The sequence below is a fragment of the Hakea prostrata genome, chromosome 1 (genome assembly GCF_041222555.1).
Source record: "Hakea prostrata isolate BN-2017 chromosome 1, UWA_Hpros_2, whole genome shotgun sequence".
NCBI lineage: Eukaryota > Viridiplantae > Streptophyta > Magnoliopsida > Proteales > Proteaceae > Hakea > Hakea prostrata.
In genome coordinates this window covers 29,995,831-30,067,919 of record NC_142600.1, presented here as the reverse complement: position 1 = coordinate 30,067,919, position 72,089 = coordinate 29,995,831, and the positions used below count along the sequence as shown (strand labels likewise).

The 72,089-nt window shown below is 37.7% G+C and overlaps 1 protein-coding gene and 1 pseudogene across 2 annotated transcripts; both read right to left on the bottom strand.

Annotated features, from left to right (window-relative positions):
* Positions 1-41,109: 41,109 nt before the first annotated feature.
* LOC149028690 (uncharacterized) lies at positions 41,110-44,350 on the bottom strand (annotated as a pseudogene). The gene is made up of 3 exons (XR_016170414.1): positions 43,953-44,350; positions 43,582-43,657; positions 41,110-43,418 (listed from the first exon to the last, which is right to left on the bottom strand). The product of XR_016170414.1 is annotated as an uncharacterized LOC149028690 (transcript).
* An 11,265-nt stretch (positions 44,351-55,615) lies between these two features.
* Positions 55,616-68,450, bottom strand: LOC149028689 (putative E3 ubiquitin-protein ligase LUL4). The gene is made up of 3 exons (XM_089138690.1): positions 67,755-68,450; positions 57,033-57,546; positions 55,616-55,971 (listed from the first exon to the last, which is right to left on the bottom strand). The coding sequence occupies exons 1-3, from the start codon at positions 68,312-68,314 to the stop codon at positions 55,834-55,836; spliced, it is 1,212 nt and encodes a 403-aa protein (XP_088994816.1). The 5' UTR covers positions 68,315-68,450; the 3' UTR covers positions 55,616-55,833.
* Between the last annotated feature and the right edge of the window lie 3,639 nt (positions 68,451-72,089).

Genomic DNA, 72,089 nt, shown 5'->3' with positions numbered 1-72,089 from the left:
TTGATGATGAGATCATTAGATTAGAATAGATTCCCTTCCTTCCTTTTTAATTACAGCTTACAGCTTACAACTTACGAGGGAGGAGGAGGAGGAGGATTCCAAGCCTGACAGAAACGGCTTCTTCTCTCTCTGTCGACTTTGTTATCTCTGTTAATAATTCTCTCTCCCTCTCTCTCTCTCTCTCTCTGTCACGTTTGTCCACTGTTACAAGGCTAATAACAACTGCCGCCGTTAAAAGTTAAAGCTTAACACTTAAAACGTGCTTCCGTTAATTCCGTCATCGTTAGGAGTTAGGTCCTTCCTTAGGAATTACTAGTTAGGACCCCCCGCCACTGTCTGGCACTGTTGTTGTTGCTGTTGTTACGTACCCGGTACCCTTAATTCCTCCGTCGTCGTCATCATCATCATCAACATCAGATTTTTCATTTCTTAACTTTTGTAACATTTACGGTACGACCGACCCATCCATCGTGTTTTCTCCTTCCATTTTCCTTTTCACTTTTCACTTTTCACGGCTCCATTTATTTACGGCTTGGCTTGGCTTGCTTGGCTTGGCTTGACTAGAGTACTAGGCTAGGTTTGCAGGAGGGAGGGAGGGACTAGGGAGAGTCCTGCACCGGCTCAACCGGGTTTTAATTTTCTTTATTGAAACCGGGTTTTGTTAAAATTTCAATTCATTAATTATTTATTCATTTTTCAAATTTCAAAGGAAGAACATGCAGCAACGTTGCGTCACTCAGAAGGATATCAAGTATCTTCAGTTTGGGACACCAGAATCCAGAAATTCAGAGCTGCAGAGGAGGAGGAGGAGCTAGACTAGAGGAGGGAGGAAGACTACTTAATTGTAATAAATCTCCTTGTTTCAGAAATTTATATATCCCAAACGTAATTCCATTCCATTCTTCCCAGCTAGATCGATCAACGGTAAATGCATGCATGGTCCAATCTTATCTGGGTTCATGCAGCCATGCAGCCATGCAGGCTCATCAATCATGATCTGATCTGTATATCTAGATCATCAACCTTGTATCATGATTTTTTTTTAATGAAAGGTAGCTTATTACTATGGGGTGCAAATTAAATTACTAATTTACGCTGCCAAGTGGGTCCGATTGATCACTGGCTGTACCATTAATCCCTGAATTAAGTTTTTAAATAACTTATAAGTCACTACATCAGGCAGAGATATAGGTGCTTCTTCTACCACTGAAGAAAAGTGAAAAAGAACACTTCTATTCTCTTGTAGTAATTGGCCAGCTCAGGTGACATTTTTTATTCATAGATCAATTCAAATTTACTAGTTTCTGAATGGGTTTGAAAACCTTTCAGGTTCCATAGAAAATCCCATATAGGCAACTGGAAAGTGCAGTAATACCAAACTGCACTTTGTGTGTTTGAGGGCAATAAGCCATTAAAGCAGAGCTGTAGATCAGTGCATAAGGTTAAGGAATATTAAAGTCACTATTTCTTGGACAATATATAAAGCCCCACATTGCCTTTTCATTTACAATTCTCTGAGAAAATTAATGGTAGATCAACATACACCCCAATCAGTTCAATTCACCACCCACCAAACAAACATCAGTGAATGATCTGTGTTTGGCAGCTAGCCAAAAGGGGTCTACATGATGGCCACTGCATTTTGTAATCAAGCTAACTAAAATAATGAAGTTCAAGTCTCAAAGTTATCTCAATTCCCATATGCAGAACCCAACAATAAACCCTTCTCCTTTGGGTATTTCCCTGTTAATAATATATTCTCCCTCCTCTTCCCTTCTTACCCAGGAGCTTTGAAAAAGAGATAGATTGGATTGTAATCTGCAACTTGCAGGCATAGAGAGAGAGAAAGAGGGAGAGAGAGAGACTTGGGAGTTGGGAATGGCAGAAGCTTAATATATAATAATGTAATGTCATTAAGCTAAGGCATATTTTAATGGGTATTTAGTGCAGAATGCAAGAGAGATGGTGATGGGGTCTTGGAGAGAGCTACCCATTGACAAAATTGTTCTTCAAGTATTGAATATACCACTGTGATCTCTGTGTTTTTTTTTTTGACTTTGAAGTGATTAAAGTACTTTAAACAGAGAGACAAGCTCCATGTGATCTGAAGCTGAGAGAAAGACTACTCTCCTCCTCGGCCTTTGAGCTTTGAAAGAAAGAAAGAAAGAATGAAGGAACCAATATTTTACCATCTGCAGAGTCTCACTTTGACTTTCTCTGCTATAATGTCTCTTATAGTATCTTTGAAACGAATCATAAAATTGATATTCTTAAGAACACAATGTGGTTTTTTACTGACTTGATCAAACTGTGATTATAATATTTCTCAACTTAAGAAGACAATGACATTGTCATTTGCAGCAGTGTCTCTCTTTTGGAAAAGAGCACACAATGTGCTTTAGCACTCACTTTACATCTGCGGTGTTTTTGAGGTTGAGCTCAAGAAAACTAGTCATCTTCACACAGAACGAGGGTTCTCTTGAATTATTCGATTGATATTTCTTCGGCTTGATGAAGTCACCTCCAAGGTTTTCTTTGGTGAAAGAGAAATTCATGCAGGAGTTACATTCATGTATAGCAAATTTAGAATGAGGATTTTGATTATTGCATTGATCAACATGCTAGAATTATGCCATTTAAGCATGCCTTCTTTTAAGTGGAAAGTGTAGACAATCCATCCAATTATTGCATTCACTGTTAAAAAAAAAAAAGTAGAAAAAAATAAATAAATATGTAATAGGGGCAAAGAGTAAAAGATGAAAGAAAATAATTTGGTAAAAAAATTACAAATGTAAGTCCTACATTTATCATATTTTTTACTTTTTCACAATTTTAAAATGTAATTTAGGTGAAAAAAGCAAGATGTCATATGACTCATATCAACAGATAGACACGTTATTTAAATCCAAAAGATTTGTTTGATTTTTTCAGTTTATTGAATCAAATAAATTATATTTTGTAATTTTATGAAAAAAAAAATTTAGCCATTTTTTCTACCCACTACAAATTCTTTCAAATAAATGATATCTAAAGGTGTCAATTGTTTCAATTTTGTGCGTGTATTGCTAAAGTCAGGGTAAAACATATCATCGAAAATCGGCAAAATTTCGTCGATTTTGGTAATTTCACTGACCAGCAAAATAAAAAATAGATCAAAACAAAAATGTTTAAATGTCGCGAAAAATCGACGATTTTTCGGCGAATCAAACTAAAGTCGTTGAAGGAGAAGAAGAAGAAAGAAAGAAAGAGAAAGAATCAAAAGAGAAGCATTAGCAGCGGCAATGGTAAAATATCACCGCCGCAGTTGAAAGAGGAAGAAACAAAAGAAAAGCAGTAGGAATGGCGGTGCTAAAACAGCACAGCTGCAATTGGAAGAGAAATACACAAAAAAGAACCAAGATATACCACCGCATATACCACCACCACCACACGCAAGCAAAAACAAATCGTAGTCAACGATTTTTGACGAGATTTCGCCGGTTCACCTGGTTCGCCAAGTAGCAAACCGGCGAACTCTACCGGAAGTTTGCACTCTAGCTAAAACAAACACCAAATAATCACCAACACAAATAGAAAAAAATTATAATATAGATTCCTCAACCAATTGTCAAAACAACATAATTAAAATTCTCAACCAATCGTAATGACATTATAAAAAATTTTCAATGAAATATCAAAACATGATTGTTTAGTTCAATAGGATAGGAAAATAAATAAAAAAACTTTTCTACTGAAGTAACATCATTTTTTCCCCACCCCATTTTTTATTTCAAATCTTACATATTAGTGGGGATTTTATAAAAAAAAAAAAAAAAAAGAAATGATAAAAATGAAACTTACATTTTTAACTTTTCTAGAAAGATTTTTTTTTTCTTTTCTTTCTTCTTTCATGATTCCTTACTCTACTAGAGCCCACATGTTTATATTTTTCATCTTATTTTATCTTGTAAATAAATAATGTCTAAAACAAAATACCCAAAACTCACAATGACCTATAAAAAACATAAAATATCTTAATATAGAATTTTTAATCTAGTAAACTCATCACTAATCTAACAAATTGGGTCATTTGACTTATCTATCAAAATATATAGTGTAGGTCCATCTTTAAAAGCTTGAATCACACACATAAGTGTTGTTGATCCCAATGTTTCAATTTTACCTTTTTCCTTTACTCTTTTATTTACTTGTTTTATAAATAATAATTCCATGGACAATCAATCAGCAAAGAGCTAAAGTTAAAGGATGTTGAGACTTGAGAGTAACTTACATGAAAAGAATAGAAAAAGAGTGTTTCCTCCAGGTAATAATGATGATGATTCCATGCTTGGTTCTCTGGTAATCGTAATCTCTCTTTAAACCTTTTCTTTCTTTCTTTTCTTAAGAAAGGTAATCATTTGGTTCCTGTGATAAACCTGTGCCATGTGAAGTGAAATGAAAAATACCACTCATCCATCCTCAAGCAGAAAAACACAGCATGAACTGATGATATATCATTAGCTTTTTGAAATCAATTAACACCAAAAGCTCAATATCACAGCTAACACCAACAGCTTTTGTTTCCTATTAAGCTCTCACTCAATTCAAAACGCCTCAAAAGCTCAACTGTGACTTATTCCATCTTTAATTTCCACAACTCGGGATCTCAACAAGATTCATTTTTCTCTGGTTGTTTTCTTGGTTATGAAGTGACTGCAATCTTTCTTTTAATGATCATTCTCAGGTAACATGATTTTATGGATAATTATTTCCTTCAGCTTTTACTGTTGAGGTTTTTCAGAATTCCTCAACAAATGGATAAAACGAGCCTAGGATCTTCTATTCGGACGAGTAGATGATTGTATTAATTCTTCTCATGTTTATATGATTTTACCTTATCAATGCTTAAGGTGAGCTCCACTCCTAGATATGTAATAAGGGGTATTACGGTATTAGAAGAACATAATCATCTATCTGCCGAGATAAGATCTAGACTCGATGAGGCGTAGAAGCCCCTCATCTATTTATGTTGATCTACTAGTCCTCTCTCTCAATTTATAGCTTTCGCCCATATTGAAGATTAGATCAACTTATTCTAGATGATACCTATATGCAGTGGCGGAGCCAATTGGGGCCAGTGCCCCCCCCCCCCCCCAAAAAAAAAATTAAAAATTAAAGTTTAAAATAAAGATGTATAGAAGTCATTCTTAAAATAAAAGTTTAAAATAAAGTCTCCTCTTTTATTCCCTATTTTTTCTCTCTCTTTTTTATTCTTAGGGGGCGGTTGGGCCGCTACTCCAACTAGTTGAGTGAGGGTGGTCCCTAACAGATTCAAGGCAGAGTCGTTGTCTAGTCACTCAACTAATCCACTCGTGGAGTGGTAGTTGAGACTCTAACTGAAAGGCTACACGTCGCACAAAACATTAAAGCAATTAGTAGACACAGAGTTTTCCTAAATCTTCTCCACAATCGTCAGATATTTACTCTCTCTTTCTCAAAGTATTCCTCCCTCTCTCACTCAGAATTTTCCTAGTGTTCTTTTCAAAAAACATAATTGAATTTTTATTTTTTTTATTTCGTTATTGTTTCTCTCCTAAAATTTATACAGAAAAGAGTATTTCCTGGGAGGAATTTACATATCTAGCTAGAAAATCAGCACCTGTATTAATCTCTCGAACATGATGGACAAAATTACAAAGATTAAAATTCCTCTTAAGCTCCCTAATCTCCCTGACCAAGTCAATGACCCTCCAAGATGTAGAGAAATGTCCTTGTCAAGATTGGATTGCCACCATTGAATCTGAACGAATTTCAATTCGGTCGAAGCCCATGTTTATTGCGGTCTCCAACTCACGCTTGATAGCAAATAGTTCCAAGTGGGTAATATTATCCTCAAGAATCCCACCTTCCAGTTCAAAACGAATCATGCCATGTTGATTCCTAGCTATGGATCCATATCCACCAATATTTTCTCTACAAGATCCATCACAATTGATAGCAATCCAGTTCCGAGCCGGCCTTGGCCATCTAAGACACACGGCCTTAGGTATGTGGAAGGTGACTAGAAGGTGCCATCGAGCAAAGAAGTTCTTGTACCCCTCCGTGTCTATGACCCTAAGGGGCGGGTGCACAAAACGAGACCATGTGTTGGTTCAAATCTTCTCATAAAGTGCTTGTGCTCCAAAAGTGGTTCCCTTGAAGATATGATTGTTGCACTCTTCCCCTATTCTATAAATTGTTGTTGTTACAACAAAGCAACGGACGTCTGCTCTTGGTGAAGACCCTGTCATATGAAAGCATGCCCATTCAAGCTCAGCATTCCAAGAGTTCAGAGGCCCACGTGATAAACCATTAAGCCACAAAACTTGGTGTCATATTCTTGCTGAAAGAGTGCAAGAAAAAAATAAATGATCCATATCTTCATCTCCATTATTGCAAAGTACACAGGAGGGAGGAATCAGTTTCAACCCCCCCCCCAACTTCTCAATTGAGCCATGGTTGAGAGACGGCCACAACAAGCCATCCAAGTCACAAACGAGAATCGTGGATGATTTTTCTTGGACCAAACTAATGACGCCCATGCCACTTTCACATCCCTTACTTTAATGCTGTCTCAAGCCGTTCATAGAGAGAAAATACCATTTGGACTAGGTGTTCACACCACTGAGTTGCAAGGAAGGCTAGGATAGAGACGAAGGCTTCGCAATTTCAGTCCAATGCTCCATAATGATAGGGTCTATAATATCCATCTGCCAATTCCCCCCATCATCTATAAGATGGCTCACCATGGCAAAAATGCTTCTTCCAAAGCTTGGGTAATTGGCATACTATCTTGTCACAGCGATCCCTCCATCCAACCAAGGACCAAACTATAACTAAGTGGATTTTCCATCTTTTATGAGACACTTTACAAGCCCCATAGTCAAATTTCTGGTGTCTAAGATATGACGGAAGAATAAAGAGCATTGGGTGGGTCTTGGTAGTGACCAAACCGAATACTTTTTGAGCCAACGAATTCTAATAAAATTCACCCAACAAGATTGTTCACCACAAGCGAGCTTCCACAGATGTCTCATTAGACCTGCAGTGTTCCATTCTTTCAAACGACGTAGGCCAAGACCACCCTCTTCATACGGAAGACAAACCGAAGCCCAAGCCACTTTGCATTTGTTGGTATGCATGTTGCCATTCCAAAGAAGTCTAGCCATAATCATTTCTAATTTGTCTAAGATTTTGATAGGGATGTTGATAATATTGATCCAGTACGATATGATACTCATTAACACAGATTTGATTAAAGTCAAATGACATGCATAGGAGAGTGCCCTAGAGCTCCAAGATTGTATTCTTGCTTCCACTTTATTGATTAGACAATCATAATCAGAGATAGGTAAGGTCTTGGATCCAAGTGGGATGCTAAGATATTTGGTAGGAAAGTTACCTTCTCGGACTCCAAGAATACTTGTAAAAGCTACTTTGGTATCATTAGAACAGTTACAAAAAAATAGAGCTGATTTTCCATCCTTATTGACAATCCAGACTGAGATTTAAATCTTTCCAAAGCATCATGAAGGACAATGGCATTTGATTGAGTTCCTTTTCCAAAAACATCAAATCATCTACAAAACAGATAGTAGTGATACCTGGTTCTTCACAGTGTTGATGATGAATGAAATCACCTAAAATTGTTGCACTAGATAGGGAGTCAGAGAGCATATGTAGCACTATATTGAAAAGAGAATGAGACATTGAGCATCCTTGTTTAAGACCCCTATTGGCAGTGAATATTGGGGATTGGGCACCCTTAACAAAGACTATATGGCTAGGATCATAAAGTGCAAAGTTTAATCCAATCAATAAATCTTTTTGAAAAATTAAGTTTAGATATCACCTTGAAAAGAAAGTCCCACTACACTGAGTCATATGCTTTTCTTAGGTCAAGTTTGGCAGAAAAATTTGGTTGGCCTAATTTAAGATGATAGCCATAAGAAGTTCTTGACACAGAAGAACATTGTCACTAATCTATCTTCCTTGGATGAAGGTTGTTTGGTTGATGTCAACCAATTTGTGAATGACGCCTTTCATCCTATTCGCAATGATATTTGCAATAAATCTGTAGAGCAGGGAATTTATAGCAATAGGCCTATTGTCATTGAAAGTTGTCTGAGAGTTCACCCTTAGGGATAAGAGTGAGCCTGGAGAGCTTAACTTGCCGAGGGACTCCGAGGTTTTCGAAAAAATCAGATATGGATTTACAAACATCCTCGCCAACAATACTCCAGCAATGTTTGTAAAATGTAGCACCAAACCCGTCAATTCTTGGTGAACTATCATCGTCCACATCGAAGACTACCGCTTCAATTTCATCATGGGTTATTGTTCTAGAAAGTCACTCAACATCTACATGGTCAAGTTGTTTTTTAATAGGAAGATCAAAATCTTGACAAATAATGGGCGGGGGAGCTAGCATATGCGTTTTAAAATGCTTGCTCGCTTCGACTCCAATCAATTCTAGATCAGTTACGAGAACACCTCCATCAGTGATAATAGCATAAATAGTATTTCTACCACTTCAAGACTTTAAGGACCTTTGAATAAACTCAGAGTTATTGTCACCTAACTATAGCCATTGTATTCTAGATTTATGGCGCAGTTTTGATTCCTTAGCATGTATTAGGGACTTTAACTCGGACACAACCAGCTTCTCATGGATAATAACTTCATCATCAAAGGTATCAGAGGCTAGCATTGATTGAAGAAATTCAACCCGGTGCTTAGCGTCTTCAATTTTTTGATCTAATCTGGAGTATGTCACTCTACTCCAAGTCTTGAGAACTTCTTTAACTTCTTTTAGTTTGTGCATAAGAGAAAACATGGGTCTACCAACAGTCCGGGCGCACCATACTTCCCTAAATAGAGGGAGGAATTCATAATGTTCAACCCAATGATTGGCAAAATATAATTGTTTTTCACGTCGACGGGTCTATCACCAAGATTAACAACCATAGGGTTGTGATCAGAAACATTTGGATTTAGAAACTGGGCAAAAGAGAGAGGGTATCTATCTCTCCACGCAGGATTTATCACTACCTAGATCAAGTTTACCATCAATCCTCCCATCACCGGATCCCTTATTACTCCATGTATAACAACAACCTAGACCATGAGAGATCATGCAATTCAACTTCATAGAAACAAGTTGACATTGGCGCAATATGTCTTGTATGAAGAAGAAGCCCTCCTCTCTTTTCATTGAAAGACTTGTAAGCATTAAAGTCTCCAACAGCCATCCAAGGTGAGGACAAGTCACTAGCGATCATCTTCAAATCATTCCATAGATGATCTCTATCGTCCATGTTGTTGCTACCATAGAAAATTGTCAAAAAGAATTCCTCAGAAGAAACCCGAGTCTTTACTTTAACATGAATTAGTTGACTTGTTGTTTTGAGGGTAAGGATCTGCACCTTCTCATCATCCCAAAGAAGCCAAATCCTCCCTCCAGGAGAGTCAAAATAATTTATAAGGTGTTGCCATTGTCTAGTGAATGGCCAAGACACCCAACCAAAATGACGTAGCTTTACTCGCATTGCAATCAAAGCAAAGATATCCAATTGATTTACTTTAACCCAATCTAACACAACAATGACCTTGTTGTCATCACATAATCCTCTAATATTCCAAACCCCAAGCTTCATAATTAACAATGAGGAAGGTTGGGCCAATTAACCAGGTCGTCCCTACCTTGAATCATTTTATTTTCCTGCTCCTTGTTTGTCACATCCACCCAGCCGATACCCTATCTGCAATACCCGAGTGTGTGATCCACAACCCCGGAGATCAGTAATTGAGGAAATCAACCACCCACATTCCCAATAATATGATCAAGAACAAGATTAAATCAAGGTTATCAATATTATTTAGAAGATCAAAGCTAAGTAACGAAATAACATCAGAGTGCGGAAATGATACCAATATATATATATATATAATCAAAAGATAGAGTGAGGCGAAATCTCACTCCACTGTTATACCAGAAATGTAGCTCAAAAGTCAAAAGAAGATTACAATCAATTCCAAAGAAAAGAAAGAAAGAAGTAATCAAACTAAACTAGAGTTTCTTCTACTTTATAAAGAACGTCTTCATAAAGATAAACTTCATAAATTAAGCATGGCCTCTTCCACTCCATAGTAGGGCTAATCCGGATTTTTTATTTGCGGCAACAGCTGCCTGTTGCTGCCAATGGCTAAGATTAAGCAACATAACCAAAAGGAAATCAAATGGTTGTAAACTGTAAATGCAAAATTTGATTTTTACACTTTAAAGTTTTCGAATTCACAAATCACATCCCTGCGTCTATTCAACCCAATCGCTCCATACTCATCCGCTTCACCTTCACCTTCGCCACCGATTCCTACCAACCCTTTCTATGAGTTCGTCTCTTCACCGTGTTTTATGAATCAACAATGAAAAAGATAATAAAAATAATTGTCTAAGGCAAAAAACGTCTCTTCATTTTTCAAAAATGTCTTTCTTCGAGTTTTCAAGAGTCCGAACCCTAGGTTCTTTCTTCTCTAAATCAGAGTTAATGAAGTTTCCTTTCAACCATTTCTTCTTGGGATTTTATTTTTTCGATTGGGTTTTGTAGATCTTGAATTTATATAATGTTTATAGGGAATGGATGAGTCTGAGATTTTCTAATTTTTCCCCCCAATTTATCTATGGATGCAAGAGATTGAAGCATGTTATACTTTTGGTATGGTTAGTCACTTTAATCTCTAATAATGAACAAAAATGGAGAGACCAATATTTGTTTTCTAAAATAGTTTTGGAGCATATCAATTTTCTTTTTCCCTCTACCACGGATCCGTGAATGGTAATTTGGGGATTTCTTTGGTAGAAGCAAGGATGTGATTTGTGAATTCAAAAACCTTTAAACTTTTGAATGTAAAAATCAAAATTTGCATTTAGAGTTTACAACCGTCTGATTTCCTTTTCCTTATGTGGCTTAATCGTAGGCATTGGCAGTGGCTGCCACAAATAAAAATCCGGCCTTACCGTAGCATGATCACTCAAGGGATCATCACCGAAATCTTCGTAACTGCCAACACCTTGGGTGAAGTATGCTTCATCAGCTTGCGCTTCCTCGTACTGGCCATCATAGTCATCAACACCTGTAAAATAATCTAACAAAAGATATTTGCACGAAAGGAGTGAGTTCAAGAGAACTTAGCAAGGCAAGTTATTATACAACAACATAAATAACATAATAGCATAAACATAGCATGATACAAAATGATATGAGACAAACAATGCATGTATGAGTCTAACTCTATGTATGATGGTCTCTATAGGCAGACATGCTTTAAGTCATAGCACCATACTTCTTTGGGTAGGTCTCAAATCACTCTCCCTCAACCATTTTAGTATATTGGGTTCTCCGGTGGTAATTGGGTCATGCATCCCTCTCAGACATTCCATGGTTGGGGTTTAGGTCACCGCTCTCTCACATCACCAATGGTCTAAGTATTGGCACATGTCAAGGTAAAGCCTAGCCAAATGCAAGTCATCTACTTAGTTATATCAACTTAGATCCAGATACGTCAATTCCTCACCCCGGGCAATCCTTTTCGGTATCCTTCACACTAGAGTTAGCGTATCCTATGGCTATAACCAACTCGGACTATGGACTCATTAACCCTATTGGCCATCCACAAATGATAGACATGAAGCTCTCATGTCCTCTCACGAGTTGGCTACCGGTCTTGAGCGCCCATAAGCCCAAGTCTACTAAATGCGACCCTACCAATAAATGGCCTCTCACAAGTATCCACAATGTGATTTATGTCCTCTCACGGATATGACTCACTAGTCTTGAGCGCCCATAAATCTCCATTGCTACCACAGGTTACTCGGTCTCAATACCCTTCCGAATCGGGTTTGATTTAGTAGGGAATCCTAAACAAACACTGCTAGACAAGTCCTAGGTATGACACCAATAATCTAGGAAAGCGTCAAAAGGCACCATTGAAAATATCCTATACTATTCTCACTGATGTCCAAGGACAAAAATGTCAAAAAGACATTCCCCAATCCCAAATCATAGATAATCAATCACATCCCAATTCAATCATAACATACACAACTGATACCTCATCATATGAAAGAACACATAAAGACAAGATCAATTGAATATGCAACATATATGAGTAAGAGTCCATACATGATCAAGTACATAAAGGAAATATAAAAGTAAGATCCTACTATACTTACAACGGTCATATCATAATTAGAAACTATAATATCAGTAGCAAATCTATGTGTTTCCCAATTTAGAAACTAGGTTTTATGCAATCTATATTAATATGGAAACAACTGTCCTTACTTTAAATGGATTTGAAGATATTTCGAACGAACAAGAGAATGAATCCAAAGTTAGCAAACAAACCCTAAACAAGCATTAAAGGATCATTAGGAAGCAGTCCTAAAAGAATAGACATTAAACGGATCAAGACGGAGACGGAGAAATCCCTTGTTGTCATGCTAGGAAGACTGGCTGGGTCGATTGGTCCAGTTGTCGACTCAATGAATAGTAAGCATCCAAAAACTGATTTTTTATCCTAAACCTATTCTACAAGATTAGAAACGCGACGAAACTTGGAGGGAATATCTAAAACAATAATCTAAGACTAACTAGCATAGATTAGACATCAAACAACGATCAAAACCAATACTTACTAATTTAGAATCATACTTTCTAATTTGATAAAATCATAGTTTTCAATGAAAACAAGCTATGAATTCAAGAGAAGAACTAGAGATGATGAGATCTCATTCTAGTAGATTAACACAGTAAATCCTAGATATGAATAATCATGAAGATGCATCTATAATGCTAGAGAAATCATATCAAGAGTATGATCATAGTTTCATGAAAAAATCATAAGAATCATGGTCAAGATTAAGTATGAAGATCATAGCATGAAGGAATGAATGGAGATTGTAGAAGAGATGATTGCAAGGATGCAACACCTTCTTTATAATCTCCGTACAAAGAGTAGATCATAGCAAGAGTAGATTAATACCATACAAGAGTGATTACTAACCTTTGATTGAAGGAACAAGGGAGGAAATTTGAGAGTTTGCAAGAGTTCTTCAGCAACACCAAGAAGAGGCTTTGAGAGGAGTTCTCCACGTTCTCTAGGGGTTTTAGAAACAAAGGAGGCTAAGAAACACGAAGTTTTATTATATAGAGCATCATAAACCTAAATAGAGGATCTTGCACAGATTCTGTCTCTGTGGGTTCGATTGGCTATGTCGATTGGCCCAGTCAACCTAGGCTGTCAGCAAAGCTTGAAACAGGGAATTGAGGGTCTAACTCTTATCAAAATCAAACGGCTTCTTACAACATTAATTATAACTCACCTAGCATGGAGGAATGCCTTCAAATCATGTCCAACAAATCTCTAAGGTCATCAACCAAACTTTTCTTCATCAAGGTGTAATCTCTTTTCTAATTCCATCAAGGTCTCCAAGTATGGGGCATCATCGTCAATCTCCATAGGTTCGGAGTCGAACACCATGTCTTCCCTATGGCCCATAGTTGACTTCACACTTAGGTTCGAACTACAAACAATAGAGTTTCAGTTAAGGTTAGGGTCGGTTCACATTATTAACCATCTCTTCCTCGCCTTGAATCACAGTACCTCTTGCTCCTTGTTAACTTCGTTGAGTTGAGGGACTTCAACATTGTCCTCCGACCTATTTGGCGATCACTATCGTTCATCCATTAGAATATGCCTTCTCTTCTTGCAATAGGAGGATAGGTGCTTGTTCCAGATTGGCTATTTTGGTTACCTCTTGTTCATCCACCTTGCTCTGCTTTTCTTTTTTCCAGCAATTTAGATTTTATATTTCATTAGTTCCACGTTCAGAATTTCAGCCATTAATATTATTAGATCTAATCACAATCATTGATTTTTTTATTTGGGATAATTATTGTTGCCCCCTTGTACTTTGATTTTATTACTACTTTATCCCCTGTACTTTTTTGAAATTACTATTCCAACCTTTAACTTTGTCTACAATTACTAATGCCCCCCTACCGTTAAGCTCCGTTAGTTTATTAATGATGTAGCATCTATATATTTTTTCAAAATCCCAAAAATAACCCTGCAATTTCTTTTTACTTATTTGCTCTTTTTTCAAGTTATAATACTACCCTTAATAGGAAAAAATTAACTTTAATTCCACTTTTCTTTTTTAAAAAGAAACCACTAAATAAATGAAAGATGTGATTTTTTTTTTCTCTAAAAAGAAATCACCAAATAAAGGAAATATGTAATTAAATAAAACTTAAAATAGAAACTAAAATATTAAGAAATATCAAATTTAATTCAAGGCTGAAAATTGAAAATCACCTAATATATGTATGTTACCAAATTTTCTATCAATTAGATCTTATATGCTAATTTGTTTGTAAAACTTCCATCATGGTGAGTATGAAAAATTTAAGTGGAATGTAAAAGTTTCAACGATCATAAGTATGTGATCCCACCAAATCTAAAACTAATTCTAAAATATAAGATTTTAAGGATATAATCGACATGCAATATAGTTTCTATAAATGAGGGTAATGTCATATTTTTTACTTCTTAATTTTAAGGGCAAAATAGACATTTCATATTTGATGTTAACAGCCACTTAACACCGTTAGAAGTTGAGGGGGGCAATAGTAATTTCACAAAGAAGGGGGTTTGATTAGTAATAAAACCAAAGTATAAGGGGGCAATAGTAATTATCCCTTTTTATTTTTATTTTTTACTTAATTTATGAAAATTGACTGTTTTTTTCATATTTAGTTAACAGACTTCAAATATATCTTTTTTAAAACAATTTCTCTTACAATTACTTTCTCACATTTTTTTCTCATGATTTTTAAAGTTTTTCTCCTACAATTTTAGCCCCTATGCTTTATTTAAATATATTTTTTTATAATATATTTATAATTGTGTTATCTATAGTTTATTCCTCTTATTAATTTACCTAAAATTTTAATGTAGACCCTACATCCGAATATAATAAAATAATTCAAATGTAAGGTGTACATAAATTCCACATTGCCCCGCATAATATGTGTAGTGAAAATTTTCTCGTAAAACTCTATATATATATATATATATATGGCCATGAATTCGTACGTGGCGTTGTCATTAAATCACGTGCTGATAAGACAGCAAAAGAAGGAGGCTCCGTGCCGCAGCAGGGGATGTGATGTGTACGTGGTGGTGTGTGATTGATATATTGAGATTTGAAAAGATATGGATGGCGCGTGTGTCGTGTGTGTCATGTGTGATCGATGAATGAAGACGCGTCGTCAAAGTACTCAGTACTCACAACAAAATGTCAAGTCCCATTCTCGTGGTTCTGCTCCCAAGTCAAATCCAACAGTTGCTCAACTGAAAAACCAAGGTCACACAACGTATGCATGCATATCATATCATATCATATTGGTGATCAAACATACATGCTGTTTTAACCAAAATTACATTCACATCTGACCATCACAGAGAAGTTTTTTACCATTAAATCTTAACTTTAGATTTAAAAATACAGTGGTCAATATCATGTCACATGTAAAATTTTAGATTTAATGGTTATAAATTAAAATATAGGGATATAGGCATAGAACTATATTTCGGCGAATTTTGCCCACCATTTCGCCCGTGGGCAAAATAAAAAAGGGATCGAAATCGAAATTTCAGGATTTTCCGGCGAAACTATGATTTTTCGGCAAGATTTGTCGATTTTCCGGCAAAATTTCAAATTTTTTTTTTTACTTTCTACGTCAAATCTCGTTAACTTTGTTGTTGTTGGATCGTTGAAGTAGAAAACAAGCAGCAGCAGCTGTTGCTACTTTTGCCGGAAAGGAGAAGAAGAAGAAGAAAGAAAGAAAGAGAGAAAGCAAGAACAGAGAAAGAGAAAGTAGCAGCCGCTGGGCAGGTAGATTCGCGGGAAAGGAGAAGAAGAAGAAGAAAAAAGACGCAGAAGAGAAAGAAACGGAAGGAAGAAGAGAAGAAGAAGAAGAAGAAGAGAAGAAGAAGAAGAAGAAGAAGAAGAAGAAGAAGAAGAAGAAGAAGAAGAAGAAGAAGAAGAAGAAGAAGAAGAAGAAGAAGAAGAAAGACATTTCTGGTTGCAGGAAAGTAGCGCAATGGCTCTCGGCGGTTCCAGCTGGCGACCGGGGGGTGAAATGTCGAGAATTGCGGGGGGGGTCGGCGGTTCTCGGCAAACCCGGTGACTTCCGGTGAAATGTCGTTCCTTGGATATAGGTATAAATACAAAAAGATTAAATTACACTCAAGACCTTTTGATTTTTTTTTTAAATTTTTATTTTTAAATCTACGATTCTATGGTCTTGCTGCTACTGCAAGTAAGAGGGAGATCACGCTTACAATTTAGCTCATCAAAGTCGAAGTCTCCTCCTAATTGAAGGGCCTTTTGATAATTTTTTTTTCTTTCTAAAACCTAGTGATGTCAACAACTAGAGAAATACAAGAAAAGTGTAAGAAACCCTAAATCAAAATGAGATAATCTGAATTTTTTTTTTTTTTTTGGACATGCATAGAACAACTAGGATTTCAGATAATAAAAGAAGTATCAAAATGATCATCTGAATAATGGAACAGAACAAGTAATTAACTGGGTTTTAAGTGAAGAGTTTGAAAAAATTCTTCAGGATCTCCCAAAGGAGAAGAGCATAAAAAGTCCTAAATCACAAGCTTTTTTTAAAGTTAAAACTTTGAAAAAAATCTAAGGCTATAAAGGTCCGATGTTCATAGTACACAAGGAGAATTTTCATCAATTTAGGTAATCACTCACTTTAATATGTTGTTTTCATTTTTCAAATGCTCAGTAATTCACAGAGTTCCCTTCAACAAATAGAATTGTGGGGTTAAAAATGAAAATTTTAGAATACTAAAAGGTCTTAATTGTAATTAATTTTTTTTTTTGTATTTACACCTATATCCCCACATTTTGATTTACTACCATTAGATCTAAAGTTTTACATGTGACATGATCTTGGCCACTGGTAGCAACCAACAACCGCCAAGGCTTAAAGTATTCGTTTGTATCGTATCATATTGGCCAATATGTATCAGTATCATAAGCCTGCAAGGTGATATAGACCGATACATATCTAAACTTTTGATTTTTCCTCATTATCTCTTACGTCTGCTCTCAATGTATCGGTTGATACAATGAGATACATACCAATACATAGCGATACGATGTGATACACAATGATACATACCCATAAATATCAATCCAACTTAAAAAAGGGGAAAAAACATAGTCTCATGACGAGTTGTAGACGCGAAATATGAGTTGCAGCCTCTTGCATTTCTTACTATTTGTGATCAACTCACCCATTGACACTGAATCTTATACATGGAGAGAACTTTCTTAGATTTAAACATCCCCAAAAAATTAGGGGAATTAACTTAATGTTCCAATTGAAGAATGTGTTATGTCGATGAATACGAGTAGAGATGGTCTTCGGTGCCAGATCTGGAAAATAAACATCTATTCTCAAAATATGTATTAGCCCACACTAAGCGATGTTTGATTGTTGTAAATGGATCAATGATGTAATTAGTCTTGTGTTTCAAGACCTCTTTTTAGTAATATAAAAAATTGGTAAAGATTTAGAGCCCTATTCAACGTCGGAAGATAGAAGTAAAAAATGGGGATCTCAATCAAATGTGGAAGCCAATATTCTTCAATATGCAACAAGTTGGAAGCATGAATTGCCTTCTCATTCCTTCTCATTTTCCTTTTCTCTTCCCTTGCTTGTTTCATATGTCTTCTTTTATCCATTTTTCTTTTGCTAATTTCTAATTGTTTTTTGCCTCAACTCCTGTTCTGTTAATCCCTAGGTTGTTTAGTGAATAAATCTCCAATTATCACTATGTTGTATTTTTCAATCCATTCGGTTCCATATCCTACTTTTATCCATTATGTTGATTACCCCATGTAATTACACACATTCATCTAAGAGAATAGCTGCCAAACCCCTTAGGCCTTGGACATACACTAGAAGATGCATTTGACACCAATTTGAGCAAAGATGTGAGGTGAAACATTGAATCTTTAAAGTCATGACTTGCTTCAAAGCAATCTACAAGCCATGTGACTAGCAGTGACATGATAATGGGTTGGAAATACGAGCCTCTCAATTGAAAGATGATTTTTAGTTCTTATGGTCATTTTCCTTCTTTCTCAAGATAGAGTATATTGTTTTCTATTTAAATTAGATTATTTTCATATGTATTTTTGATAATTTCTATTATATTATTCACCCATCGATACGATACAATATGAAGCAAAACGTCTCTTTAATTGTTCAACCGATACGCGATACTTTAAACCTTGGCACAGGGGCGGACCTAGGATTAAATATTGAGGGGGGGGGCGAAGAATGGAAATCTAGATTGGGGAAGCACAGATGTTTTTTTGCCGCACATATTGTGTGGGCCCTTATAAGACCCATTGGGAGTCTCACCTATGAATTATTTTATTATATTAAGGAAAATGACCACATATATTTGTGGGGCCCACACATATTTGACAACAATATTTGAATTATTGATAATGATACTTTTTTCTTCAACAAGATATAGATAAATTAAAGTATCAGTACAAAAAAAATACACATGACTTCCAACCCTAAAAAGTCAGATGTAAACCAAATTTATTTTAAATAAGAGATGCAAATTAATGGTAGTTGGTTACCTTACTAATTGTAAACATTTTATTTACAATATAAATCAAATACAAAAAAAAAACCAAATAAAGAATAACAAGAAGAAAAAAATGAAAAAAAAAATATATAAGCAATAAATAAATTGAGAAAAAGAAAGAGTACCTAATTGTGGAGTATTTTTTCCAATTTTTCCTTTACTCACGCTTTTAGAAAGGGGAAGAAGAATAAATAAAAGAAAGAGGAGAGAGGAGAGATGAGAAACATGAGAAGATAAATAGGGATTGATGAGTTAGTTTCTAATTAAGAATGACATTTTGAATTTCTAATAAGATTTTTTTTCAAAAATTTCCTTTAACCCACGTTTATAGAAAGAGAAAGAATAAATAGGATTAAAAGATGTGAGAGATAAGAAAGGGGAGAATAAATAGGGAATGAGGAGTTAGTTTTTAACTAGGGATGATAATTATATCCATTATTTTACATTTAAAAATTGTTCTCAATATTGAGAGGGGGGCAAATATTGACATTTCACATGCGAGAAGAGAAAAAAACTAAAAAAATAAAGAAAATTAATATAAAAAGTGAAAAACTAATGGAATTATAAAAAAAGTTAAAAATTTGGGGTCCGCCCCTACCTTGGCAGCCGTTGCCACAAATAAAAATCCCAAGATATGAAAGTGTCATCAAGGATCATTAAGGAAGAATGTTTATAGGCTTCTATCAAGGCTATGTTAATAAATCAACAATTGAAACAAAAGCATTAGAACTGAAGATGACTCTAATTTGGCACAAAGTTTAGGTCTCTCAAATTTGACAATAGGGTATTGGCTTCATCCTTTGACTCTATTCAATTTAACCATACATTAAGAGATGTAACATTGGAGCTGTCACTCAACTTTTCTTTTGTAGCGATTCTTCCCTTCCCCCTTTTCTAGTGTTGTCATTACTCTTTGGTAATCTCTCCTATAGGACCTATACATGATAGAAGTTTTAAATTCAAATAAATTCAATTCTCTAAAAAAAAAAATTTACATCCACATTATTTATTATATTTTCAAAATTTTTTTTTTTTTTGCCTTTCTTTATTTCAAATCGTTAAAAGGGGAAAAAAATTTAAATTAGCCAATGCCAGGTTGATCAACTGGTGAAACGCATACCTCTTGGTGAAGAGGTCATGGGTTTAACCCTTGCAGACAGCATATGTAATATCCTCATTCCTTATATATAAACAACTCTTGTTCCAAAAAAAAAAAAAAAATTTTAACCATTTTATTAAGTTTAGAACAAATTTCTATCATTCCCTATTTAAACTTTATTTACTAAAACTTTCTTACTCAAACTTTTACATGAGTATTCCCCAAAAAATCCAAACTCTCACCTCTTCTTCTCTCTCAATGTTTTTAAATATCCAAGTTATCATTTATTTTTAAAACCTAGTTGGTTTCTTTTAAGTAGGGTCTTTTCATATTATCTGGTTCATACTTATTACTTGAACCATCAAACTATCTTGAAAATATTCTCAAATATTGAATCAACTCTATCGTCTATTTTTCTCTTCCAATCTTCTCAAAAGACGGTTGAAAACTTTGCACGTTCTCTTTCTAGTGGTATATGTAATAATCTCATGTTCCAAACCCTCCACTATATACAAAAATAACCCTTAAAATAATAATAATATTTTCAAAACTTAGACTAACTAGGTAGTGAATGTTAGAATATTAAAAAAATATTCCATATAAGATGAGCTCCATTCATTGTGTTACACTTTGATTTGGTAGTTTATTTATTAGTCTGATATGGATAATATATGGTTACTAAAACTCTTATATGGACTAGCTAGTGTAGACTAGTAGAGACCATTAAATCTTGATGGACGATCTTAGGGGTGTCAAAACCTAACCCGGACCGTTAAAACCGGCCCGCTATAGCCCGAACCGAAGCTTAATGGGCTGTGTTTGGCTGAACAACCTCAGCCGCATGGTTCGCCGGGCTGGCGTGTGGTCCGCTAGCCTGAACCATTTGGCCCGAAATAGCCTGAACTCGAACCAACCTGTTAAACCCGTTATAAAGAAATAAAATAAAATAAATTTAAATACAAAAGACATTAAAACCTCCAAGTATCAATTGTTTTCTTTAATAATTTTGATTTGGAATATGCAAACAACAAGCTTGTCAAAGCTTTCGCCATTTGGAAGATAGGTTTAGAAAATATATAGCAAGTGTATTATCATTTGAAAATCTTTTAATGCTTTATTTTTTTCCATTTTTACAAGTATCAAGAAGGGGGGGGAAAATACACAGAGACAACCCACTAAAATTCATCAAGATGTCAGCTTTCTTTGGTATATTAGTTCTATAAGTTTTATTTCTTTGTAGAAAAAAAGTTTTTGGTTTTGAACATTCAACACAAAAGGCTTGAAGATAATTTAATGCTTATATGTGTTCACATACTCTTGATAAATTTCACATATCAACAAGGTATTCAAAACATACCACTAAGAAACCCAAACCCAAACCGTTGGTCGCCCAACCCAACCGCCCGCGACTGCCAACCGTTATTTCCTTAATGGGCCGTGTTTGGGCTGAGTGTTTTTCAGCTCGAGACTGTTAGGCCCGGCCCGAAATCAGCCCAACCCGAACCGTAGACACCCCTGGACGATCTAATGAGTTTGCCTATATAAAGGATGTTAGATCCCTCCTCTAAACCATAAGTTTTGATCACATTATTCTTTCTGTTAGTTTAGAATGGTTACTCCGTCAAACCAGTGAATATGGAGGAGTCTAAAGAAGAAGATCTAGCATCAAGTTGATCATAGAATTAACTTCAAGTTCATTCTTTGTAGGAGACTAAAGAATAGATTCCGTTGTGCTTCGTCTCCATTGAATCCTAAATAAAATATGTTCATCATCATCTTTTACAGTTATTTTTTATTAAGGTGTTTTTAATCGATCTATGCAATCTTAGATCGAAATATTTTTGCACGTGGTATCAGAGCCTACATAGAATTGATGATTCTAAAATCGAATGTTAAATGATGAACTTAGGATTCTAAAATCAAACCTATGTAACTTGTGAATTTTTTCTCCTGAATTTTCATCGAAACCATACAATTTTTTGTCAATAATTTTTTTTAGAAAGAATCTTGAAAATCTGAGACCACTACTATGTAGTTCTAAAAAAAATGAAGAGATCGATATATTATAGATCACCACCGGACTGGCAATGGTTTTCTGAATTTTTTTATGGATTTTTTTAAGTAATATAAATGACGACATGGTAGTTTGACTGATCAACGAGTCAAGTCGACCCAACCCATGACTCGTCAGATTGACCCGAATCTAAGCCATGGGGTCATCCTGGTCTAACCGGTTGTGTAATCAATGGTCTAATCGAATGGTTTGCTTCAAGTGGACCAGTTTGATATTGGACTGTTTAATTGACCCAACAAGTCGATCCGATAATACTGCGAGTCAACTCGCTTTGATCAATTAATGGTTTAATTTTGGTTCGATTTGGTTCGGTTTGACCGAATATGGCTTTTGATTTGATATTTGACCATTTTATATTGCTAGTTGAACTAATTTAATTGATATTTAAAAAAAATATTCTAAAATATTATATATTTAGTATTTTTTATTTTCTGGACCCCATGTGTAATGGGGTGACAAAAAAGAAATGAAGGGATATTATGGAAAAATGTTAATTGTTGGTCTCACTTTTAGGTTTTTCACATTTTTTCATAAAGTCCTACATATTTTGTAGTGTTTTAAAAAGTCATGGGGTGGAAAAATTAGCTTGCTACTTCATTAGATAAGAAAACTAAGGAAACTTGTCTTTAACTTTTTCACCCTAAGCAACCAAACAAACTACACTTTTAGAATTTAAAGGAAAATTTTGTTTTTTCAAGAATTTTCCCACGCCACATTTATTCCAACAAACAAACACAACCTTGGGGTTTTATGTTTTGGACCCTTCTAAAACGCAATGAAACAATTTTTAAAACCCAATTCCACCCACACACACGCCCACTTCTACACACACTTCTTCTTCTACACCTTGAACATCTTCACGCTACACTCACGTTAAGGAATGACACGCACACACACTTGGTTTCACACTTTCTCACAGGTGCACACACGCACACCTTTGGACACACACACACACTAGCACACACTATGTGGAGGTAACACGTAAGTGGTCCTTCCACACACAGTCGACTACTCGACACAGACGTGACTTGGTGTATACTTGGTGACGGGACACACAGTTGGTAATTTGGACAAGGATCACAAAAGCCCCGACCTTCAAAATATCTTGAGGGTTAAAAAAAAATCACGTGATCAACGATGAGGAGATTAAACGATTTGTTCGCTCCCGCCCGTGTGTGGCTCTCGCATACGCGCTATGTCAACCACGCACTATTTGTCAAAGCGTAAAGATATATTGAGGTATATGAAATATTATGTTTTGGATCCTTCTGAACGCAATGGAATTGTTTTCAAGACCCAATTTCACCCATATATATGATATGTCATGTTTTGGTTGAGGCAATAATAAAAAATTGGAATCCTATATATTTAATATTTTTTTATTTCTAATCAATTCGTAAAGAATGTTGAAGCATTTTCTATGACATTAAGTTTTGGACCATTTCGAACGCAATGGAACCATTTTCATGACCAAATTTCACTTCTATATATATGAAACATGATATGACATGTTTATGTTGTTTTTTTGTAATTTTACTGTTGGGGGATTTTTTAATATGATTATTTTATTTTATCATATGGTTTTGTATTGTAAGCATGTTTAATATGATATATGCAATTGTAAGATATAAATCATGCATGCCTTATAAAAATTTTGATTACCTTTTGGTAATTTCGAAATCTTTTTTCAAATAATGTATTAGCATATGTTGTAATTTTATCAACAATTCAACATCTTGCCATTAGGTTTAAAATTACAACTGGCATAATGTTATGGGTAATATAAAGTATATTCCAACATGAAAAAGTTTTATGGGTTTGATTGTGGGTGACTGTCAAAGTGACACTCATGGTTAACTCTGTGGAATATCAATCATATAAGGTAATTGGATGTCTCTTAGTGTTCTTGTGCCTTTATACACCTCAAATGTAGTAATTGCGTATTGACATTAAGAGAGTGACACATATAGCCTTTTGTTGGGAGTGGATTAATCTAATAATTTTATACATCCAAATGCGGTAAATTTTCGAATGTTGGAACGATCTCATGACCGCTAATATGTAAGGGAGATATCACAACTATATGTCATGAATCCTACCCAAATGTATTTTTATAATGATATATGCATACTCTTTTTAGTGATGTACTTATAAGTTGCATGTTGCCTATATTATGATAAAGTAACGGAGTATCACAACTGTATATCATGAATCCTGCCTAAAGGGTATTTTCATAATGATATATGTATACTCTTTCTAGTTAAATATTTGTAAGTTACATATTAATGTAAATATGTAATACTAAAGTGAGAGAATATCACAATTGTATATCATGAATTCTGTTCAAAGGTGTTTTCATAATGATATATGTGTGTTATTTCCAGTGATGTATTTATAAATTATATATTAATGTACTACTAAGTATGCATTGTTTGATGTTAGTCACATTTTTTTGTCAACAACAATATGATTGTTATTGAGATTCTTATAAAGTTAAACTTTAAGAAATTGTAGATGATGTGTTATTTACTATGGAAATAGTAGATAATCACACATTCTTAATTACTGAGAAACAGATGGATATCACTCATGAGAATATAGAAGATAAAAGTTAATTTACACTACAGAGATGAAAGTAATTATGTCTACTTACTACCCATTAAGAGATCCATCAAGAGACACTTGAAGAATTGTTTACTCACTGAATGCATTGTTTTTGAATTGTTGGGTGTAATAGCACAAATATACTAAGTCTCATCTACTGTTGAATTAAGTATATTTCTGTAAGAGTTCTTTATTATAAGATTTGATTGTTTTGAAGGAATTAGGGATTATTTCATTAGGATCATTGTTTTTCAAGATAAAACTCAAAACTCCTAATGTTCTTCTTCATTACCTTTGCTGTTATCCATCAAGGGCCTTTGTATCCTCTATTGAGTTTGGAACTTTAAAGACCAATTACTTTTTTCAAGAAAAAGTTTTTGTTTTTATGAGCATCAATACTCATAAAAATGCTCAAGATAAAGATAAAGAGTCCAGTTAGACTAACAATTTAGGACCTATGAAAGTTTTTTTATAAAAAGGAGATGATCGTTGTTTTTCTTGTAAGTAGAAGTTGCATCAAGTATAAGGTCTAGTTAGTCAAGTGTGAAAATAACAATAATGATTTTTTTGTTCTTGTTTGAGAATCTGATTTTCTCTTGTCCCATTCAGTTCTGGTGACTAGATAGTGGTTCTTATTCAACCACATTGTATATAAATTATTATTTCATCATATTTATTGATGACCACTCCTAATATGGTTTTTGTACTCAATTAAAAAAGAGTCTAAATCTCTTAAGATCTTTAAGATTTGTAAGACTAAAGTTGAGAAACAGTAAGAAAAAATCACAAAAATTGTTAAATCTGACCAGAGGGAGAATATTATGGCAGACATGAGGATGCTAGATAGCTTAAGGGTTCATTTACCAAACACTTGGAGGATTCGAGTATAGTTGGTCAGTTTACTACGCTTGACAGTCTTGAGCAAAATAGTGTAATTGAAAGGCTTAATTACACACTTATGGACATAGTGAGGAGTATGGTAGAAGAACTAATTTATCTGAATTTTTTATAAGGTGAAGCCTTGATAACAGCCCTGTAAATCCTTGATCATATCTCTTTCCAAATATGTTCCTTTGACTCCTTTCCATTGCAGATTATTCATAAATCTAACTTGAACAATCTAAAGTTTGGGATTATTCTGCAAAGTTAAGATTATATAATCCAATATTGCAGAAGTTGGAACCTAAAAGTTTTCATTGCTAATTTGTTTCTTACCTAGATCTTATTTTTTACCATCTTTGTCGAAACACTAGAATTGTGGATTCTTAGATAGTTTTCTAGAGTTTGATACAGCCAAGAAGGGTAACTTGTTCTCAGACTACTTGATCTAATTTTAGTGAACATGACTATAATATTGGCATTATGGTAAACAGAATTACTAAAAATTTGTTTTTAATCTTTAATTAATATACTTGTGATTGGATGCAACAAGGGATATGATATAGTTGATGAGATATAATGATGTTTAGGAAGCTTATTAAGTTGCCCAAAGGCTATAAACTCATTGGTTGTAAGTGGGTGTATAAGACTTGATAAGGGAGAAATAAACTAGCTCGAACCATTTTGGATAAACCCAGGTCGGACCAGGTGGGTTAAACCCAGGTCGAACCAGGTCGGTTAAACCCAGGTCGAACCGGGGTCGGTTAAACCCGGGTCGAACCAGGTCGCTTAAACCAGGTCGAACCAGGGGTTAAACCGTGACGTCGGATACACCAGTTCAAAGATGGACCAAGTCAAGGTCGGTTATACAAGCGTAAAGGCAGGATAACAAAGTGAATCCTAGTAAATTGATAACCGAAGACAAAGTATTCGACTGGGACTCAATAACTCATATTTGAGTAAGACTCAATCACTAAAGTTCGTATTGCAGTCCAAGTAATGTTTTAGTTCGAGACGAACTCATACGTGAAAAACCTATAAAAAGGTAAGGGAGCACAAAAGAAAGGTACGCTGAATAGAACTATCACTATTCGTATCATTATTGTTCATTACTTTCTTGTCTTCCTCAGGTGGATTCCTAACTAGATCGTCGGAGGTGAAAACTCGACCTCCACGGTCGAGCTCATTCTTGCAGGTTCAACCGGCTAAAGGGACGAGCAGGATTGTGCAGCAACAAGACCAATAAAAATTCTTAAGGAAAGATTACAAGATTTAAACTAGACTGGCAGCTAAAGAATTTACTAGAAAAAGGAAGTTGACTAGTGATATTTTATCACCTGTCTCTTTTAAGTATTCTTTCAGAGTTATACTAGATGGATGTGAAGACTGTCTTTCTAATTGGAAACCTTAATAAGGAAATCTATATCATTTAGCTTGAGGCCTGAGGGTTTTGTGATTGATGAGCTTAATCATCTTGGTGTAGACTCAATAAGTCTATTTGTGGTTTTAAGTAAACTTCCAAATAGTGATACTTAAAGTTTGATAGTGGTTGTGACTTTATTCGATTTTGTTGATAACCTTGTAGATTAATATATATGGCAAAGGTTAGTGGGAGGAATTTTATCTTCTTTATTATTTATGTTGATAATATTTTGCTCACTAGTGGTGACATTGGCCTACTGCATGAAGACCGATCAATTGTTATTTGAGAATTATGATATAAAAGACCTTGGTAAGGCCTCTTTGTCTTAGGCATTGAGATCTATAGGGATTGTTCATACCATTTATTGGATCTTTCTCAAAGGGCATATAAGTTCAGTATACTGGATTGTAGACTTGGGAATGTTCTGATTCTTAAGAGAGATACATTGAGCTTATTATAGTTGTCTTATAAAGGATACTGAGAGAGAACAATGGAAGAAAATATCTTATTTTAAGGTACTTAAAGAGAACAAATGTTTATATGTTAATCTACAAGTATGTTCCAGACCCGAAAGATTAGGGTATATAAATTTTGATCATTGCTAATTGTTAGGATAATAAGAAGTTCACATTATGTTGTTTTCTTTAATGGCAGAAGGGACGATATCGTGAAAAGTATGAAATAAGGAATAATTACTTATTCCATTATGTAGGTAGAGTTTGCTGCATATTATAGGGCAGTTACTCAAATTGTTTGACTAAAGAATCTCATCAGATAATTGACAATTTTATTTTAACATCATGGATAGATCCATCCAATTGTACTATGATAAAAAATTTATTGTGTTGCTTATTAACGACAAGAAATGTGTGATCACATGGTTTAAATACATGATGATCAAATATTTGACCGCTAAGGGGGAAAAAAACTAAAAAATATGACACCACAGCAGAGCATATTTGTACAGGGTCTCCGCCCAGACGCCTTTCAAAGACATGTAGTAACTATGGGCTTGAGAGCATCCTTAGATGTGATTACTTAGTGGAAGTTTGAATATTTTGCTCTATTGTGTAATAAGGTCTTCTATCAGTACTTGTCTTTTGACATTGTATATGCACTGATAATCTGTTGTATGAATTCAACAAAATTATTTAGTGACATATGGGTGTTCACATTATTATTGTAACAACCCTCGTATTTCTAACCCGGGATCCGTATTGCAAGTCCGAGAACCCGAAGGTTTAGCCGGGTAAATTTGTGGAGTGTTCGAATAGAAGTCCATGATCCATACCCTGAACTCATGGATCTAGATTCTTTTGATGATGAACCTGCCTTGCTTGGAAGTTGGATCTCTGGAAGGCAAGTGTTGTCTGGAGATGTTCGGATTGAATGTAAGACCTCCCCCATGTGTTAATTAGGGTTAGGTTGTGTTTGGGTTTTAACCTCTTGAGAAAAGCACCCTTGTATAGCAATATACTAGGGGGCGGTTGCTTGAGAGTGATTGATTGAACCAAGTGACCGCCTCAAGCGACCGCTTAGTTCTGCTTGCGGGAAAATACCCTAATTTGCCCCCAAACTTCTATAAATAGCAACCCTCGCCCACTTGAAGAATATTATATTTAGAATTGCTGTTTTTGGTGGTTAGGAGGTAGTGGAGACACTCTGGGAAGTGAGCAGAGCGTGGATTGAGATTTGGAGATTTCCCTTTCATTATTTTGGTGATTCTGGTTAAGGTATTTGGATCTCCTTTCATCCTTTCTCTTCCTTTAGCTTCTAATTGGTGTAAACCCATCCCCATGTTGTCAGTGGTTACCCAATTGGTTAGTTGTAGCACTCTTTCCAATGTTCTTGATGAGATCCTATCCGAAAACGAAACCATGCATTCATGAAAATGATGGATCTAGTTAAGGGGAGGATTTTGGGTGATTTGTCTGCGTTAATTTTAGAGTTTTGTTTTACCCCTTGATTATAGGAGTGTTTAGTTCTAAATTCGGATTGAGATCATCCCAAAATCGGATTGAAATCGAATGATCAAAAGCCTGAGTTTCGGATTGGAAACTCTCTTTTTTTGGGGCGGTTGCTCAAGACGGTCGCTTGAGCCAAGCGACCAGGCTGGTTTCCAGAGATCATGTGGCTTTTGGCCTTGATCCAATTTGACTCATTTGACTTATGTAATCTTGTAACCCTGTGTATAGGTGTTCTCTATTTCTACTAAAAGTCTTATAATTGTTTTTTGGTTTGCATTCTAGAAGACTTCTACTTAATTATAGGTAAGGACATACAATCTTATCTTTATGCAATGACTTGAACATGCTAGTCCAGTGTCTTTCAATATTGTTCTTTAAATTGTATATATTGCTGTAACTGTGTATAGCATGTTGATCTTATCATATACTTGCTATTTATATTGTCCTTACATATACTTAGTTAATTATGAATGTAATATGATGATGATTGATGTATTGTTGTTCTAATGGAAAGGGTATTCCATTTGAATATCTTGGCTTGAGATATCAAAGGGTTGTGGTATGAGACATATGCTCGCTGATGTCTCCAGCACTATCATAACTACTGGATGACATATCTAAGTAGAGTCTAGAGTTTCATGGTTAGGTACCCCACATACTACTACCCTTTCGGTGGGGGAATTGAAGCTGGATGACCCGTGATGATGGTGATGTGATTCTATTTCATCCTACAGCTGTAACCAGTTCTGTGCGGAGACTCAGTGGTCCACTATTGTTCATGCAATGGTAGGGTTGCATATGTTAGGGTTGGGCCCATGGACGTTCAAGGAGCGGACCGGGTGTCGTGAGGAGTCATGAGAGCTTTTCCGCCCCAACAATATGTGGATGACCATAGGGTTATGAAATGGAGTCCAATAGCGGTAGCCAGTTCGTGAGGGTTCTCATTCTTAGGTTGCAAAGGATACTAAACCAAGTTGGTTGGTGCCATAGGGGATGTATTTGGACTTCATGTAATGTGTTACTATTATGACTTGCATTGGACTAGAAACCCCGACATGCGCCAGTACTCATTACCAATGGTCGTGGTGGGAGAGTGTTGACTTAACCCCAACCATGGTTTGAGAGCCATGTGTGGACTTACCCTTTTACCCAGGATCCCTATAGAAGTATTCAGTCCTTGCAGGATCAGAGTGACTAGACCTACCTAGAGGAGGGCTAGTGTATATCTTAAAACATGTTAATTGTTAAAGAACTTGCATAGTTAGATCTTAGTGGCATTCATACTTTTGCACTTCATACATATCATATATGCATTTTTGATGGTGTGGACATATGGATGATAATTATATTGTTCTTACTGAGTTCGTCAAAACTCATTCCTTTATTTCTATATTATGTTAGCCTGTATAGATGGAGAAAATGCGTCGGAAATTGGATTGGTATCCCATGAAGGAGCCTTCTCGTATAAAGAGGATGTGGCACCGGTAATGGGAGATGGAGATAGCCTGTGCGGGAGCTCTTGTGAGTGCATAGAGTATGCTTATAGCACCCATTGATGGATGGAAAAAACAAGTTACCAAACATTTTGCTGATCGTCTGGAGAAGAATTGGAGAACCCCTCACCTTGCTAAACTTGAGTCACAGTTCATAGCTTTTAGAGAAAGAAACTGGAAAGAAGATTATTTGAATTGTTATGATTTGCTTACGCTGAACTCAATATTCTTTTTTATCATTTATTATTTTCTTGATTATTTCATTGGAGTATTTGGACTTCTGTAATTCTTTTCATTAATTATTGCACTTATTCTTGCTCATGATTATCTATACTTGCATTTATTATTATTGATGGGTAAGACCGTGGATCCTGTGATGGTTCACTCCCACGGGTTGTCGGGCAGGTAACCGAGACCGGCGGGTGGGGTGTGACAATTATCATGTTGCATATTATACAAGTCTTAAGGTATGTGTTAACCTTAAGCAAAGGCTAACATAAATGTATTAGCCTTGAAGTATATCATGTAACACATAAAGTTAAACTCGACTTATAAAGATGATATAAAGGTTTGGGGGAACCATAATGTACATACTTTCGTGGCATTGAATCACATGTTCGTGAGAACTATAATATATATACTTTTGTGGTATTGAGTCTCAAGTTCTTAAGAACCATAATGTATATTCTTTCGTGGCATTGAGTCACAGGTTCGTGGGAACCATAATGTATATACTTTTGTGACAATGAGTCACATGTATCATGTGACATACATTCATGGCATTGAGTCACAAGTTCATGGGAACCATAATGTACATTCTTTTGTGGCATTGAATCATAGGTTTATGAGAACCATGAAGTACATTCTCTTGTGGCATTGAGTTGCATAAAATGAGATATTTGGACCGACAACAGAATGACATATAAGGATTTCTATAAAGTGTCATTAGTTGTCACACTACCATATTGTATCCATTTTCAGTACAATTAAGAGTATTTGTGACCATGGATGATCTTGTGTCGCTTAAAAGATGCAGTTAATATTATGATCAATACTTAAGGCTCTATGTGAAGAGATTGAGTTTTAAGATTATCTTCAGACCAATATAAAGTTATGCATATAAATGTTAAAATATTTTCTAACATATTTTCAACTATTTTCTTAAAATCAAAGAGATGTTTTATTTTTTGTTTGACTGTATCACAATCAATATAGCCCAAGTGGGAGAATGTTATAATATTAAGAAGTCATGAGTTCTCTTTCTAGTGGTATATATAATAGTCTCCTGTTCCAAACCCTCCACAGTATACAAAATAACAAAAATAACCTTTAAAATAATAATTATATTTTCAATTAAACTTACACTAACTAGGTAGTGAATATCTCGTAATATGAAGTCTAGAGTTTGGGGTGTACATAAGTCGACCTGGACAAACTTTAGTACAGAAAATTGTATATATATTTTCAACGAAGAAGACAAAATGGATGATGATTCCACCAACAGCCCCTAATATCCATGGCGTTATTGCAGAAGTGCTTCGTCCACCATATGTGAGGCTATGCTTGGTTGGATGGAAATGGATTGGGAATAACAAGGGAAAAGAAAAAGTAAAGTACAAATCTTTGGATAAATAACAATAGAATAAATAAATAAATAAAGATTTCATATTCAAGTTGATTAGTTTCTTTGGTGTACTGGACATTTTGTATATGGCCAGGATACGGGCTCTTTGCTTTCTAAATAGCATTTTTATGACACTCCCCAAGTATGCCTTTGGTCATATTTTTGTTTTAGGAGGCCATTCTTATCTAAGATCGTTTTTATATATTTTCATATTGAGAACTTCATTGTTGGGACCATGCATGACCACTTGTTCAAGAGGTTCATTCTTGAAAAATAAAAGAACAAACTATTTTAGCAAGAACGTACTATCCATTCTTTTGTTATCTGAGAGTAAAATAACATTAAAGTTGTTGTTCGAAATATTATGAAACATATCTTGAACTTCCTTTAATCCGGAGGATTCAATTACTCTAAACAAAAATAAGACAACCCCACAAAACACTTTGTTTTTTTTTTGTGTACAAAAAAGAGGATTTAGTAGTGGAGCCCTTGAAACCTCTACTAGGCAATGTTTGAATATTTGAGTTTGGCCTATGTTAGCATTAGTCCTGTGAATTATCGATGCAAACACTAGTCCCATCAGCATAACTTCACCGAACGCCTAATATAATCCACACCAGACATTGAACTCTACCTTTAACATTCATTGGTTTGAATGAGTAATAGATGACAACCAACACTTGGGCCATGAAAATAATAAGAGCATAATATATAAAGCCACATACCTAGGTTTATATAAATATTTTTTCAACAAAAATGAGGGAATCCCAAGGCAAAAAGATATTCTTTCTAATCAAGGTAAGTAGGTAACTTCTCTTTTATTTTCACAAAAAAGAGAAGAAAAAAAAAGAAAATCTCTTTTATCCAAAATAATTAAAGACTTCTTGTCACATCTCATAAAATAGAAATACTTTGGTCACATCAAATCCAAACCCCAATATTAAAAACTAGTAAGTCTAAACTAAAATAGTGAAAGCAACTGTTCTACTTGGTTATGTATGTGAACTTTAGGTAGCTAGGTGGACCCATTGAAGATGCTTTCTTCCCTGTTTGAATGGAGTTTGAAAGAGGAGGCTGTCCTGCGAGCTTTATAGCCTTTGAATCTGGGTGACCTGAGACTGAGAGGTAAGACTTTTGATAAAGGTGATGGAGATCGATCGGAGATGCTTATTATTGACTGTTGAAACTATTTAAGATTTCCCAGGAAGTGGAAGTAGTTATGAGTTATGACTTTGAGGCATCGGTGGTGGAGTGGAAGAATGGAGACATCACCCACCGGCCACCACCACCACCACCACCATCACAACCAGCCGCCGCAGATTGAGGAAGCTGTTGGTGCAGAGAATGGTAGTGCTTCCTCGTCTTTATTCACAAATATTTCACTCATGTCTCCCGAATGAGCAATGTGAGCCAACTTGGACTCCCATTATTTGGCTGGACAATAAGAGAAATATCTATAAAAGATTTTGAAAGAGACAAGATAGTCAAGGTTTATGTCTGTGGAATTGTGATATCTCTAGATGTGTTTATGATTTATACTTTTTTATTATTATTATTTATTTATCAAGTAAGAATTTTTAAATATATATGTTTTTAAGAAATTATATGTTTTGAGCATTTTCTTCATGCACTATACAACATTTTATGTCGAGTATATTGATACTTAATTGTTTAAGTACGATTTGCACAACTTGAGGCAACCGGTGTGATTTGTTGGGAACCGACCGGGTTCTAACTGGTCTAATCACAATAGCCCAACACACATTGAATGGCTAGAAAGGCACCGTGCTCGACCACGATGAATAGTGTGGATGAGAGTCCTCATAAGGGGAGGGTCTGAGACTCACCAGAACAAGCATCCATGTGCGGCACGGATCCGAACTTCGTAACCAAAAGGGAATCTTTTTACCCAAGGTAGATCAAACAATGGAAAAGGAAGTAGGTCAACCTTATCCACCTATTCAAGTTAGACTATATAAAGCCTAGACCTACCAAGGGTATGGTTATTGATTCATACAAAGATACACATTATTCTAAAGGCTTTGCAACCCTTCAGAGTCTTCTTCTAGTTGTGCACGTATTGACTTGATCATCGGAGGTGACCTCCAAACCTAACTAAGTATGCTCATTGTCTTGTAGATCTACAAAAAGTCAAGTCAAATCTATAAACAATAGTTTGACGTTGTCTGTGGGAGGATAAGCATAGTCATGGCAGTGAGCACTAGATTGGGGGTGGAAACTCGGCCTAAGGAACGCTAACAATTCCTCACAACCACCTATGGGTTTTCCACCCCTGCCTCAACAACGACAACAACAATAATTATCCCTTTGAGGAAGCTTATTAGAATGAGACCCCAATTGAAGTTCCCAAAGTAATTCTGAACCCGAATCCCCCAGCTCCAGTATCGAGCACCCAAGAAGAAGTGAATATCATGGCACATTAGTTGCTAGACATACATGGTTGCTTCGGAATATCGTGTATTGCATCAGTATTCCAGAGGAACTTAATTTATACAATGAAGACAAGCTCTTGAAATCCTAGCAACGAGATAGTTGCCAATTATAAACCTTCAAGGTTGGAAAAGATCAATCCGAGTGGGAAGATCGGAAATGGAATAGAATAAGATCAATTCAGAGAACATGTTCCACCTTGGGGGGAAGCATCTCAGCCATGTAGGACAACTAATTTTCCTCAAAGAAGGCCAAGAGGATGATCACAAGGACAAGCGAAAGGGAACCAAACAAGGATGCAAATGGAGAGTCGAACTCCGTCAGGCGTTAGGAGTGTCCGTACACCACTTGATCATCCAAAAGGGTTGTTAATATCGACCAAAGGCTAGATCATTTGGATGGATGCCTTATAGAATTGAATGGATGGGAGGCCAATGATATTTATTCCGTCCTCAACATAAACCTATTCGCACCAAGGATCATGAGTGTCCCACCCCCAACAAGGTTTAAGATGCCGACATTCTCCTTGCACAATAGGAAAAAGAACCTAGTCAAGCATACTAGCCACTTCGAGTTTGTATTGGCCATGGCGGGAGACAACAACGAGACTCTTTGTTAGGCGTTCCTTGCCTTGTTGGAAGGCACATCCACCAAGTGGTTCAATAGCCTAAAATTAAGGTCCATATGCATAAACCCCATGATCCTAACCCAAAACCTGAATTGTAGGTCCGAGTACCCAAGCCTCTAGTCAGAAGAAGTTGTGGGTCATTCGAATTGAAGCCCATGTTTCGGCCCTAGAGCCCATTCATCTAGATGAAGATGTTGAAGAATTTGCCTTATTTGGAACTTGAAAAAAAACTAGTCGGAACCCAGATGGTTTGTGCAAGTGGATATCCAGTGCGAGAGAGTCAAGGTTGGAAGATGTCAAAGAGCCAAGTAAGAGCCTCCTACATGTTGTTTAACCTTGTAGTAATATCAGGGATCAATCGGGAGTGCAAAACACCCAAGCACTGAAAAGTCTTAGGGGCAGTTGCTTAAAGCAATTGATTGGCCAAGCAACCACCACCCTTGGTGGTTGATTAGAATTGTAGGATTGGAATTGCTTGTTTTACCCTCTGACACTCTATTGAAACCCCTTAAACCCTATTTTTGCATTATTTTAATGTTGTAGCCTACTGGGGATGACTGAAACGTCAGAGAACACGTGTTGGAGAAGGAAGACCTCGATCCACGGAGAATCCCTCTAAAGATTGGGACACATCCCAGAGACACACTAATCCGATTTACTTCATGGTGGTGCGTGACTTGTCTGCTTATAATGTCATCCTAGGGAGACCAACACTAACTACACTAGGGCTAATATTCTCTCTGCGGCACATGAAGGTAAAGTTTCCAAGTGAAAAAGGGTTGATATTTCTTAAGCCTTAGGAACGTTAGCTAGATGGGTGGGAATTCTATAATGTATGGGTAAAAAGATCAATTTATCCTGTCCAAATCCAAAATTCCAAATGTCTAATTTCTATTTTCACTTGCATTTCCAATAATGACACTTTTAAATAGTTAATCATAATCATTCTTTCTTAAGAAAACACAATCATGATTATTGATTTTTCTATGTCATGCATCAAATTCAAAATTTTAAATTAATTTCCTTCATTATGAACCAATATGATTGATTATAGTTAATTGTTATTATTCTCGGGTTTCGTGGATCCTCTGTAGCATCACACGTTTGTTACCCGACCAAATCAAATCAAACCTCTTCACGAAACGAAATCACATTGAACACCTAAATTAATTTCTTGTCATTTGATGGCTACACATTAGGAACTAAAAGCCCTAACGTCGCCCTGCTTTCACATGCATTTTTGTGTAGAATTTCAAAACCAATCATGTGATCAAACAGTTCAAATCACTAATTAATATAAAATCAGGTTTAAGCCATTTTCAAGGCTTTTTGAAACTTCTACTCTACGTTTGATTACCTTTTCTGTAAAGGAGGATATTTCAACGGAGTTTGTTCCCCCCTTTTAAAAGAGAAGCAGCTCTCAAAGAGATTGAGGTGAGGGTGACTTCTTGTATTGTGGTTGTGCTTATGATACATTGGTGATAATTATCAAAGAGGTCTTGGGCTTAAACTATTGAGGTATCTGAGTCATACTCAACTATGGTTGAGGTATTTGAGTTAAGTCTAACGTATGTTCTAATATAGGCCATTGAATCAGTTACAATCCAACAGTGTAATGAGCCTTTATGAGAGAGTCCAACTAACCGTAGAACCTAGTGCTGGTCTATAAATACTAGTAGGAAGCAACGGTCTGAATATTCCAATGTAGATACTCAAGGTGTAATGCTTTAAGCAACCTCATGCTTAAACCCTAACCCTAACATAAACTTCTGTCCCTCTATATCGCCTCCCTTGCCCTTTTTTTATCCCCTTCTCCTATGGGGTGATAATGACCAAGAAACGGAGGGGGGGGGGGGAAGTGGCCCTCTGTGGTGACAGATTGGATGAGGCGTCAGGAGGTAGTTATCCTCTACATTCGAGGATAGAATATCCTTATTCAGGTACAGTGGGGTCAGACTGCCCACATGCCAGTGTTTTCTTTGTTGGAAATGAACGAACGCCAATCACCAGAGCAGTGTAAAGCAATCTCTCTCTCTCCCCCCCCCATCCCCCATAAACCAGGATATCTTTGATTATTGCGGGGGATGTCAATAAAACTTTGTCGGTCTGAATTGACCCAAACTACCTTGAGCTCAGCTCAAGTTTGGCTAGACTTTTGATCCCGAAGAACAAGTTTGGGTTACACAATAACTAGTCTCGATAGGGTCGGGTACGTAGGGTTTGACTTTAGCTCTCGGGCCAAACTCCTATGTTAATTTTCAATTAAATTAGAATTATATATAAGTTGAATTTGAATAATTATTTAACCAAAGTATCCACCGGTTAGTTTAGAATTTAGAAGAACCCCCTGGCAAAGCAAGGTTTGGTTTTGACACCCCCACTTCTCTCTCCATCGAAGACGAGCAACATCAATTAAATTAAACACTATTAAGTACATGTGGTCCATCACCAGTGTTTCAAAGAAGCAAAAATCATGATTTTTAAGATCCTCCAACCAGCCTTTTTTTTGTTACTGGTATGTCTTATTCCATCAAATTTTTGACCCCATAAGAGTCCACAAACATCACTTAATGGTGGAACCCAGCGTTGAATTGAATTGAATTTGAATTTGAATTTGAATTTGAATTTGAATTCCCATCAATCTTGCCTTTTGCAAGCTGATGTTTGAAGATTTATTATATATGAAGGAATCGAAGTATCATAACAAAATTCCCCACATTTTCCAAAGGGAAATGCATGTCATTATGGGTTCTGTCCCTTCACAAAAGTTTGGCCCCATCTAACATCAATGTTAGTTGTATTAGTCAAACATAGCGGAAAGGCAACAACATTAATTTCATTTGCATCTTCTCAAAATTGAAATTGATTATGTAATTGAGGGGTTTCTTTTCATATAAATAACTTCTCTATAATGTGTTTTCGTTATCATTTAAATAACAAATACCTAAACATACATCATCATGATATGAGTCATATGTCTATTCAATTAGTACATATAAGTTAGAGAGACGCATCAACTTTAAAGGGTATACATATTTCTCTACCAAAATAAGAACAAATTGTCTAGAAAAGCTTCGAAATATTTATAACTAATTATTAATAGTTTAATGGGATCCACAACCAATCATATCGAAGCTTTTGAAATTATGAATGCAACCATTAATACAGCTTGCAATTTTTCAAAAATCCAAATGTAACTTATGTCTAAAAGAGGAACTCCAAAATGTTATTATTATGTAGCAAGATTGATTTTCGTCAATGTAAAATCGAATATCATGTCTTGGATTCCAAGTTTTAGAAGAAGTTATGGTTGTGTATGAAGATGATTAAAGCCCATAAATAATAAAAGAAGAGAAAGGGGAAAAAGAAAAAGAAAAAGAAAATGGAAAAGCCCTTGAATAATTAAGCATCATTGCCATTGGTTGGCAACCTATATTATTGCTCGCATTCAGTGTGTCAGAGCAAGAGTATGAGACCCCATCCATGATGATGACGACCTAGGTAACGTTTATACTTTATATCATTGAAAAATCTTATAATTGATTACCATAATAATAATAATAATAATAATAATAATAATAATAATAATAATAATAATAATAATAATAATAAAAGAAAATTCTTGTAATGATGATAATAATAATAATATAAAGTAAATTTTTTTTTAATGAGAAATTTGATATATATATATATTTTGATCCGAGTTCATCCAAGTTAGCTCACGTACATTTCAATTATATTTTCAGGGGAGCTTTATATAATTAATATAGATAATGCTTGGCCTTGGCTCCGAGGGGATTCGAATTCTAACATCCTATGTGGAAGCGTTGGACTTTTGCTAACTAAAGTGTATCTCAAACACAGGATTCTTTCCTGTATTTGTGGAATAAAGATGAAATAAATATGAGTTGACCAATAACTTTATATGTACATGAGCATCAAAGAATATATGTGAAGTATTCAGATGAATCTAATAGGGAAGGGATTGAGAGTGCAAACTTTGAGTTTGATTGCAAGGACTTGGTCCTTTATGTTCAGGGTACTAGAAAGCCATCAGCCCTCTAATTGCAGACATTATTAATGATCTAGGAAAATGCTTTGAGGCATTGTCATTTTTGTCATATTCTCGGGGAGTTCAATTGCATAGCTGATCAGCTAATCTGGAGGGCGGGCCGGCCTAGTCGATTACATGCTCGACTGGTCAGGCCATGTCCACTTCTCGGGTGCAATCTTTATGTAATTCGGTACCTTCGACTTTGTTGAAATAAACAGTATTGAATTGAAATTCATACGTAAAACCCATCCTCAAAATGCATTTATACACATTCATGTTAATCGACGAATACCCACACGTTAGATAAAATTGCAAAAGATCCATAACAATGCCATTATATGGAAGCACAAAAGAGTCTGCATCACTTCTCCGTTAGGGAAGAATAATGTGCTCCTCTCAAAGCTTTTCAACCACACAAAGGGATGAGACCTAGGTAGGATCCACTCAAAATCTCACTTCTTGTATTTGTTAGTATGAAGTGATCCACACTTTGACAAAAACCTAGAAAACCCAAGAAAGCATCCCACAGCATGGATATCATTATCTCTCTCTCTCTCTCTCCTTCCATAATTTAGTGTGTGCGGTGGCCCAAGACAGAATTGGGTATGGAGTAGTACATCTATGATGGCCTGCCCCAATTAGAATTCACAAGATAGATGCCATTTCATTCAAGAATTAGCAAAGGATTAGACCCCACTCTCATCTCATCTTTACTATACCAACATCACAGTTCCTCACCTTGAAAAGTATTTTGAATTAAAAAAATAATAATAATAATAATAAGAAAAGTAATTTTGTAAATCTAAAAAGATTTGATTTAACTGTTAATGATTAATGTCTCGTAAAATAACTTCAAGAGTTTGAATTTTTTCAAAGCGAGAGACGAAGCTTTGTCATGTATAAAAATAATAATTCTCTTTCCCTCTTATATATAAAGTTGTACATCTTGAAGATATAATCGAGGTACACGTAAATGAATCAAACAAACTGAGTTTTGAAAAAAAAGATAAAACTAATTTGTAGTTTTACTAAAAAAATCTATTTTGTAGATTCTTTTCCCTTTGTTAAAAAAAGGTGTTCTAAGTACTTATATTGTCCCCTCCACATTCTCTCTCTCTCTCGTTATGTTTCTTGAATGTGAATATTTAAATAAAAAATTATGACGGTGGAATAGAATAAGTCTCGCTCTCTAATATGATGGACGAACGATGTCAAATGATATAACTTCGATAATATAGTATGGTATAGAAAATCAATACCTGAAATCGAAGTCATATAATAGTATTTTGTATATAAATTAAGAAAATTGTTATTCTACCCTAACAATACAATATGCCTTTGGTATTTATACATAAGTGATTAGTAAAGGCAAAGGACATATCCTGTCAGTAACTTGAACGATGAATGAGTCCAAAGAAATGAGAATCTTCCGTTGTAAATTTGATGATTATGGATGATCTTTCAGAGTGAGTAACAACAATACGAGAGTTGAATGATGAATGAGTCCAAAGAAAATGAGAAATGTTTTATTTTGGATTTGATGATTATGGATGATCTTTCAGAGTGAGTAACAACAATAGGAGAGAGAGAGAACTACATCACACTAGAGAACAACAACAAATTGTACGAGACACCTTAAATGGGGACGTTGAAACCTTGTCTAGTTGTGGTAGATATGTAACACACCATGAGCACAGGTTCATTAGAGCATATGACAATTGGGCTTGACAAATAGACAAAGACAACGTGAAATTTTCAAAGTGACATCAACATCAACAACGATCTTCTTCAGGATGCTTGCAAAATTCAAGCCAAGGTAACATATATTTATTCGAGTTGAATAGTATTTGTTGCGTCGCAGATGGTTAAAAGAGAGGCGGAGGCGGACGATCGAGATCGGCAGCACAGTGCAGCATGCACCGAAGTCAAACCCGATTTATTTATTGTGTATATGTAAGCAATCCTGCTGCTAAAACATGGTAAATAGATTCAGTTGCATTGTACTTGGATCCCTCTTTATTTATATTCTCCGAGAAGCTTGGTTGGTTATGAAGAAGCTGTTGTAGTCATTCACCTTGTCTTCACCTCACAAACAAAGCTCAAGTTCAAATCAGAGTCAAAAACATCAACAACATGGGGCTTTTTTCTGATCCTGACGGGGAGGATCTCTCATAAAGTATAGAAAAGAGATGAAAATTGATAAGAATTATATATTGAAACAGCTAGCACTGTGAACTTAAGGAGTAAAGAAAATGGAGAAAACAACATTGGGTGTCATTATCTTTCTTATTTCTTAGCCATCAAAGGAGAAAGGACACCACCACCATCACCACCATCACCACCTTATAAGCCTTATAAGTTATAAACACATATTAACATTACAACACCTCTTACTTAGACCACTTTTGATCTGCTGCTGATTTCAAAGATTCATATTATATCTCTTGTCTTATAGAGAGTCGAGTCATATAAGAAAGAAGAGCAGCTCTCATGTCATCAAACCCCCCGGCTCCTTCTTCCTTTCTTCCTTCTATCTATAGTTGTCTATGTAATAATATAATTAAAGATAAATTAAAACCCTAACTTCCCTCCCACAAAAGAAAGAAAGAAAGAAAAATAATAAGAAAATTTCATGTCTCCATCTGTAAATTTCGCATCAGACTTTTTTCTGGTCCCATCACCATCACCATCGCTGAACTGAACTGAAGTGAAGTACTGAACTGTGCTGGAGATTGGAGAAGAACAAGAAGAAACAGGATACCTTGCTTGCCAACAGGCATGGATAACCAGAGGGAAATGGAGAAGAAATTCACATCACATTGCAGCTGCCGGTGTTTTCATCACTGAAGAAGTGGGTGTAGGGATCTGTCGGCGGTGGTGGAGGCAGATAGGTAACCGCCGGCGGTGGCCGAGCATACATCATGGGGTGGAACCTTTCGTTTCCGTTGGCTGCTGCTGCTCGTTGCTGGGCCATCATCATGGCCAAGTACTGTTGTTGTTGTTGTTGCTGCTGCTGCTGCTGCAGTAGCTGCTGTTGTTGCTGTTGATATTGGTGGGCCATCATCTCCGGGGGCGGCGCCGCTCCAGGAAAGTAGCCGGGACCGCCGGCGTGCATCCCGGCCGCCGCCGCCGGAAGACCTTCCACGGCAGGAATGTTGCCCATGTGAGCCATGGGAATATTACCCATCTGACCCACATTACCAGGCATACCACGCGTGACATCGATATTATGAAACCCTGGGTGGGGCTGCTGCTGCTGGTGTTGCTGCTGCTGCTGTCTCATGTTGTTCATCATCATCATGTTCATTGCTTGATTACCTCCTCCTCCTCCACCACCGCCACCAGCACCGCCACCCACGGCGCCACCGACAACACCATCATTCTTTCCTCCTCCTTTTTTGGCACCACCGGGATTGTTCCCTCCACCTCCATTCCCGTTATTACCACCCTTTTGGTTATTTCCCCCACCGCCATTTTTGCCGGCACCACCACCTTGATTTTGATTGCCTCCATTGTTTCCACCACCACCACCCTTCTGGTTATTTCCCCCGCCACCATTTTTTCCCGGACCACCACCTTGATTTTGGTTGCCTCCATTGTTTCCACCACCGCCACCGCCTTTCTTCCCGTTATTACCACCACCACCACCACCAGCAGCAGCAGCAGCAGCGCCACCGTTCCCAGCTTTAATTTGGGGATTCTGACCATTCATCATCACATTAGCACCATTCCCCCCACTACCCATCATGTGTGGTGGTTTCATCTTGTTCTGGGGTGGTTGTTCAAAGTCATCATCGAATTCATCGTCATCATAATCATCGTCATCATCAAAATCATCGTAGCTATCTCCATCACTAAAATCATCCTCATCAGGCAAATCGAACTTGACAGATCTCTGGTCCTTCATGGGCATGGGCATGGGCATGGGCATCTTTAGGTCCTTAAATTGGGGGGGAAGCATATTCATATCTTTTAACCCTTTCAACTGCTGTTGAAGCTGCTGCTGTTTCTGTAGCTGCTGAAGTAGCTGTTGTTGTTGTTGTTGTTGTTGTCTGATGAAGCTGCTGCTGCTGCTGCTGCTGCTGTTGTGGCTGACCACCTTTCTGTTGGTTTTGTCCACCCTTCTGAGGCTGCTTGTTGTCTTTGCCCCCTTTGCCATTGTCGATTTGCATGTTCTTGAACTGGTCCTGGATCTGGGGCTGGTTCTTGTTGTTCCCCTTTTGAGCACCCCACAGCTCTGCATGTTTCCCAGCTTTCCCAAGTTTCTTTATGAGTGTCGCTGGGTCAACATTTCCTGAAACTGTTACCTTCCCCTGTTCCGAATCTATAGTGGTGGTATAGACCCCTGACAAGTAGAAAAAGAAGAACACCAGCACCCATCATAAGAAAAATGGAAAATTTGCTGATGGTACCTTCAAGGAATCCAAATAAACACTCAAAAGAGGATATTATTAAAGAAAGGATCAAGGAAGAATAATGAGGGGTGTCGAAATTTTAGAAAAAAACACCTTCGATTTTCTGCAGCAGTTTCTTCACCTTCTGCTTGCATCCAACACAGCAAATGTTCACTCTGAGCACACAAGTCTGCAAGGACAGATAACCATCAAGACAACAAAGAAACCAAAAATGATTATTCAGGCAGGGGAAAAAGGAAAAACGAAGAAAATTTTCAAAGCATTGTGTCTGCAAAAACAGACATTTATCAAGAAGAACACAGATTCAACAGAAACTACTATTCAGGAGAAGAAAGAAAACTTGCAAAGAATTGAGCCGTGGGAGGAATAAGATAAATACAAGGAAAAGGAACACTTAGGTCTAGAGAACAAGCAAACTACCCATAACAGAAAAAACAAACAAAACAGAGTTACTAGAACGTTACCTGGATCTTCATAAACTCTTCTTTACTCATCTTTTTCACTCAAACAGAAAAAACCAGATAGAATGTGACAAGGGTAAAGGGAGGAAAAGGAGGAGATCTGAGTATTAGAAGCGGCCGTGACAGAGCTGATAAATTGCAGAAAACCCACAAGAGCCCTTCTCTGTTTTCCAAAATGGTGGGTTCATCCAACCCAACACAGGCAGACACGAAAGAAATGGTCCCTGAGTAGCACGGAGGAGGGGCGACAGGGTCCAGATTACAAAGGGAGAGAGAGAGAAAGCGAGAGTTCAGAGGAGGTGGGTCGACATTAAAATGCTCTTCACCATTTCCTCTGTTTCAGGGCTGCATTTGTTCTGTGAGAGAAAGAGAGAAAGAGAGAAAGAGAGAGAGAGAGAGAAAGAGAGACAGCTCTTGCTTCTCTACTCGCTTATGCCCTTTATTTATGGATTACTTTATCCTATTTTCTCCTTGGAAAATTTTGTTTTTACTTAAAAAAATAAGTTTTATTTATTCATTATTTTTTGTGAAAAACGGAAAGGAGAATTAGCCAGAAGGTTAGATGAGCTTGGCTGGACTCTGGAGACGAGCTCGGCTTCAATTATTATAAGAAAAAAGATAATCTGAACAGAGCAAGTGGAGAGAGGTTAATTTTTAGTATTAATTAATTAACCATAAATAACGTGTCAGACAAAATCACCAAAAATGAAATCGTCTCATAAATATGTTATGAATGCACCCGTGACCCGACCCGCACCGGGTATCTATTTATACCTACGGTGATTGGCCGCATGGCTCATGCAATTGCGGTGGGACCAGTAAACGGATGCATGAGGTACCAATAAGGGTAGGATTTCATATCTTCTATATCTCGATCGAGAGAAATTACATTTCCGCAAGTTTAATGCATCCACGAAATGATATGACACTGGTTGAAGACACGTATCCATATTGCATACAATCGATACGTGCACGTTTCTATTGAATTGTAATGACATACATGGACCAATACGATACGATATGATACTTGATACGATGATACGTTTCTTAGAATCACCTGACTGATGTGGTATTCGATACCAATATTTTGACACTTGTGTTTCCAGTGTGTTTTCTAGCTTTTATCTAGTGGTGGTAGGATTGTAGATTTCATGTTTCACACGAAGTCAGTCGGGTAAACGTTTGCATATTTCACATAGAGGTTTGATTTGTTGATCTTACAGGGAAGTGGGGTCATCATCACTTCACTCTATATGGAAAGAGATTTTCTGGAGTCCGAATCCTCTACCTCAAATGGGTAGAGGATTTTATTCCCCTTATACTCCTCCATCAAACATAAATGTAGGAAGGAGTCCAATACTCAGGGGTGGATGGATTCCTTCTTAAATGTGTACGTCGTGAGAAGAGTATGACGTGAGCACAATTCTCTACCACTCGAGAGATGGGAGATAGAAGATCACAACTTAAATTTTAGCATTATGCTTGTCTTTTTTGCTCCAACTATTCTTACAAATCCATACTAAACCCAAAACAACAAGGGGTTAAATGTGTCCTTCTTCGGCCTGATCATTATTCAGGATTAATGAGAACTATTACCTTCCAATAAAAGCAGCAGCAAGTATTTCTAATTACCCCTATATGATGGGTACCCAAGGGAAGAGAAGTCAAAGGTAAACCCCCACACATCTCTTGCCAATTTGACTTTACATCCTTAAATAAGGTTATCTTGATCGAATAGTCAAAACTAATTATGTACATCAATTTCGCAAGGTTTGATGTATCGGCAAAATGTCACGTGTTGCTAGCTGTCGACATGTTGGCGACTTTTGGCTGGGTGTCGATGAAAATCCAATCCTTGGTTTTGAGGGGTATTTATGGTCGTTTTGGCTTAAATTTTGTTTAGTAACCTAATTTGAGGTCAATAAAAACACCGAGAGCATTATTTTGGCTTAAAACATCACTTAAATCTAAAATTCCTAATTGACACATGCCTGGCTATATTCGGACAAAACTACAAGTCTGGAAAACTCATATAAACTAATGTAAAGAGCACAAGTAAACAACTAGTGAAAAAGGAGAAGTATTGAAGTCTACAATTCATTATACAATTATGCTGAGTATGACTCATGCTTCGCATTTTGTTGCCGACAGACACAGGGTCCTACTTTGGCGAGGTGTAGGGGCAACACCCCCGGAGCTTGTAGAGGTTACACGTCACTTTGGCAAAATCAAATGAAAAATTGGTCAAAAACCAAATGAAATTATGCTTAATATAGTGAATTTGGCGATATATCGCCGAAAAATCAAGTTTTCACGATATATCGCTGATTTTTCGACGATATATGGATGATTTTTGGAAAAGTCGATGTCACTTATCATTTCGTGTTGCCTATCATCGAGACGGCGATATATCACTGACACTTTGTACTTTACATTTTCTACTAAATTACCAAGATGACACAAACCTCTTGCTCACCATTAATCATCCATTAGCTGCATCTCAGCCAATAATTTGTTGTTATTTAAGAAAGGATTTCTCTTAAACACTAATCAATTTATGCAAGATGCACGCATTTAGTTAAAACAAAATAATCTGAGCTTTAGTTAATTAATTCGGCTGGATTCATTTCTGAGCTGTTTTGGGCCTACCAAAAATTAATCAATCAAGGTAGTTTACACTTTAATTCTGCTGGATCAAGTTCTTGAGTTACATTTTAAGAGGGTTAATTTTTCAATTAATGAGACCATTTATAGATTAAGCACACAATCTGTTTAGAATTGGGTTTGGTATATATGAATATAGGAAGTCATTTTGAAGCTATCAAAATGAAAGGAAAAAGGTTTCTTTTTCTTAGGTTGGTTGTAGTGGGGTACATATTTCCAATTGAGAGGAGAGATTTATTCCGTTCTCCTAAGACAAAATAGTGTCTCGTGTCAGTTTAATCATATTCTAGTTTTAGTTAGAAGATTTCATGATAAAATTAAGGGAATTTACCATCGAAGCTAGGGTTGCTCAAATCATAATAATCTACACTTTTTACTGAAGAGATTACGGATCTAATATTCCTTTGGGTATATATAATAGTCCTTAATCCTTAATATAAAATTACCAATTCCAAAAAAAAAAAAAAGGTGGGGGGAGATTTTTCAACTTACATGGCGTTACCATAATCATTTTTTCTCCCTATTGTGTTTGGCATGGACTGTACATTTTTCCATAGCTAAATTTTCTTTAAAATAGGTTTCCATCTCTTCATGAGCATAGACAACATATAGGGTCTTTAGGTTACAAAGTTCTAAGTTGGTCACCCCCTAACATTTGAATGACCAAATAAATCCTTGTGCTTTTTCACCTTCTTTTTCCTTTGGAGATATACCTTGGCTTGTTGAAATGCTGATCACAAAGTCTTTCATAACACTAAAATTTTTTACTCAAGTCAAAGTTTACTGTTTACATGAATGACCTATGATTTGAAAGACTAATAACCCTAGCTAGTTAGGTAGTCTCATATGAATTTTATATAAAACAGTTAAATTCATAGGAGAGTGGTTGAATAGCCATGAAAATTACAGCTTCAAGAAAATCCAGACATTGGAAGAGGCAAGTATTTTGGCATTACTTGCTATTTTGTGTCTATTATAATTGAGGGTAGAAGATGCCTTAAAATGTTACAAGAGCATCACATGACCTACTAGTATAGAAAAGGAAACCAGCATTGTAAGCATTGTTTGGTACATTGAATTAGTTTTCTTTTTACATTGGAAATGATAGAACATCTTTCTGACTGAATTGTAGGTGGATCAATAGTTTTTGGAACTATGGCTTTGTTTGGTAATGTATTCTCATATCAATACACAAGATTCCCAAGTTTATCAAGTTTTTATGAGAGTTAAAACATATACAATCTTACCCATGTTTTGACAACTCTTTTCATAGAGAAGTTCTAAACCATATATTTTTTTGATTAACACATTTCAAACACAACCATAATGATTTGCAAAAGAAAATTGGTACCTAGATTTAGGTGGGGATAGATACCACAAAAGCTAGCCACCGACGCATTTGTATTATTTTTTAAGAGACAAACATTAATCGGTTGGGTTGGGTGTTTGTATGATTATTCTTACTGTTGGATCAACTACGTACTCATGTGGATAAAAGTAGAATTTCATGGAGGTTATGGGACCTATCTTAGAATTTCATGGAGGTTATGGGACCTATCTTTGAGTTGTTCGATCCATACCCAATTCAACCCCACTTACATACTCATAGAAAACCTAAACTTTCCTTTAGGGTTGGGATCCTCTACTCTTATGGGTAGAGGACTATCGGAATGAGGTCCATCTTATCACTGTTAGAGACGTGTCTCCCCTAAATGCTAGTCTTTATCGCGACAGGCCCTTCCTTTGGTTGGGTACTCTCCCCAGGGTAGGGGTGTCTTCTGTGTCTCGCTCCTTGTGTTCTTTTGGTCTGGGGCTTTCTTTGGGTTGGGTTTGGGTTGGTGGTGGTTCTTCTTTGTGTCTCGCTCCTAAATGTGTAGTCTTTATACGGATGCAAAGACTAGGAAACCTGAACTTTCCTTTAGGGTTGGGATCCTCTACCCACAAGGGTAGAAGACTGTTGGAGTGAGTGAGGTCCATCTAATCACTGTTTATAGATAGGTCTCGCTCCTAAATGTGTAGTCTTTATCGGATGGCTGGAACCCACTTTCCTTTGGGTTGGGATCCTCTACCCACGGGTGAGCTTTGGGTGGTGGGTCCATCTTCCGTTTGATAGGTCTCGCTCCTAAATGTGTAGTCTTTATACGGACGCAAAGACTAGGAAACCTGAACTTTCCTTTAGGGTTGGGATCCTCTACCCACAAGGGTAGAAGACTGTCGGAGGGAGTGAGGTCCATCTAATCACTGTTTAGAGATGTGTCTCGCTCCTAAATGTATGGTTCCTATATTTTTATAATTTTTTTTTTATATTTTTATTTCACCCTGCTTATTAGTTTCATTGGTTTGGTTTTACTTAAACTTGCAGCTAGCATCAAAGTTATCAAGTTACTTCCCTGTCCTCTAGATCTAATAACATTTCAGCATGATTATCAATTTACCATTATAAAGTTTAGATATTTAATTACCATTATATTGTTCTAGTGTTTAATAATTGAACCAAGTGAAACAATAAATAATTCAATACTAAATTAATGAAAGTTAGACAACATAGCGGCTAATTAAAATAATGGAAAAGTAAGAACAAGGTTAAGAGAAGGTTTTATAAAATTATCGTGACTGTTAAGTGTTCATCGTTTTTCTTGTGTGATTGGTTGGCAAAATGGCAAGTCAGGTCACTCACTATTCTCGTCAACACTCCTAGTTCCAAAGCTTTTCAATTGTAGTTTCGTCGGCTAGACGCAGTTCGAAGTTTGCAGAATCCAATATGAGTGAGTATGAACTGAGAATTTTAAATGGAAAACAATACAAATTTGGAGTGTCAAACACAGAATTCCAGGTTTAATACAAACAAAACCCGCATGTGATGTGAAATCGATCGCCTGTAGAATTCCAGGTTTCATCCCATTGCTTGCACAAGCAAGAGGATGATTCAGAAGGGGACCAGACCAGACCAGACCAGACGTCCCAAGGAATTGATCCATCTGATCTGGGTAGGCTTTGTTACTTGGGGTCCGCCAACCATCGGGTTATTCGAGAAGCTAGCTGCAGGAAGGAGAAACCCAGACCATTAACTCTCGATGGGTCCTTCTACTGGCTCTGTTGGCCTGCTTCTTGGTTGCTTTTGGGAGATCTGTGTTCTTTTCTTTTCCTTTTGTTTCTCTTTGTTTGTTGTTGTTTCTTTCTTGGGGGGGGGGGTTGGCTCTGGTTCTGGTGGTTGTATCATTTATGGCTATGGAGTTTGGAGTTTGGAGTTTGGAGTGTTGGGTGGTAAACTTGTCAGAGGATCCAGTCTAGAAAATTAAATACATTGTCAAGCATTCCATTTGACTTCAAACTCAACTCAAAGATATGATATTAGTTTGATAATTCCATCAGTGTTTGCTGCTATTCCCAAGCCTGAATAAATTAAGGAAGAGGGTTCATCACTCATCAGGTCAGCACCTAGCACTTTAAAAAAAAATTCAGTCATAAATCAGTTAAAACATGATATCAGTTCAATGTGGTAGTAGATATATAGTATCACTGTCTATGTCAGTCGGTATAAATATCATCGTGAGGATCATCTATCTATGATGATGAAAGTAGTAAGTCTTCAACTTCTCCCTTTCCCTAAATGGAAAATAATTGAAAGGGTGAGAACATTGTCTGGGCCATGCCATGAAAATCTTTTATATATATAGTGTACGTAGTAGTGTACATTAAACAATGAAAATAAAATGGTATTCTTCAATTCGTAAAGCAAAGACAGTAGTAATGTATCTAGATGCAGTAGTAGTCCAAATTGTGAGTTAGGAGCACCCCTCCCTTTGCCCTGAATTCCCTATTCCTAATTTACTCAGTGGTCCAACTACCCCAGAAAACTAACTAGGATCTGAGTCTTGTATTACTTACATCCAAGTCCAAGTACTACGAGTTGAGTTCAAACTCAAGGATGAGGAGTTAGAAGAGCACATCAAAAACCAATGAGATATTCATGCATGCCACACATGGAAGCCGACCATGATTTTGTTTTCAAAAATGATAATTCAGAGATCCTTCCCCAAAAGGCCCAGAACACCGTTTTGGACTTGCATCTCTTCCATGCACCCCACCCCACCCAGATGGCCAGATGGCCCAGATCTTAATCCTAAATAAAAGACAAAAAAAAGGAACCACAGACGCGGACGGCTTCTTTTCAGTGGAGGACCAGAAGACACTCTTCACACCCTCTTTTCTTAGATCTTCGGTTAAGAATCATTTCAGCTAGCTTCAAAGAAGATTCAAACTCACACCAAATCTACCCTTGACACAGAAGCTTCTTTCCAAAACACACAGAGTCGCCCAGTAAGTAAACTTATGTTGTTAGATTAGAGTTAAAAAAGACTTGTGGGTTTGGCCTGGCATTTCCCCAGAAAAAGGAAGAAAAAGGCACGAGGGCTCTCAACTCTCATGTTTATGTTTATGCTTTGAACAGAGAGTCGTTGAAGCAATTTAAAGTGTAGAATGAGAAATCCGGAAAGCAAGAGTTGAGTTTTTAATTTAAAAGCAAATGGGAGGGGAGGGAAGTGGGGTAGGGTGTCTGAAGTCCAAATAACGGGTTTACCCTTTAAGGATATGTTTAAATATCCAGGCAGTCATGCTGGTCAAAAGAAACCCAAAACAGAAGACCCGTGACAGATCCAGAGAGAGAGAGAGAGAGAGAGAGAGAGGTATCTAAGGTGGCTTCTCTTCGCTTAGTAATAATTGAGTAATGGATTTAAACACTACTACCTCATCACCATTTTCAGGCTCTCAGCTCTTCCGTCAGCATTCCATGTGCTTAGCAGCAGCAGCAGCAGGGATGGGGATGGGGATGGGGATGGGGATGGGGATGGTTATGAATCCTCAATTCATGTCTTCGAAAGAGACACATTTTTCAACCAAACCTGGTCCAGTATGCCGACATACAATGCTTAAATCATGCTGGGTGGGTTTGGGTTTGGGTTTGGGTGTGCTTTGTATTCTATTCTATGGATGATTGTTGAATTTTAATCAATTAGTTGTACAGAATGGTTATGTGGCTAGCTATTAGAGCATTAATGTTGTCTACCTAGGAGGAGAATCCGAGGAACATGTAAAGGATATCACTTTGTAAGGTTGATAATGGCATAGATATTTTCCTCAAGTGGAGGGGTAGATAGATAATTTTACTGTATTCTTCTTTCTAGTTGTCCACCAATCCCTTGAATTTCAGAGACAATTGTTAAATAGCCATCCATCCATCCATCAACTAGCAACTAATCAAAGGATTCAGGAAAATTTTTTGCCATCTCCAGTTTCACTTATTAATTTCACATTCTGTTCATGGGATTCCACAAACAGCAGCAACTCAATGTCTCAATGTGCTTGTTCTGACAGGCACTTGCGATTGGGAGTAGTACATTACACGCTTAAGAGAGAGAGAGAGAGAGAGAGAGAGAGAGAGAGAGAGAGAGAGAGAGAGAGAGAGCAGGAGTGAGTGCCTCCTTCATTATTTGATCCCAAGATTTTACTGCTACGCAGTGACAGTCATGGGCGGGCACAAGAATGTGTACTGCCACAGTAGGAGAGACTACTGTATATCAAACTTAACTAAGGATATGAGCCCCTATTGACTATTGTATGCATTCACTATTTCCTGCTCCTGTTCACCATGATTGTACTTTTTTTCTTCAGTACATAACCACCCATATGCATTACTGTGTCTATCAGCATGATTGGGACCAGACTACAATTCCCTGAACACCTACACGCCCTTTGCAGCCAGCTTGTGCTGACGACAGTTTTCATCACTGAATACTCTCAAAACTCCTCTATCTTAATTTGGTGTCCAAGAACTACCATTCTCATAGGCTTACCACAAAAGAGAAAACGAACTACCATTCCTGTGAGGCACCTACGTTTGGTGTGGCTGTGCCTGTGCCTGTCAATCCTCCTTGTTGCTCTCATCTCATGACAGTCAGTCAGTCATCATGGTGTATAGGGCAACACCCCAAGGCAAGGTCAAGGTGGTGAAGGAAGGAAGCTTATAACAAGGTGATACACCTGGACGCCTTTCAAAAGTACGGTCACTCTTTTCAACACTTGAGCTAGCACAGTGTCTATGCAGGAACAGCACATGCAATATATAATTAACAACACCAGACTTTAAGCTAATCAAGTTTTGGAACATCTGCTGCAGCCCACGGAAAAGGAAAAAGGAAATTATACTGCATTGTATTGTCACTGAACCATGGCAGTGTTACCTCCTTCAACTGATCTTACATGATTATGCTCTTAATGTGCGGTGCAGTCTCTCTACCTCTCCCACCTCAAATTGTGCCCAAAACGACAACAACTAAACCTGCAACACTCAAAATTTCAACATTTTCCTTTTTTTTTCCTCCCTCATGGAACATCTGGTTGAAATAGGCTGGGTAAGTCCCAAAGGAGCCTTACCCCCCAGTGGTAATTGTGGTCATGTCCTAGGAATTGACCTGGTTCCTATGTAAACATTTGAACCCATGAGAAACACAAAGGTCGAACATTGACCAACGAAGCCAAGAGTTAAAAATCGTTAGCTCCAAACCATTAAAGGATTCAATTGGGCCTTTTCTGAGTAGAGTCATTTTGGTCCTTTTTGGGGGAGGATCTTCTTCCTGATTTGCTATAAAATATCTCATTTATTCATAGTCAGGGGTAGTAAAACGTTTTAAGGCTGAAAAACTGCTTCTTGCTTCTTGACAGTGAAACCATTACAAGTGCTATGCCATGGACATAGCCATCAAATAAACAATGCAAAATTCTTCCTGGTGCCTCACTACATGTCTGCCTTTCTCTATTCTTCACGTTTTTGCTTGTAACATATGTTATCCGTATGTACTCCCATGGTGCCTTTTTTCTGTAGAAAGACATGTAAAAGAGGAAAAGGTGGTGAGTTTTTCCCACCACAAAGAAAGGGAAACAGCAGCAACAGCCAGCTCCAATGCTGAAATTTATGTATGAGCCACACATCCACTCAAGAGTTTGAAAGAGGAGACTGGTTTTGCTTCCCTATTAGCTAGCTACTGGAAGCACATAAGAACACATGCTCTCTCATCCGTTACATTGTCAACAAAATAAAACTAGGAGAATCAGCTTAGAACCGTACCTGGAAAGCTCATAATACTGGTTAAATTTTCAACTGAAGATCCAGAATAATGCAACGCAAGCTTTAGCATAATGACCCACCACACTGCGGTTTACTCATGCCTAAAAGAAATAAAGATAATCTTATTTTGCCTCATTACTATCTCACTATATCATGATATGTCACTTCCACCATGGCTCCACATTCTCCAATTCTCCCAACATATACATCTTAGCAAAAGTTCGTTAAGGCTATGATAGCACCCTGTATATTCTGAATCATGAATTCTTTTCCTAACCCTTAAAAGCATATCTAGTCAGAACTGATTCCTACCATGTAGTTCTGTCTCATCAATATCCTGAGCATTACAGAATTCTACTCATCTATTTCTTAAGTCTGAACCCTGGTTGCTGCACACAGGGTATCGAACCTGACAGGTAGCATAATAACAAACACAACCCCCAAAAAACAAAACACATATATGATACATCACATCAGGCCAGAAACCATCACAGAAATGCTTGCCAGGGATGAAGTTCAACTGAGCATATTTCTCTTCTCTTCACAGTCCCCCAACCTTGTTTTGACACTCCTAACAGCAGCCATTACTTCAAGAGCTAACTTGTGAAGCAAACATTCCCTTTCTGTTCCCTCTAGAACAGAACCCCTTCCCCTAATATAATAAAAAGGGCGGACTGCAAAGACAATCGAAAAACATTGCTTTTATTCACAGACCATCCAACAAGAATTCGAATACACAGATACCCTGTAAGTGTATTCTGAAATTACAGCACAGTTAATTCCCTTAGTATTTTCCTATTTTGTATTCCTAATTTACCTCATTTCCTATGAACATAAACCTTCAATATAGTCCACACCTGGTTCATCTTCTTCCCTATGCTTAGACAATCTGAAAGGAAGACTAAACATGTAAATGCATCCTACTTTGGCCTTCTCTGCAGAAACTATTACAACTTGGTCAGAAAGTATTCCAGAACAATTCCCCCCAGGATTGATTATTCTCAGAAAAACTTTCCTTTGAGGACTGAAAGCAATTTAATAACCAAAGACGGGGACTAACTCGTGAGTCCAGCACAACCCTTTGAGTATCAATTATAAATGGTGCAACAATTCAGTATCTAGAAAAAAAAAAAAACAAGAAACAAGAAACAAGAAAAAGAATAGCAAATGACAAAACCAGAATTTTTATAAGACCATCCTTTATGAACACACATCTCAAAAATATCTAACAGAGGTTTTGTTTAAAGGAAAAGCAAAATCATAGCTAATACCCCTGAAATTCCAGCAGATTGAAGCTTTTCCTATCATCTTTATCAAAATTTGGAAGTCACAGACAACAGTTGCAGGTCTCCGATGTTTGGAGGAAACAGAAAGAGGAGAAGGGAGGGGGGGGGGGTCACTAGGTTTAATGGTTCCAAAAGAAGAGGGAAATAGAAACTAATCGAGAAGGGTTAAATGGTCTTTTCGAATTTGGACCTAACAGTTCTACAGTTCTAACAGAAAAGGAGGCTTGTTATCTAATTGAATTTCCCTGGGGTGTCCATGAATAAAAGCAATGTTTTAGGGTTGTCTCTGCAGTTTGCCCTAATAATGACAATAACAGATGGGAATGAAAATATTCTTGATATATGACATTAGTTATCTATTACTCGCTTTGGAGTCCGAAAAATACTCTCCTTCAGAAATCAGCACCACCATCACCTCTCCTACCTTTCAAAACAAGGGAGTCACAAAAGCAACTGCTATTCAAAAGGTGCAAAGGTGGTGTTACAGAAAAATCCTTTAGAAGGAGGAAGGCAAGCAATTGTGTTGTTGTAAATTATCCACAAAAAGAATAAAAATAAAAATAAAAAAGTAAATGTTTTGTAAAAAGAAAAAGTAATCCAACAAGACATGATGTTTTATTTTCATGTTTTATTTACAACAATATTTACAATCCGCAATAGACCGCAACACTAGACATATCATTCAGTAGATGTGATGGGAACCCAAAGAACGATCAATCTATGTAGAATAAGTAGTACACATGAATAAAAAGGCACATACCAAAGTAAAAGATAAAACAAAAAAAAACCTTTTGCCACACAAGTTGGAATATCAAGAAACATATCTTTCACCAGCCATACGACCATCGTCATCAACTTTGATCTCTAAGAGTGACTCGATGGGCTGACGGCATATTGGACATTTATTAGATTGATGCCTCAATGCGTTTGCACATTCTCTGCACATACACTGAAGAGGAAGTACCATTGTCCAATGTGAGCATAAAGGAAACAAAGATTGTTAAGTAAGCAGGCAGCAACCTACTGTCACAAAAAAGAAGTTTACAAATAACTACTGTAGGCTACGAAAGAAGGAAAAAAATCACTAATTTGTTTCCTTAACTTCTCTTTTTTTTTTTTTTTTTTCTTCCCTTTTTCTTTTGTGTGTGGGTGGGACCTTAATTGTTTTCCAAGAACTTGTAATAGGACTGCGTATTCATACTCAAGACGTTAAGGAAAGAATCTCCACAACAGAACCTAAATCTGCCATGTGATGGATCAAAAGATGGACGTGTAAACAAGGTCAACGCGCTTAATTTCAGGCCAATGCCAAGTGTTGAGACAAGGAATTGAAAAGTTCGGACAACCAAGAGGGCATGCAGGACCATAATGGAGGGTAAACAGACATACACAGGAGGGTAATTGATTAAATTTGAGACAATAAATCTCAAATGTGGCCTATTTTCAAATATCCAATGGCTACTTGCCACATCACTCTTCAATGTGGGAAAACTGCATCTGCCTGTTAAGGAGATCCTTTCCTAAACAGATTGAGGAAGAACTTATCACAATGAAAAAAAAAATTTTGAGAATTTTTCAGTCTCAAAATCCTGATGCTATTGAGATATTTTCATACTTCAATTTTCTGGAAATTCATAATTGAAGATCACAAAGTTTTCTTAAATCTCCAATATCGTGGCTGAACCAGAGAAAGGACCAACAAACATAACCAACATTGTACTGGATACATCAAGTTGCATTCAAGTGACCCAATCATCCAGTCTATTGGCTCTTCTGCAGATATTATGCATATGATGCCTTTAAAGCTGTCCAGAAGACCACAAAAGATTGAATGGTTGGGGTAAATTGGGTTATCTTTTTACCAAGATAAAAACTCCAGGGAAGGGAATTTAGCAAGTTAACATATCACATCCTCTTGTCCATAAGCCACATGCACGAGGATGCATATTAACCTGAATGTTATATTATTTCTCCAAATGATAGAACACATATGCTCTTGAAGGTTCTTACCATATGTCGACAAGGCAAGACAGCTGTATCCTTGGGTTCTGTCATACAAATAACACACTCCTTCCCTTGGTCGTTATCATCGAAGTCAGCTTCAACTGGGTTACCAATTCCATAAATTTCACGAAGTTCATAGCGAACACCGTCAACCCAAAGTATCTGCTTCACAACTCTCACTTTAAATGATACCCCGTTATTCTTTTCTAAGATGGCTTGAGTAATCTGTGCATGAGAGGATGTGGTTGGTGGCAGAGACTGACCAAGTTGATCATCCATGGGCAGAGGTGGTAGGCATGCTTCAGCTAAAATAACAAGCGGGAAAACATCTTCTCCCGGTGATGGCTTAGAAAGATCGTCCAACTCAAAAAAGCCAAGGTCAATTCCAGTCCCTGGAGACTGACTGAATTTCTGGCCCAAACCTTTCTGAAAAGGAATTCTAACTGGCATATAGGCCTCAGGATACAGTGGACTGAAACTGCAGTCTGCCCCTTCTTTTGCAAAGTAGAAGATAGTGATACTGTCATCAATGAGGAAAATTAATGTCAGAATTAATGGCATGATATGTCTGCATCTTAAGAATTAATTACAATTGGTATGTCAAGATCAATCAAACAAGCCAACACTTTGTGGTTCAGTTCCTCGAAAAGATCATGTGTATCATGATACAAAGGCAAAAAAATAGTGTAGATGCTTGTTCAAATAATAAAACAAGTTCCAACAAAAGGGCTTTCTTGATTAAAATGCTTAAAGTGATATGTTCCACAAATAAGAACATGGACTACATGTATCAGAAGAAAATGTATTACCACATGGAACCATAGCTGTTAAGGCGCTGCCAAGGCATCTCTTAGGCGTCCAGGCTGATTTGTAGGTGCCTACATAGCTACCACCATATTGTAGGGTGCCTTCCACTGGTTCCATTGGTATTGAACCAGGTTACAGCACTTGTGCCAAATATCAATTAAATGAATGTTTTTACTTAAAGAGTTATTATTAGGCAAGAGGATATCCCCTATTTCAAGCCAATAAAAATAGTTTAAAGTTCAAATTCCCAAAATAAGAAGTCAACCCTCAAACTATGATGTATTTATGTCAAAAAGTGGGGGGAAGGGTGATGTACACTTTGATTACTAAAACTGCCTTAACACCACCAAAGTGCTTTGACTGCCCAAAAACGCCTTGGATTGCCTTGGCACCATGGCAACTACACACAGTAGACATCATAGGCGGTTCAATAACAATAATCTAGATCTATTTCCGTAAAAGCTCAAGTATTTGACCATAACAAACCAACAACTGGCTGGTTCAAGTAGTAACTAAGTCTATGAAATGCTTTTAACAATAAGTTAGTTCAATCCACACGATTATGTGCGTGTAATATAAATTCCAAGCTATTTGGACTTGACCACAGATGTGAGTCATGTGACACAAGAAGAACCAAAGGCACTACATCCTATATAATTGAAGGCCCTCCAAATCTTTGGAATCTCCCTTTCCAATTCTCCCCCAACAAGAATTTGCAAATCTGTGGGGCTTTTACTTACCATGTACCAAACAAAAGCAGATATCACAACCTGTTCACAAACACTGGTTTCAAAAACTAGCTTGGTGAAGTATTGGAGGCCTCCAGTAATGGCAGTGGCTGCACTATCTGAAAAATAATTATTTACCTTAAACCCACCTAATGAGACTAAGGGCCTTTTTGGTATCTCTAATTCTCATTTCTGCATAGTTATTCATTTTTGTTCGTGTTTAGTATCCATTATGATGCTTGATTTTAATTAAAAGAATAGATAACAGGAAAGTGTATTATGGATTATGGGCCATAAATTCATTCTACTTGTTTTTGTGGTAAATATTTAAATTCAAGTGATTCATATGAAGCAAACTGAGGGCATATTAGTAAAAGTACACATTTTTCAGAAAAAAAATCTAAAAGCAATTCTTATTGCTCTCTCATCTCACTCTCAAATCCTTCCAATGTTTCTCAACACTGTGCTCGCTCAATAGGGGTTCTCCACGAAGAGAAGCTGCTTGTCTCCCTCTGTGAAGCTGCGAGGATTGTCTTCGCTTCAACCTCAATCAAGCCTCAAAGCTGCGAAGGCACTTGTTACCGATAAGATCCCTCAAATCAAATATGAAATTCAATATCAAAACAGAGAAATTAACAAGATATTCTGGCTCTAATGGTGCCAGTTGCCCCCTACACTGGATGGTGCCCTCAGCCAGAGGCTGCCCTAACACTCACATCAAATACTTGATATCTGCTTCTCACAACTTCTCCCCTATTTATAATCCCAACAGTAGCCCTCTCTCTCTCTTTCTCTCTCCTCCACAGGGCCTAATTCCAGGGTCCTAACAGATACTCTCTCATCTTGTCCTCTCTTCAGTCTCCCTCTGTTTAAAGTTTTGTTCTCCCAATGAAACTCCATTTTTTGAAACTCTGTTGTCTTTTACTCTGTGACTATGCTGATTTTACTGATCACTTCAGTCTTTTATTCTAAACTCCATGAGTTTATAGTCTTCTTCAGTCTATGTTCTGTAATTTTCTTAACTAGGGATTATGGATTTGATTTGAAGTGTTCTGGTCAAAGATATAAATCTCATGTTTTTGTGGCTTCACAAGTGCAAACAGAGGATGTGAATAGTTTCTGATACTACCATATTTTTACTTATAATGCCGTGAATCTGTGTTAAAGTGGTTTGGATATGGTTTTCCATTCTTATCCTAATATAGTTTCCTCTTGCCCATCTTCATCAAGCTTCAAATCTAGCTTCAATTTTGAGGTAACTTTACATATTCCTCTAGATTAATATGTTTCTGTTCTTATGCATATATGGTGTAAACCAGGTCTAGGGTTAGGTGTATTTTAGTAATTTCCCCAGACTTGGTTTGCCCAGGAAATTCCACCAAAAGGGAGGTATCTTTTAGGGGTTGTAGGGTACTCTCGAGCACGGTAGGAGATCTCGCTACCATGAAAAACTGAGATCTCGACCATCTCGGCGAGATCTCGGTCGAGATATGCCATTTTTTGGGCGTCAACTCGATAGCCCATCTCAGCGGGTTTTAGGGTCCCAGTTGGGCTAAAATTTGGTATTTTAGCCTATTTAAGGCCTTTTGAACACACTAGTGGCCTTGGATTTGTGAGAAAACAGCCCTAAGTATGATTTCTAAGTCTACCCATAGTGTGAAACCGAAATGTTGTAGGATTAGAGAATGCAAGGTTATGTAACATGTAATATAAAACCATTAATGTTGTACGATTAGAGAATGCAAGGTTATATAACATGTAATCCATTAAGGCATATAAATGAAAATCAAGTGTATCAAATACATCAAATAACTTAAATGTCATCAAGATAACATTCATATGAGTATTACAATCTTGACTTTCAAGAATAGAATGATAAAAGTATACAATCGTTAGAAGTTCTATATAAGTCATTAACGCATAAGTTCAAAAGACAAGTAGAGGATGATTGAGCTTCCTTTGATGTTGTAGATGTCTAAGAGCAGTTGCAAGTGAAACTTTGGCCGAAATCTACAAAAAATTGGGGAAAAATTGAGAGTTCCAGCGAGATATGGTGAGATCTCGAGCTAGATATCCCATTTTGCAAATCTCGCCCTTCATCTCGTCTCGGTTTATGAAAAAATCCCAGATATCTCGCTAAATCTCCCACCATGCTCTAGAGCTTACTGTAACAGGGAGTCAGATCTGAGTTCTACTGTAAACTGAATTCCAGATTTGAAATTCAAGTTAAAGTCAATTCTCGGGTTAGGGTAGACCTCAGCCAGGGTGGGATTTGGGTTTGTCTATGCTGGTTCTGCAATTTCAAAACTAGGATTCACTGATTCAGAGATCTTAGGAGTTCTAAAGGGACCAGGGAAAAGAACTTAACAGGGGGTGGAGCTGCTGCTGCTATCATGGGGAAGAAGGGGAAGCAGAGGAGCTCTTGAATGCAAGGGGATGGGGTAGGGCTGGGCTGTAACTGAAGCAGAAGGGTGGGGGAGTCCTTGCGATGGGATTGCGGTAGTTTCCAGGGATCTGCAAGAGGGGGAAGAGTAGGGGAGACCTACAGTGGCAGGGGAAGGTGTCTCTAGGGTTGCGCACTAAAGGGGAAGAGGGTGGAAGGGTCACGGACAGGGGGGGGAAGGTAGGGATTGAGGGTGGGGATCTTCTAGTTGTTGATGGCTGGAAGTCTTGTTTGAAGGTTGAAGGAGCTTGTTGGAATTACAGAACAAAACTTGAAGCTTGAATGAAGAGTGCTGGAATGCTTGAATGCTGAAAGAATACTCTGAATAGATAACCACAGGATCCCCCTCAAAGAAAACCTGCCACAACTTGGCAATTAAACACTCAATAAACTCTATTCATCAAAACTGAAAATTACATTGCATGAATGGACTATTTATAACCTGAAAACAAAAGACTTTGATTGGGGTTGGAAAACCCTAAAAGATAAGTATCCCAACTCCAGAATTAGATAACTTAGGACTCAATCAACAACTTTAAATCAAAATAGAACTCCCAAAAAAAAAAAAGAACTCCTAAAAGATAAGAACCCCCTTGGATAAGGAATCTTATCTTATCCAAAACTAACTTATAATGGACTTGGACTCGTCATAACTCAAAATTTACTAATCCAAATAAAAAATAAAATTAGGTCCACAACCTTGGACCAAGGGGATTCAATCTAGATCCATATTGAGCCCTAATAGCCTTTAAAATGACCAAATTCCCTTGAGGGGAATTCAGCCAGCTTTGGATTGACTTCCTTGGTCTGAACTTTGGCCCAATTATTTGTTTTTTTATTTTTTTTTTTGGGTGGGGGGGGGGGGTGTTCAACCATGTTCACATCACCATATAACCACTATACAAATTGCAAACTAGAGAACTGCTCACTGTTTTCTGCCTATCTGACTTGTCTCATAACATGAAAAAAAACTCAGGCTTTTGTGCCACACAACTTGGTAGTGTGGTGTGTCTTTGCTCGAAAATCAGGATTTTCTTTAACCTTCTTGCTCTGCCATTTCCATTCCTGTTGGTCTCATTTCTTGATCAAGGTATTGTTTGATAAAGCTTCTCTAAGTCTAAGTCATGTTGATCTCTGTTAAGACCCCTGCTAGTCTCACCCCAAATCCAAATTACAAATTACAACCTAAAATGATCCAAATTACAAAATTAGAGTAGATCTAGACTCCTTGAATAAATTGGATCGTGACTAAGGGAATCTCTCCATAATTGGGACTCCCAATTTGACTATGACTCTTCAATAACTTATCCAAAACTTGACCAAATTCGAAGACAAGAACAAAGTTGGAATCCTACCAACACACTGGATCTAACAAACCTAAGTTGACACAACTAAAAAAGCAAAAATTACCAAAATACCCCTGGTTTTACTATAAGGCCGTAGGGTGTTGGGTTATCCGCCTAGGCCCTGTATTTTCCCTTATTGTGGTCTTGAATCTAGTTCACATTAACTCTCCCCATCTTGAGAGCATCCATTCTCGATGAATGGATAAGCTTCCTCTAACCTTCACGTGATCCTAGAGTGATGCCTAGTGAGTCTGTGTTGGCCTTCCCTCTAGCAACCTTAGGTGGGACCACCTTCTAGTTTGTCCAGAGGGCAGTCTTCTTGAATTCTTCTAGTAGGTTAAGGGGCACACGCACAATCTATTGTCCCTTGTGTTTGAACACACAGTTGCCCCTTACAGGTGATGATGACGTTGTTGCAGAACAACCACGGTTTTCCAAGGATGATGTCTATAAGCTTTATGGGAACTACGGTGCACCAAATCTCATTAGAGTAAGAGTGTAGAGTTATTGGCACTAGACACCTGGAAGTTACCTTAACTCTAACATTGTTGAGGAAGGAGACCTTGTAGGTTGGGGGTGCTTTTCAGTATTTGAGTCCTACTCTCTTAACAAAGCTCTCAGACACCACATTGACACTGCTTCCCTGTCCACGATGGTTTAAGCTAGATGTCCTCCTGCCTTGAGTCTAGTGTGGAATATGCTACTCCTCCAGTCTTCACCTTCAAGCTTAGTCATTAGGATCTTGGACACCATGTTCCAATGTGGGCTGTGGTCCATGTATTCTTTTGCGCATTCCTCCTCTAGCTCTGCTTCTAGTGGAGAGCAAACTACTTCTTCCAAGACCCTTTTGGTTGGTGTCGACTGTCGAATAGCCCTTCTTTGAGGACACTCTCTAGCAAAGTGCCCCTTGTCATGACAATAAAAACATTCACCTAGGTTGTTGTTGATGATTGGGTGTCTTGCACTGAAATTTGGCCTAGGTGGATTCCCTCTTAAAGGAACTATAGTGGAGGGAGTGAAAGGCATGGTGCTGGTTGGGTTCTTCTGGTAGTCTTAACTACTTTGCCCTTTTTTATGATAGTACAATTTTAGCTCACGGGGCTTTGTCAAACAAGCCTTTGAGATCCTCTACGTCAGTCACACTTAAGCCACCTATATCATACTTCAAACCAAGCCTAACTTGAATAATGTCAACAGCTTGCGCTCCCTAGTCCCTATCCTCGAGGATAGAAAATCAAACTGCTAGACGTAGTCGGCAACGAACATGGTGCCATGCTCAACCTGTGGAATTGTTCTTGTAGTCTTGTTAGTAAGTACCTCTCTGGCAACTCCCGTCTCAATCTAGTTCGAAGTCATGAGCTCTTTACCCTCCTAGTACAACTCTGTCTCTCCATAGTGTTCTACTAGTCTCTAGCGACACCTACTAGTTTGGTTTTGGCTAGCCCATCTTTCGGTCCTCTAATAGGTCATACCAATCAAAGTAGTCATCTAGGGCAGCTCTCCAGTCATTAACACTTATAGGTCTAATGATCCATTGAATTCTTTTAGTTCAAGTTTTACCTTATAATGGCCTGCTCCCCTTCTATGGTCTTGGGCTCCATTGGAAGAAGATCGAATATGTTCCTCCAAGGAAGGGGTGTTTGCTGCTGGCCTCTCCCACGCGGCTATCTTTCCTCTGTCTCAAACCTATCATAGATAGGATTGTCATACCCTAGATTCGTGAGTATGACCATTTGCATCCTTGTATTCCCTATATCCACCAACTTGAGCATCATCCCTATATCTATTTTGTTCACTGGTCCCTCCAAGATGAGTAGAACAATCTAAGAATGGACCCTTGGGGGTGAAGGAGGAAAGGGCAAGACTTCTTCTGCGGGTTGTTCTAGGGCAGTCACTTTATTGTTCAACGCTTGTAATTGGGCTACCACATTAGTCAAGGTAGTCTATATAGCCTCTAATTGTCTGGCTACTGCTGATTCGTCCATAGCTGTGTTGATGTGAACCCAAAATCTAGAGTTCACCACCAGAATCTTATTCAAGTTGAAACAAGAATAAGTTTAGGGTTTAGTACCCTGTGGTTGTAGGATTAGGGATGAAGATAGGGTTCTAGAGTTGGGAGGTGAGAGAGACTAGGTTTGGGTAAGGCTAGGGATTAGGGTTGGTTGAAATTCAATCCTAAACCTTGTTGTAAATTAGTTTCATATTTGAATTTTTTTCAAGTTTAGGGTTCTGAAATTTGGAGTTTAGGAATTACGGTTTCAAGGGGGATGGCTACAGCTAGTGTTATAGTCGAAGGCCAAGAAGGGAGCTTGGGGAAGGTAATCCTAAAAGGAATTAGGGTTTGAAAGTTATGAAGGTAAGGTTAGGGTTTGGGGAAGAAGATGATGTTGGGTTTTAATAGGGTTTTGGGAGAACAGAGGGGGTTGCACTTCTCGAAGGTAGGGTAGATGGAAGGAATTTGATTCCTAAAGGGGGGGGTATATATGGGGTTTAGGGTTTGGGAAAATTCTAGAAATCCCAGCACTGCAGCAAGAGAGAAAAGGGAAAAGAAGAAGAAAATAGAAAAGAGGTGGAGGGGGGAGGATGTAATGAATGAAAGGAGTTTGGAAATTAAGGGAGAACGGGAAGGGGAGATAAGTGGTGCTGCCGCAGGGGTTATGGGAAGGGGAGGGAAGCTTGTGATAGGGAGGGGGCTGGATTTGAAGAATTGGGGCTCGGAGATGGGGGGGAAGGGGAAATAGAGAGGCAACAAGAGAGAATGGGAAAAGGGTAGGCACTGGGATGGAGTTCTGTTTGTACTTGCTTGAAGGGGGGGTGATGCAAACAAGGGTTCACCCCCTAGCTAAAACCCTGGAGTGGGCCCCAAGGTCACTCCAAAGTGGCCAATCTAGGGCTGGCCAAACCCTCCTCGAGGGACATTTTGGTCAATTTCAGCCCCAATTATCTGCTGGAATTAATTTTCAGAATTTTATTTTTAATTTTCAGTCTCTTGTTTAGTTTAGAAGTTTTGGTTTGATTTGTGAGGTGAGTTATTGAGTCCTTCGAAGTCTTTCTTTAAAGGACTCTTATAAGTCTTTTATTACAAGAAGAGTTCCTTTCCTTGTGTTTGAGTCTTATTGTCTTAAGGAATCTGTTTTCAAGAAGATTCCATTAGTTGTCTAGTTTAAGTTAAAGTCTTTCAATTGGGTGTTAAATGTAAGGGGAATCCTAAATTATAAAGGATTCCCAATCAGATCAAAGTCTTTTAGTGCAAGGTATAAGAAGCCTAGTTTTTTTTTCATTATAATCTTTAGGTCTGATTATTTGAAAAAGAATTGATTGAGTTAAGAATCGTGTCCCTGTTGAGGAGGCCAAAGTTGAGTCAAGATTGAGAGCACCTTCTTCAAAAATCTAGCTCTCTTCTTCCAGTCTCCAGCATCCATGGCCATCAGCAGCCTCCAAGTACAGCAGACCCCCACCCCCTCTCACCACCTCCTATTCTCATCGCACCAACCCCAGCCCCTTCCCCGGCTTGCACAAACCCTAAACTCCTTTCCCTCTTTCTGTCGTACCCAGGCAGCATCTCCACAGCCCCTGACAGCCCTTAAAACCCTTCCCTTACCCACTGTGATCCTTCCCAGCCCTTCCCACACCTCTCCCATACCCTGCGACTCCCTCTTTTCCTCTCTTTTCTTCATCACATCCCTCCCCACCACTGTTTCTGACTTACGGCAGATCTGAAACCAAGAAAAAGAAAGAAAAGAAGGAAGAAAAAAAGATTGCACAAGATGTTCACAACCCTTTCCCATCCCATTCTCCAAATTGAACCGTTTTCCCTCCAAAGTTCCACCCATTAGGGTTTGTTAAAACCCTAACTTCTCCCCATCATCCCATTGGATCCCCAACTTGTTCCTAGTCTTTCCTCCAATTCCCATCTAGATCAAAGCAACCCATATCCCTCCTAAGAGTTTCCAACAACTTTTTGAGAAAACCATAGGCATCCCATAATATTTTTCATTTATTTGCTGGAATATTTTGGGCAAACCCTTAATTTTAGGGAGACCATCCTAGGAACCCTAACCCTAAAATTGGGCTTCCATAGGTGGGAATGGGGACTTAAAAGAACTTCAGTTTTGCAGAAATTGTGAACATACAGCAGCAGCCACAAGTCTCCCTTCCTAGGGAAACCCACGACTCCAACCTTGGCACCTTCCAATTCTCAAATTTTATTAACATCAAGTTTGTCCTTGCCTACAAGCTAAAGGCCTTATTTTATAGCCTTACATGAATGACTGGACTCAACCTTACAAGGTGATTCTTATTAGAACTCTAATTGGACTGAGGACTCTGTCATAACTCACCCTAGAATTATCCAAATTACAAAATAAGAGTAGATCTAAAGTCCTTGAAAAACTGGATTGTGATTAAGGGAATCCCTCTCTAATTGGGACTCCTAACTTGACTAGGACTTGTCAATAACTTATCCAAAACTTGACCAAATTCAAAAACAAGAAAAGAGTTGGAATCCTACTAACAAACTGGATCCAACAAACCCTAAGTTGACTCGACTAAAACAAACCACAATTACCAAAATACCCCTGGCTTCCTAAAGGGCCATAGGGTGTTGGGCTATTACCCTAGTCCCTGTTTCAGCCCTCACTGTGGCCCTGAATCTGATTCACATCATAGCTAGAAAGTTAACTCCCCTCCTGCAGAAAATATCAACCTAATTATTGTAAGCAAAGCTCTTCCAGAAGTTCTTTGGCAGGTAGACCAATGTTTAGACCCCTTAAAAATGACTGACTAATCAGATTGCAACGTTTTACCTTTTTGAGATAATTGGTGTTTAGAATAATGAGAAATTAGATGGGGATAAGACAGGTTGAAACTTTCAGTCTTAATAGGAAGCTAAGAAACCCCGAAGATCCATAACACCAGGAACAAGGCATACGCAAAGATAGTTGCCCACTAGCTGGTATTGTGTTAAAACCTAACAAAAATGTTGAAAACACAAAAAATAAAGAAAACCTGTCTAACTACTTATGTAGTCCTTCCTGCCTTCTGGTAGCTAACACAGTTTTATCTCTGCAAGTTGCCCTTTCTGTGTCTTGAATTTGTGACGGTTATGGTTGAGATACTGAAAGTTTAGAACCTAACAAATACTCCAAAATTCATAGCATTTTAGCGACCTCTGCCCCCACCAATTATTTGGAATATCATTTACCCCATCCATACGTAAAAGCTTCTCATTGTTCAATAAATAATTCTTGAAACTAAAAACTCACGAAGAATTACCCTTCACAATGAATTGGGAGAATCACACATACGAACAATGTCAGCTCATACCAATGAATTTAAAAAATAAAAAATAAATAAATTCTAACAATAGAAATGAACATGACCACAAACCATGAAAGCTTCATACCTGCCATCGACCATAGCATCGAAAGTAAAGGAAACTAAATGGCAGTCCGGGTGCATCGGATCGACTTCAAGTTTTATGGTATCCTTACGGACATTGACATCGTTCTTGACCTTTTTAGCATTCTGATGGTCAACATAAGGAGGTGGAGTCTGCTGAGGTTGCAAAGGAAACCAGGGATTCCTCATCACAGGTGCGTCATAGCCCGGATTTGCGTAGTAATTGGAACGACCTTGAACCATAACGGATCCAGCATATCCGCAGGTGTTATAACCACCCGCATACTGATAGTAGGATGGATACGGAGGGGGAGGAGGAGGTGGAGGGTAAGGATTCTGAGGCGGAGGATGGTACGGAGCGTTCGCCGCAAAGAAATAGTTCGGCGGCGGTGGCGGTGGCGGCGGGGCCGGTGGTGGTGGCGTTTGAAGCGGTGGTGAAAGATAGCTCGAAGAAGGGAGAGGAGCAGATAGTTCAGGAGTCGCGGAAGAAGAGTAGATCAGCTGAGTATGCGATGGATTGTGATAGAGATCGTTGTTCCTTCTTCTGCTCAACGAGATTCCCATGATTTACACCTGAGCGATCGATTCAGTGGTGAGAAAGCAATGAGCTGACAACAGTGATCCGATACCTTCTCCAGTGGGGAATTGCTTTATCACACAAGAAAGATGAATAACTCGAGTGGTTCAACGCTTGTCGGACCGTGGACGACTCTTTCCATCGTCCACGGCGGGTCGTCAACCGGTCGTTCCGGTCTATATGAATCGGATTTCGTTGGTCGTGAAGGTTAAACCGAACCAAACAAATATTTTATCGGTTTTGGGTTCAATAGTTCCAAAATCCAGAGTTTTGGTTTCTGGTGGTTTCATAAAACCGTAGGCCGAAAAGGATTTGGTTCAAATTTTATCCGGCCGGCTTGGGTTGAAGAGTTCTTCCTATCATAATTTCCACTTGCCAATCATCTGTGCTGATCAATTTAGAAATTAAATATTCAAATAATAGGACCCCATGCCAGCTATCAAAATCTTAGTAGTCCCTCTCAACCATACGCGCTCCTGACCTTCGGAGAAGTGAAAATATACAGTACTACTTCTCTTTGGGTAAACAAAATATGCATTAATACCAAAACAACCGTTATAGTCACACGTGGCAAATATGCTTCCTGTGACTGGTTACTAAAAGTGTTAGAAACAAAAAGCTTCAGTTTGCTGTACCTAATGCTCTTAATGCAGTAGCATTACTCTTTGCCCAAGCCAAAACAAATAGAAGGAAATCTAAATTATATGTAGTATTTGAAGGCAATACTAAATGATATAATCTTTGACTAGGAAGATGTCGTCCAAGCAATATAGAATTACCCAACTCCAAGATATAAAGAATACGGTACTCTCAAAGAAGCCATCATGCAAGCCAAGTTCATTCTTGGCCCAAATTACTTTATTGACCCGAAGCTCAAAGTAAAACCACCATCACAACCATTCTTTACTACTGATATGGAGAAAATATAATCGAATCGGGTTCATCCTTGGTTCGACCATCAACCCCGGTCGGGATGAAAGGAATCGATTCGCTTCCGAGCGGCCGGGTTCAAAGGTAGCTTGCTAAGGAAGTAAACTAACTTAGTAACAAGCACGCTCTAATCCGTTATATTCGGAATGAGCTAATTGTCAAGGAGACAAGTAGTAGCACTTGCGGCAAATACTTATTGCTATTATATGGATAACTACCATATAACAGTCGTATCAACGAAGGAGTTATCTATTAGCCAAACCTAATACGGATTTATCACTCAACGAATCCTATCCGTTAAGATCTAACAGCTATCCGAAGAAGGCTCAAATACATCCAATGAAGGAGATTTGAAGGTATACTATATAAGACATCACCTACCCACAAGATAGAGAGGACATATACATTTTGAATCGTATTCTCGTTATTTATTCCTTAGCTCTGTAATCAAGCAGAGACGTTTATGATTAAATTCATCAACTAACTTAGCCTTCGGAAGGTGGACTCCCGACCCCAGCAGCCAGGCCACATCTGACGTTCGTTTTTGCATGTCATACACAGGAGATCTAAGGGCTGAGCAGATTTTGGACGCATCATTTGGCGTCGTCTATGGGAATCGCTTCAAAAGGCCATGGTTACCAGATCATCGGCAGCAGCAGCAGCAGCTGCGGTGGCCCTGCGAGAGGCTGACGTTCAAATTCCAGGAGGAAATAATCCAGATATTCCTGAGGGAAGTCGACTTCTTGAAGTACGGGAGGATGGTGGACAGGGAGGTAATAATCCTCCAGATCCGCTCCAGTATCAACTGGATCAACTGAAACTCCAGTTATTGGAGGTGAGTCAGACGCTCCGTACGTTGACCAGGCAAGTGGTGGCACCGCAAGCACTTGATCACCGTGATGTGGGAAGGCGCACATTACAAAGGGAGCAAAGACTGATCGATGACCAGAATGTCGGTCAAAATTTCCGGGAAGGAGAGCGGAGGAGAGAAAGAAAACCTAGGAGGACTGGAGAACTCCCTAGGAGAGATGAGCGGTTTGAAGGACCTCAAGGAAGCATAACCGATTCAAATACGAGATTGGGTGTAGGAGTACGAACTCACTCACCAACTATCAGGCGCGCGGTTCGGGAGAATGATCGTGTTGTCGGAGGTCGATCAGCTCATATTGGTCAAGAATTTGCCAATATTAATCAAAAACTCGGACAATTGGCGAGAGGGAGAATAACTGATGATATTTATTCGATTATTCGAAAGACTCCGTTTGCCAAGTCCATAGCCGGATATCAATTTTCTCACAATTTCCGTTTGCCCACCTTTTCCACGTTCAATGGTTCGAGAGATCCCACCGCTCATATCAGTTACTATCAGCAGACTATGGCTATTGCGGGTAATTCTGATGAAATCCTTTGCAGGGTTTTCGGTTCATCCTTGATTAGAGTAGCACAAAAATGGTTTTCGAATCTCCCGTCAGGAAGGATCGTGAATTTTGAAGAATTGGTGCGAAAATTCATAGGACGATTCCAAAGTGGAATCCAAATCAAAAAGATCGAGGAGACCTTGTTCATTATCAAACAAGGTAAAAGTGAATCGATTCGGGAATATCTGAAAAGATTTAACAGGATCACAATGGAGATAGAGAATCTAGATGAACAAGTAGCTAAAACTGCTTTGTTCACTGGACTCACTAACCGACGGCTCTTGGAGTTACTACTCCAAGACATGCCTACCACTTATGCTAAACTGGTACAAAGGTGTCAGAAGCAGGTAGAGGTGACGGAGATCCTAGATGCACGCCAGGGGGATAATAAAGCCTCTACAAAAGAACATAAGGCCCCTGAGAACAAGCAGAGGCCGAAGCAAAATGTTCGTGATCGAGTTGGAAAGCCTCACCAGGCATGGCGGCAAAGATCTCCCGGTTAAAGTGAGTATACTCCATTAAATACTCCTCGGGCTGATATCTTAAACATTATCAAGAGACAAAATATCTTGAAATGGCCACCAAAGCTTCCCACGAAGCCTGGGGAGCAGGATAGAGAAAGGTATTGCCGTTTCCACAAGGATTACGGTCATTATACCAATGATTGCAGACATTTAAAGGCGGATATTGAAAGATTGATATTTCAGGGACATTTGTCCAATCTCGTCAGACGAAGACGAACGGAACCGCGAGACACAGGTAACAAGAGGGAACATTTGGTTAGTCCGGAACAACCGACGGAGGCTCCTAAATCTAAGAAAGGTAAGGAAGTGATCGATGCCACTCGGTCACCCATGCTAACAATATTTGGAGGTCCCGAACCTGAGTCACTCCGGAAGCTGAAAGCCAAATCCAAGTTTGTTGGAACTTGAGAAACACAGAAGCGGAAAAGACCGAATGGTGAGGTTTCGATCAACTTCGGTGAGGAAGATGAAAGAGGCGTCTGTTTACCTCATGATGATGCCATAGTCATCATGGTAGAGATTGCACGCCGAGAAGTGCATAGGGTGTTAGTTGACACCGGGTCTGCTGCAGACCTTTTATTTTATGCAGCTTATCAAAAGCTTAAAGTGGATGAAGACTTGATGGAGCCATCATCCACACACTTATATGGCTTTGCGGGATCATCCGCAATAGCAGAAGGATCAGTACAGCTAGATCTGTCGATTAGAAGCTTCCCCAAAGAAGCTACTGTTTGGGTAAATTTCTTGGTGGTTCGAGAACTTCCGGCTTACAACATCATTCTCGGAAGGCCATCTTTATTGAAGTTAGGTGCTATAGTTTCAACAAAGCACCTGAAGATAAAATTCCCGATGGAAATGGGAATTGGTCAAGTTTCTTTTGACCAAAGAAT

Bases quoted from the DNA above. Each gene is read 5' to 3' on its own strand.
- LOC149028689 (XM_089138690.1), bottom strand. From the start codon at position 68,314: ATGGGAATCTCGTTGAGCAGAAGAAGGAACAACGATCTCTATCACAAT. The intron at 57,547-67,754 runs GTATGAAGCTTT...CATTGATGACAG, and splicing joins GATGCTATGGTCGATGGCAG to TATCACTATCTTCTACTTTG. The intron at 55,972-57,032 runs GTAAGAACCTTC...CTTCCTCTTCAG, and splicing joins TCTTGCCTTGTCGACATATG to TGTATGTGCAGAGAATGTGC.